This window comes from Neltuma alba, unplaced genomic scaffold, assembly GCF_004799145.2.
Source record: "Neltuma alba isolate B1F8T4 unplaced genomic scaffold, ASM479914v2 tig00010640_pilon, whole genome shotgun sequence".
NCBI lineage: Eukaryota > Viridiplantae > Streptophyta > Magnoliopsida > Fabales > Fabaceae > Neltuma > Neltuma alba.
In genome coordinates, this window is record NW_021635490.1 from 29,927 (window position 1) to 102,015 (window position 72,089).

Sequence of the window (72,089 nt, forward strand, 5' to 3'; positions counted from 1 at the left end):
GTTGTAACAGTGTTTCTAAGGTTCAATAATCAATTCTTTGTTCTATTCATATTCATACTAAGATTTTCATGAAAAAGTCAATTTTCTTATAAAGATCCCAAACATTATTTTTATTCACTAATAGGTTTTCATAATTCGTAAATTGATCTATAAACTCATATTAATATTTTATAAAACTTTTCATACATACACAACCTAAACATCTATTAAAATCGTGAATAATCCTTATCCTCTAATTCCTTAGGAAACAAATCTTAGAGTTTAATCAAAATGTTTGACTATAGTAATTTATATTACTATTTCAAAATATAATTAGAAACAATTAACACTATGCATGCCATTTTTAATACAACTTCTTCTTCTTCTTCTAAACGAATGTATATTAAAAACAAACTCACACCTATAACTATTATTTATCATTATTCCCCACTATTTTGGAATATTTTCAAATAATTTTTCTATAACTTTCTGTATAAGATATTCATAAATGAAGAAGGACTATTGATTAAAAAAAATACCAAGGAAATTATAATTTAAGGAATGTCCCTTTCTTTTATTTGCACAAAAAAAATTCTCTAGTTCACAGCATTTTTTAACTCATCTTTAAGGATATATATATTTTTTTAATTCAAATATTCAATAATGTTCTAGTAGCAAAGCAGTCATATAAGATATGCATGAAGTTCAGTACTGTATCTAACATACACACACATGTATATATTCATTGAATACTATTTAGTATCATCTTATGGGTGTAAACAGGCTGAAATAGGTTCTTACTCTCTAATGTAATGCTTATCATTAAACCAATAAACTCTTTCCTATATATATGTATTTTGTTCATTATTCAACATTGAGATTATTTCAAAATAAGTCATTATGACATGAGAGTATGAAATTACATAATGGTATGCTTTAGATTGTTGATTTTAAATTAGTTTAACAAGTAGGAACAATACACTCAAACTAGATGCACAACACAATACCAAACTAATATGTCATCAGCAACATACTAAGCATACACATACAGAAGGAATATGTACACACACATATATTTATAAGATACAGTATTTGTCAAAACACAGTTTATGAGAGCTTTCAAATAAGAATAAAATAATTTACTATAAAATTTTAAAAATCTTATATATATGTGTACATCAATATTTTCAAGCTTATAAGAAGATCAGTGGCCTAATCCAATTTACTATCGTCTATTAATACCAATAGTAACACTTTTATATGAATAATACTCACAATAATTACTCATACTTTCTCATCCAACATTTCACTTTAAATAATGCTTGGAGTATAAGAATATTTGTTTTCTATTATTAATTATCTAAAGTACTCAGTCATTTTATTTTATATATATATTTTTGCTCACTCATTTATAACATTTTTCATGTAAGTATAGAATTTATAAGAATTTGTAATCCAAGGACCTTATTGTTATTAGATTCGTTAACATGTAAGAATATGTTTACATTTTAAAAAAAAAACAATTCAAAGGAATTTTCTTTTTCTTTTTTCTTTTTGGTAAAAGTTTGACCATTACTCTCCTTAGAAGTAGATAAATCTTCTTAGTATGAAAAATAAGAAATAACATTATTTAATTTATATGTATAATTACCAACCTTCACAAAAAATTTGAGAATGAATCTAATAGGAAAAATTTGCCAGTTCTAAGATTTTCAAGTAAAATCTTCAAAAATATTTCTTAACATAAAATTTTGGGAACTCAAAAAGAGAAATAGCAATTCACTAAATACTTCATCTTACCGTGAACTCTAAGTCAAAAACAATACATTAATACAAATGAATCCATACTTAAATATATATATATATATATATATCAAAAAGGATCTTTCATTCATTTAAGCCTCGCCACTCTATTGTACAATATATTTATTCATAATTTTATAGTGTCATAGTGTCTTTACTACTACCCATGGTCTTATGCTTAATTCAAAATGTCTATCATTAATATAATTTTGTGACATATACCTTAAGTCTCACTTACTAAATCTTTCTCTTGTTTATCGGTATTTGGAATGGTTAATCTCTACTACTACTTCTTCTTCTCCATTTTTTTAATAGATCAATTATATTAATAGAAAAAAAACATAAAAATAGTTACATTCAATAGACAATTTACGACATCAAGCATCAAACATAAACATATATAATAAGGGGAAAAACACACAAGGCAATTCTATACCATTGATTACACAACACAATTATTATTTGAATCTTACAATAACTCTCTCTCTCTCTCCCTCTTTTTATTGTGATCTATAACAATTTATATAGTATTTAAATCTCTCCTAATTTCACAAAGTCGTTTTTTTTCCCTTCTTTATAGCATTTGGGTTGAATCATAAGCTACATAACCTAGTGAGATGAGCTTAGATGTCATCTAATATAAAAGCAATGTGATTCACACCTCTTAATTAGAAGTACTCATTTAAATTTCAATATTTTTCTGAACATCTTATTTGTATGTCTTTATTGTTGGATGACCAGCATTCTATATAATTTGTAGTTCAAGGTGTTAATGTAAATTATTGTCTTCCATGCATTTGGAAGCTACTCAGTTACATTTATTATTATTAATACTATCAACACAAATACCTATTATCAAAACTTAATACATGGTAATACAATCACACAAGATTTCAACATATACTTTACAAACATTCATTAATACCGTCTAATCTTATTCATCACTAACTTAAAAGTCTCCAAAACAAGTATTTTTCACACCTATTCATTAATTTTCTTATCATAAGGGCCCTATGTCTTCCTCTTATTAGCAAGAAAATATTTGATAATATATTTTATCAATTCTCATAACAAATTAGTTGTTAGGAAAACAACAAGAGACAAAATATCATAAAAATTATATTTGTTACTTCTCTTATAAAGAGTTTAACTATACAACAAATTTCTATAAACCCTTGTTTACACTCTTATCAATATTATTTTTCACTCAGATCAATAGTTTTATACTTACATTAAAAGACACAATTTTCATACAATTTTGTTGTTGAATGCAATTTAAAACTTATTTATCAAGCTTAATACACATTATTCTTCTTATGTATTGTTTGTTTGACATCTCATTCTATTATTTTCATCTCTAACTTTGAAATTTACTCATAAAAATATAACATTGTCTCCTTTATCTAACTCAACATTTCGTTGTTTTTAGTTACAAAAACAAAAATAATAATAATATTTTGAACTTTTTAGTTTTGTACCCCTTCTCCCCTCCAAAGGATGCAACCCACCTTAACACAAATAAAACAAAAGAAAAATAATAATAATATAGCACACAAAACTAAGAGGTTGGTAGGGAAGGATATGTTGAAAACTGTATAATGCCACCATACTCTATATGAAATGCAACAAACAAACCACGGAGTTGCAAGACCATTGGCTCTGATACCAAAATGAAACAACCTTCCTAAATAAACCGAAAAACTTAACCATTTTTTTTTTATATAGTAACTTTAAGAAATAGCTTTTTATAACCAAACCATGCTAAATACAAATCCAAATTATATCACAGTCATCTACACTAACTAACAATATCATAATGTTATCCGTGATAGAAAAGAGCAGCACCCAATCATACATTCTATCACGGACAAAAGAACTTTTCTTAACTCATTCAAACACAACCTATGTAAGAAATGATCAATCTCATCTAATACAGTTACAAAACAACATATAATATAACTCATAGATCAAAATATTAAGAATTAAATGAGAAATTCATATTTTATAATAAATTCATAAACAAGTCACATGCGATCCTAGGCCTCTGGCCAACTACCAGCACACATATCACAACAGTACAACTCAAAGGATATAACACCTCATAATGCATGAATCAATTAAACACAGTTTATCCTAAGGTGGCAATATACAGGATACATCATAACTCATAAATCGAGGAGACACTACAAGTCATTAATGTAGCTTCACTCCTCTTGAGCCTTCCTTGACGTCCCCCCTCTAAAGCTTTCACCTGAAAAATGTTAAACAATAGGGATGAGACAACGTCTCAGTAACTAAAACCCTACCTATCACACATACTAGCATGGACTAGTGAGGTGTCAGGTGGGACGCACTGAGTTAAAAACAATCAACAGACATTTATTTAACAGTTAAACTCACAATAATCATATAAGTCGAATATTTCTGCCAATCTCATACAGCTGATAGTTTCAAAAGAGATAACATACTTTTCCTTTTATTCAAAAGATATAAATATCAATTGAAGAGACCATGTCATATGAAATCCATGAACTCAAATCCATCCTTATATCCTTCTTATTTCCGCCGACTGGACCCATGGGCTAAGTTCTTCCTATTTTGACTGGCTATTCTGACAAGCTCACCACTCGAGTGATATGGACTGGCCAAAGATCACAGAGCACTAGGTGGACCATGGGTCCCCCCTCGAAGAACTAGTGGGGTGTCGCAGTCCCTCAAAGAACTAATGGGACAATAATAGTGGCCAACCATAGAGCTACGTTTGGAGGCCAATACCACGTGGTAAGTATATGCATCTCAATAACTCCAATCATCTCCTTCCCCCACCCAAAATGGATGCTCAGGGTTCAAAATAACACATTTATATGCATAATCAACCGAATTCCAGAATAACACCTCATAGTCATACTCATTAATTTCTAACAATACAAACGATTTCAATCCTTTTCAAAACAGTATGCCACAAGACAGTTCATACAAAACATAATATATGTATACAAAAATTGGTTATAAAATCACTCACCAACCTCATACCAATGCATGTAACAGATAGAAATTTTGTTACCTGGTCTCCTAGCTAACAATCAAGCACAAACGAGGCCCGTAATCAAAAATTCGATAATAGGGTTTATATCTACAATTGAAATTAAAACATTATTTCTACAGTATTAGAGTGAACTACTCACAAATTTCTAACCTTTAACGCTCCCTCTAATACATTCAGCTGTTACACGAAATTCTAGCTCGAAAGGCTTTTTCTAAGGTTTGGGGTAAGAACATATATATGATGATTTATATTCAATTCCTAGGCTCTCTTAACTTACATTATCATTAATTATTAAATTATATCATTTGAAGCACCAAATTCATAATTTAGATAGAGAACCCTCAATTTATAACTTATGTTCTATCTTCAAAAAATTTAGACAGATAACCTTAATAATATGAGTTAATTTATTCTCACTATAGAAGCCTAATTATTAATCTAACCGTTGAATTTAATGTCTTACATGTTACAAGACTACTCTATAAATTTCAGGTTAATCCAACGGTGAACAAATTTAAAAACACTAATTTACTATCTAGTATTCTATCAACCAAATCTAAAAAATAAATAAAAAAATGTACCTAATAACTTGTTACTCAGACAATGAATTGATGATCCAACCGTTGAAACTAGCGAGTTTAAAGTCTAGGATCAGCTGACCAAATTACAACTTGATTTAACGGTTTACAAACTCGTAAACAACACTTTACTGAGACTGTCTCAGTTTTGTGTGAAAATTATTTAATTCATCTTTAACTCTCCCCTACTACCACCTATATATAGGCTCCTAGAGCTCCCTCTTCCCATAATTTAGTCGATGTGGGACTTCTTAACATTGCTATTTTATCCATTTTCCTATCATTTAATCAATGTGGGACTTCTTCACATTGTTATTTTATTCATTTTCTTACACACACACACACAAAATCAGAATTATTTTAATTACATATATATTTAACCTCTACCTATTCTATAAAAATTTGTTTAAATATTAGATATATGAAAGTTGGGATGTTACATATGGGGGATGAGATTTCAATGAAATCCAATTAGCAAGATCAATTAACCAAAACATTAATATGCATCAATTACAAGCATTCTAACCTTTTGCTATTAATAGGGAACTACTTTATCTCATACATGTAGCACTCTAACATACAATAGCCAAGGCACATAAAGCAAGGAGTATAGCTACACAATCATCATCATCATCATCATCATTTAGTTCAACCACATAATAGCACATGAAATTGCATAGCAATCAAAGCAACACTTAACATTGAGGTCAATTAAATCTTACTGCCTTGATCCAATGCTCTTTGATTTTCTTGTTCTTCTTTCTTGCTTCCACAAATGCCAAACCCTAACATGGCAATCCACAAAAGGGTAGCAAGAATCATCAACCATTTCACATAAAAATCAACAACATAACTCAAGGACAACCTTTGTCCCTTAAAGCTTCCACTTTTGTTCTTTAAATTTTAGAGTTGGTTTCCATAAACCCTAAAAATTTCCTCTTGACACATTCCTACATGATTTTTCATGTAGATTCCAAATATCTTTTTAGATTTAACAAAAGAAAATTTCTTCTTTTAGTTTTGAACTAACCGAACCATTAGGGTTTAAAATCCAAAAATTGCAACTTTGATTCTATGCCTTTCAACAGTACTTGTTCATTAGATTTACCCTACACTATTTTCCATTTTGAACACAATAGAAGCCTCAAAACTTTGAAAAACAAATCCTAAGGTTCAGTTTTGGTCTTGGCTGAACCATACCTCTTGGAGTTCAACCATGAAAAACTTTTCAAAACAACACTAAACCACTTAAAACCACCTTGATTCATAGTATCCTAACTATGTTTAACAACAAAACGTCCTGCCCTACACTATACCCATTTCGGCCAGCAACAAGAAGGGACAAGAAGTGATTTTTCCAAGCATACAACTCAAGAAAACAAAGCAAAGGACATCTTAAAACAACTTACCAAGCTTGAATCTTAGTTGGAAGATCAAAGTAGCTTGCCTTTCTCTTGATTTCCCTTCAAGCTCTCTCTTTTTCCCTCTCTTCTTGCCTTGGCCAAAACTCCATCTGATTTAAGGGGAGGAAAAGCTCAATTAAGACACCAAAATATCCCAACCACCATCACAAATGAGTTGCCAGGTGTCACCCTCCTACTTAGTCTTGAAACCTCTCTCTTAATTAAGTAAATTATAATGTAATTAAATTCCAAAGTCAAGATCCTCTCTATTGGTGGCTTGACACTTGGAAAGCTTTAATTACCATCCATTAGAGGCTTGGTAAGTGGCAACTTGTGGGCCAAGTAAAGCGCAAGACTCTAGTCTTCACTTTACCGTGCACTTTTACTCCAGGTTTAACTTCTTTTCTATAATTACAGTGCTCTAGCCTCTGTAATTATTTTCTATCAGATTCATATATTATTCTCCTCATTTTTATCTTCTCAAATTTTCCTCTTTGTCTCAAATTTAATTTCCAATAATTAAATAAAAAGCAAAACTAATTTCCTTCTCTTTATTGATTTTTCCAATTTTCAAAGGAACTGGGAAAAATCTTGGATACTTGAGGGTCTTCTTTTAATTCCATAATCTCTTATAATTCCTTGGGATATCATAGGAATTTTCTTGGGATTTTATCCTTCTTAAAAATATTTATTTGGAATTTTCTAAATAAAAGACCTTAAACTAGTTTAAATCGCCCTTAAATTCCTTTGTAATTTCTCTAAGGGCAATTTAGTCATAAAACCAATTTTATAATCCCATTTAACTCTCACAGGATATCATCCTTATTTTTTCTTAATTTTCTGAGGCTTATTTTCCACCAAAATTCTTCTATTTCTCCTTGTCATTTTTTACCCTTAATTATTTAGGAACATTTCTTATTCCTAATTACCATAGTACTGGATGTAACACTAGAGTTGGGAATTAGGGCCGGCCCTGAAGGGCTAGCGGGCTTAAAAGGGCCGGCCCTCCAGGGCTGAAATTTTAAAAATACCCCAATTTGCTAGGCCCAGCCCTTAAGCTACAGGGCCAGGGCCAGGGCCGGAGATTAAGCTCAAGATATTATTATCTTTTCATTACATTATCCATGATTTTGTGGTATTTTCTGGCCCTTTTTAATGATAAATGTGCTTAATTTAGATTAAGAGTCCTTACTTTTAGTTAGTGTCTTTTTGAGGATAAAATTGTCATAATTGGTTATTAATTGGATTCAATTGATTTCTAGGACAATTGATACTTCAAATTATTGCTTTTTATTGTAGGACACTAGAGATTAGGGCCAGAATTGAAGAACTCAAGGCACAAGAAGCAAGAAAGTATCCTCTGCCTCAGTTCACCACGGCACACTTCTGCCTTCGCCGCGGCAAACCCCTCGTATCAGCAAATTTCAGACCCGATCATTTCAGGAAATTTTGACCTACCCACCCCCAGGAACCGACCCATGCATGCAATTTTTGGGTTAGAAACCGTATTTTGGGTATGGTGAGGTCAGACTCTCATTATTCAGCCACCACCTACGTTTCTATCACCATCTTCTCTCATCTCTCCCACAGAAACCCTAATCCTCCATCTCCATCTTCTTCACCTTCCATTTTTCCTGCATTTCTTCTTCATCCATTTTCATTTCCTTCATCTGCTACTGTTATGGCTGAAGATCTACCTCTGGTTGGAGCTGATTCCAAGGCTATGATGAGCTAAGCTTTTCAACTCTTGAAGATGGTGGAGTAGCATGAGTTCCCAAGCTTCAAAGGGGAGTTTTAGTTTTAATTTTTAGTTTTTTAGCTAGGCATTTATGATTTCCTAGGTTTAGGAGTTGTAAAGTCTTAGTTAGATGCTTTGATTAATTCTGTAATCAGTAGTTACTGATTAGCATTTATATTTTTGGATTGATTGATGTTGAACTATGAGCTTAAATATATGTAGTTGCATATATGCTTATTGTATCTCTCATGATTCTCTCATATCTTGCATAGTTGTGTTTGGGTACTGAGTTGATTGTGTGTTACATTAAGCCAATTGCATGATCATTCCAAATTTACACATTAGGGGAGCTAAACAAAGTTTACACTAATGAGTTCATTAATGTAAGCTTTGGACTCATTGAGTTAATGAGGTTCTTTTTAAGAAAACCTAATGGATTTTTGAAACCCCCAGTATTTTAAGTGAACCATGATTGCCAACAAAACCATTTTCAAGAGACTTCCTATCAATCACTTCCATTACATCACTATTATCTTAAAAACTCCAAAAGCATAGTATCTTAGATTTGTTTTCATTGTATTCAGTTTTGGCACATTTCATTAAATGTTAAAAACCCAAAAACCCCTTTTCATTACTTTGCATAGCATTTAGTCTAACTTAGGTAATTAATTAAGGCTCCTAAAAGAGAAACAACCTGAGTTTGCATTATATTGCATTGCTTGGATTAAATTTTGAGTGAGAACCCCAAAGCAAACGATAAGAAAGGCTCTCTTCAAGTGGCGCCATTGCCGGGGAGCCAAGAAATTAGTTCTCTAGGTTAGCTTGTGCTATTTGATTGTCAATTGAAGTTTTGATCTTTTTGGGTAGCATCTTAGGTAGTTTAGTTGCATATTTGTTCATAGTATAGGTTTTCATCTTGCATAGCATCAAAATTTTTGGAAATACAAACAAATATACTGATTTTCTTGATTTTCAGCATCTCTCACGTTGCATCAGTGGATCCAGTATCTGATAAACATTCTGTCAACTTTTGCCATGGCCAACTTTCTCCTTCGCCGCGGCCAACTATTTGAAAAACCGAGGGATTCCTCTCGGGATACTTTCGCAGCAGCCAACCTGTTCTTTCGCCGCAGCCAACTCTTTGCAAAACTGAAGGATTCCTCTCGGGACACCTTCGCCGCGGCCAACCTCTTCTTTTGCCGCGGCGAACCCTTCTGGAAAATTTTGAAACTTACACTTTTTGTTTCTTTTTCTGTGCATATATACTCATACTCATCCATACATACTCATACTCACCCATACACTTGCATACTTATCTCTACACTTGCATTCATCACATTGCATGCTTTTAGTTGACTTTGTGTGCTGCAAGTCAATTTTGTTTGCTCTTTCTCTTATGACTTTTATCTTGCATGTCACGGAAAACAAAACTTGTGCCCTATAACCCTGAGATTGAGAGAAGACTCAGAGAGATAAGAAGAGAGAAAAGAATTGAGGGGACAAGTGAGTTGGTGATTGAGCAAGATAATATTTCTGTGGAATCTAGCCTATCTAGTAGTGAGAGTGAACCTACTGACCAAGAGATAATGGCTGAATTACCACAAAACCAACCTAATCCTAACCCCAAGGCCAACCAAGTGAGGAATGGAGGCAATGGAGGGAATGGAGAACAAGAGAGAGTAGGAGAAAATAATGGAAACCCTAGGAGAAGAACAATTAGAGAAGCCACAACTTCTTATGTAAATTTTGACCCTTTTACTGCGGCTTGTCCAAATTTTGAAGTTAACTTTGAGATTAAAGGTTTATTGATTAACTCTCTTCCCAAATTTCATGGCTTGACAGGAGAAGACCCATACCTCCATCTGCAATCTCTTTCCATGATTTGTCAGAGTATGAAGCCTGTGGGAGCATCATTGGACCAAGTGCTATGGAAGGTTTTTCATCTATCCTTGGAAGGAAAAGTTAGGGAATGGTACATGAGCCTCCCAAGACATGTAGCTGATGCATACCACAGTTGTAGGAACTTAAGAAAGGCATTTCTGGAGAAATACTTTCCGGCTTCTCGTACTTCATTAATGAGGAAGGAGATTTATTCTGCCAAGCAAAACTATGAAGAATCTATGATTACTGGAATAGATTTCAGGACCTACTTTCAAGATGCCCATATCATCAAATTCCGGATGAACAACTGATGCAGTACTTCTATGATGGGTTAAAGAACTAAGAGAAGGGTATGTTGGATACTGCATCGGGAGGATCTTTGATAGACTCCACTGCTGAGAAGGCTTGGGATTTGATAAAGAAGATGGCCCTAAATCATCAACAACATGGTGTGAGAGATACTAGAGGAGTGCATAAGGTGGGAGCTACTTCGGTGCACAGTAGGAGAATGGACACTTTGGAATCAAAAGTAGATTCTTTGGGAAGCAAAGTGACATCTCAATTGTCCTTGATCACTGCTGAATTGAAGAATATAAGTGTATATTGCCCATCCGCTCCTATGGACATTACAGCGCCTAGTTGTGAAACATGTGGATCAGTCATGCATATTTCTAGCGTTTGTCCAGACCACTACGAGAAAGTGTCTGTAGTCTTCCAAGGTCGTCCAAATCAAAAGTGGGACCCCTACTCCAACACTTACAACGAGGGATGGAAAGCAAACCCTAGATTGGGCTGGAGGAATGATGATAGTAGACCTCCAAACAGATTTCAGAAGAGTGGAGGAGTTGGTCCATCTTCAAACCAGTTCCAAAACCAATCTCAAGCCCTAACTGTCCCACCTAAGGACGAAACTAATCAACTCCTACAAAATATGATGGCCTTAATGAAGGAAGAAAGGGCTGCTAACGCTACTCAGTTCAACTCCTTAGCTTCACTAATTCAACAAGACTCATCCAAGAATGATGCTAGATTTAGTGCTTTGGAAAAGAGGATGGAGCAATGGGAGACTAAATCTGAGAACATCAACTCCTATGTAACTCAGTTGTTTAACAACATGAGTGAACAACAAGCAAGGAGCAGTGGCACAATCCCCTCCAACACTGTTATCAATCCTAAGGGCTTGAATGCTATTGCCCTTAGGAGTGGAAAGCAAGTGAAATTTAGAGAAGAGGAGGATGAAGTTATAGATGAGGAGATCTTGTGTGATGAGCTGCCACAAGCACCTTCAAAAGTGAAGCATTCTGAAAGCTCCAAGGAGAAGAGGCTAAAGCTGAAAGAAGCCTTAAAAGAACATTATGGCAAGGGGACAACTGTGGAATCTGAGCCAAGCAATCATGGAGCCTCAAGCAAGGAAGGTAAGGAGGTAAACATCAATGAACTACCTTTCCCTAATGCTTATTTGAAAAATGTGAAAATGGGTAAGGAGAGGCAAGATCATGAGTTGCTTGAGACATTTAGGAAAGTAGAAGTGAATATACCCTTACTTGACCTGATTAAAAAGATTCCTAAGTATTCTAAGGTCTTAAAAGAATTATGTACTCAAAAGAGGAGATTTAAACCTAATGAAAGAGTCCAATTACCCTCTAATGTGTCTGCTTTGTTTAAACCTTAAATTCCTGTAAAGTGCCAAGACCCTGGATCTTTCACTATCCCTTACACTATGGGAAAAGTTACTATAGGGGGAGCCTTGTTAGATCTAGGTGCAGTCATTAATGTCATGCCTAAGTCCGTATACACCTCTCTAGGAGTCAAGACTCTTAAGTCTATCACTGTTGTGCTCCAACTAGCTGATAGGAATATTAGGTATCCTGAGGGCATTATTGAAGACATTCTAGTCCAAGTTAAAGGATTAGTGTTTCCTGTTGATTTTTATGTGCTTGACATGTCTTCTGAACGTGTGAATGATACTACACTCATCCTTGGTTGACCTTTCTTAAGGACTGCTAATACCATGATTAGCATGAAAGAGGGCACCATAAGTATGGAGGTAGGTGATCATAAAGTTTCTTTTAACATGTATGAAGTAATGAAACATCCTTATGAGGACTATTCACTTTTGGAGGTTAACATGATAGACATTGCTGTTAAGGATGCATGCTCTGAAGTGGAATTGCAAAATGACTCTTTCTATTCTGATATTTACACTGATGAATCTATTGATGAGGATGAATCTATTTCTTCCTTTTCATCTCTTTACTCTACACCTTTTTCTTGCTCATGTGGTGGTGATGTTACATGCCTTAATTGTACTGTGTTTAATTGTATAGTTTCCATCCCACATGCATTTTCTGTTTCCTCCCTTGACTCCAAGTTAGACTGTGATTCCTCTTTTATCAGTGATAATTCCTTTGGGGAAAGGTTTCCAGTTGTTATTTCAGATAATGAGGAAGAAGTCATGGAGAAGAATCCCTCTAAGGCGGTTGCTGTAGATCAACTAGAAGTTGGTTTAACGCTTGGAGAGGAAGCTAACTGCAAGGTTGAGGAACTCTCACTGGTTGAAGGAAAGGGGAGTAATCTGTTCTCTCTTGAACTTCATAAATTGATTCCTTCTATTGTGTAACCACCTACACTTGATTTGAAACCTCTACCCTCTACTGTGAAATATGCTTTTCTAGAGTCTGATGAGTGATTACCTGTCATTATAGCTAACTCCCTATCTAAGGTTGAGGAAGAAAGACTCCTCACTGTATTGAGAGAGCATAAGAGGGCTATTGGGTGGACTTTAGCGGACATTCCTAGGATTAGCCCAGCCATTTGCACACATAGGATCTTGCTTAGTGAAGGTTCCAAACCAGTAAGACAACCCCAGAAAAGACTAAACCCCCTGATTCTTGATGTGGTTAAGAAGGAAATTACCAAACTTCTAAGTGCTGGGATCATCTATCCCATATCTGATAGTGAGTGGGTTAGTTCGATACATGTAGTACCTAAAAAGAGTAGGGTTACTGTGGTTAGAAATGATAGGGATGAGCTTATTCCTACAAGAGTTAAGAATTCCTGCCGTGTGTGCATAGATTATAGAAAACTCAATGATGCCACGTGAAAAGATCATTTCCCTCTTCCTTTCATAGATCAGATGCTTGAGAGACTTGCAGGCAAATCTCATTACTGTTTTCTAGATGGTTTCTCTGGGTACTTTCAAGTACCTATTGCACCAGAGGACCAAGATAAAACTACTTTCATATGTCCTTTTGGTACCTTTGCCTATCGTAGGATGCCTTTTGGGTTATGTAATGCTCCAGGGACTTTCCAACGCTGTATGATGGCTATATTCTGTGATTTCTTAGAGGAATGTATGGAAGTCTTAATGGATGATTTTACTGTTTATGGTGGTTCTTTTGATGATTGTCTTGCTAGTCTTGGAAAAGTTTTAAAAAGATGCATTGAAAAGAATTTGATTTTAAACTTCGAAAAGTGTCATTTTATGGTTAATGAAGGGATAGTGCTAGGGCATTTGATTTCTAAAAAGGGAATTGAAGTTGATAAAGCTAAGATTGAGGTTATATCTTCTTTGCCTTATCCTGCTTGTGTTAAAGATATTAGATCATTCTTGGGTCACGCGGGATTTTATAGGCGGTTTATAAAAGATTTTAGCAAGATTGCTTTACCTCTCTCAAAGGTTTTACAAAAAGATGTGAAATTTGATTTTGATGATTCTTGTAGAGTTGCTTTTGATGATTTAAAGTCTAAACTCATTTCTCCTATTCTTGTTGCACCTAACTGGACTTTGCCTTTTGAAATTTCATGTGACGCTTCTAATTTTGCTGTAGGATCTATGTTAGGCCAGAGGGAGGAGAAGCTCTCAAGAGTCATTGCCTATGCTTCGAAAACACTGGATGCAGCTCAAGTCAACTATACAACAACAGAAAAAGAGCTATTTGCAGTTGTTTTCGTTAAGTCCAATATTTTCTGTAGGTTTGGGATTCCAAGGGCCGTGGTGAGTGATAGAGGTACACATTTTTGTAATAAGGTAGTAGATAACTTGTTTTCTAAATTTGGTGTCACCCACAAAGTCTCCACTGTATATCACCCCCAAACCAATGGCCAAGCTGAAGTGTCCAATCGAGAGGCGAAACAGATACTGGAGAAGATAGTCAAGCCGTCCAAGAAAGATTGGAGCCTAAGATTAGAGGAAGCATTGTGGTCCTATAGAACTGCCTATAAGTCACCAATTGGAATGTCTCCTTATCACTTAGTCTTTGGCAAAGCATGCCACCTACCAGTAGAATTGGAGCATAAAGCATATTGGGCAGTCAAACAATGTAACATGAACTTGGAATCTTCTGGGATGGAGAGGAAGTTGTAGCTGCAAGAATTAGAAGAGTTGAGATTGGAGGCTTATGAGAGCTCTCGACTTTACAAGGAGAAGACAAAATTTGTGCATGATAAGGGTCTCCTACGGAAGAACTTCAAGGTGGGAGACAAGGTACTGATGTTTAAGGCCAGATTCACATTTAAGCAAGGAAAGTTCAACACCCGTTGGGATGGGCCTTACACAGTCACAAAGGTGCATAATTTTGGAATGGTGGAGCTTCTTAATGAGGAGACTGGAGCAAAGCTTAAAGTTAATGGCCATCAACTGAAGCTCTACCATGAGAACCAAAAGCCTCCTTAGCTCCCTGGTCATTTCTTTCCTTCACTCATTTACACGCTTTTGCTTAATTATTGATCTTGCTATGTTTTGTGCATTGTATGTTGAATGAGTGTGGGGGAGAAACCCTTTTCAGTAGTAAAGTAGTGTAGTTATTGTTTGAATTCAATAAGACCCCCTGGAAGTTTTGATCTCTATCCTATCTTATTTTGTGCTTGATGATTTGGTGCTTGAAATGAATGATATGATTCAAATTGATTGAGAAAGTTTATCTGTGGTATACTGCTTAATCATGGACTTGTTGAACACCTTCTGATCTCTTTTGATACACTTTAAAGTTTTTGAAGTATCCAGCTTCATCTGTTGTTTGGTGTTGTGTTTCTCTGATGTTTAAGTGTTTTCTGTACTGTTCTGTGCTCTCTGTAACACTTCGCCGTGGCGAAGTGGGTCATTTTCTCTTGTGTTGCTCTCGGTGACGTTTCGCCGTGGCGAACTTTATTCTTCACCGCGGCGAAGGTCGCCAGTCTTTGTGTGTTCCTCTCAGGATTGTTTCGCCGCGGCAAACTTATACTGTCGCCGCGGCAAAACATCCATCTTCCCCTTTGTTTTTCGTCTTGGGCATGTTTCGCCACGACGAACATGCCGTTTCTGCGCTGGACGATTTCGTTTTTTCTCTGATTTTTACATGATTTTCCCTTTTTGCCCCCATTTCTGACTCACCCACCCTTCTCTCCTGAGCCCATTTTGGTCTTTTCCCTCTCCCATCCCATTAAACCCTATTAACCTTTCATTCTCCATTAAATCGCCGGTCCCTATTATTTCGCACGCCCCTCCCTTCCTTTCGAGCGGCCTCTTCCCCTCTCGTCGGCTCCCTCTGTCTCCTTCTCCCTCTCACCGTCGACCCCCTCTCTTCTCTTCTCCCTTCTCTTCTGAAATTTTCAGTTCTCTCTCCCTTTCTCTACTCTCCACAGCGCGCCTGTCTCTCCCCCTCTCATTATGGTATGTTTCTCTCTTCTTTTGTTCTTTCCTTTAGTTTAGTTTTATTTAGTTGTTAATTAGTTTGTTTGTTCTGGTATTGTGTTGTTGGGTTGGGTTATTTTGTTGTTAGATTGTAGTTACGTAGCCTGTAGGTTATCTAATGATTCATAGTACATTGTGTTTTTCCTTAATCTCTTTGCTTAATTTTGAAAAATTTTGATCCTTTGAAAACCTATGAATCATTATATAACCATTTGCTACTGTCTAGGTTGTAATTTTGGTTTTTTCTGGGTTGTTTAGGTTGTGGTTATTTATCCTGTGTTTAGTGTTTCTGTTGTGTGTTGCTACAGGAAAATGCCTTGCACCAAACGCCCTGAACCCTTACCCGCGTCTGACTCTGACTCAGAGGAAACCTTATCTTATGACGACCTCTATAAGTTAGTAGACCAGCGCCCCCTCCTTAAAGAAAGACCCTTTCCTCTTGACCCACCCGACAACCCCTTTGTCCAAAGACTCCGGGAGTCCCAATTGACCGGATTGGTTCGCCCATGAGAAATGGGCAATGATGCCTTCATCTGCCACTTTTACACCTACGTCCGCCTTAATGGCATGTTATCCATCCTGTTTCGTGACCACCGTGTGAATTACTCCTTCACCACAGATAACATATCCCGCCACTACCGCCTTCCTGAGGTTCGTCATTCCCACTATTCACATTATAGAGATAATTATCCTTATGATGAAATTGTCCAGACCCTATACCGGGATGGTGCCACTTGGAATCGTCCCCGCACTGCTGAGCTTTACTTGAAACTATCCGATTTCCAGCCTGAGGCGAGGCCGTGGCTGTACATGGTCTGCAACAACATCTTGCCCACTTCCCATCTCCAGAACCTTCCTAAACGCCAAGCCCTTATTGTTTTTCTCCTCATGATCGGAAAAACTTTCAATGTAGCTGACACTATCCAATCAGCCCTCTATGATTCCGTCAACACCAAAAAACTCACCAATAGCATCATCTTCCCCCACCTTATCTCTGACATTTTCCACATGTGCGGGGTACCTGAATTTAATAATGACAGCTATTTCGAACCTGCACCCCTCTTCCGGTATGAGCGCCTCAAATAGCCTACCATTGCACCCTACCCTCCTATCTATCCAGTTTACGATGTTAGTGTAGGCCAGGCCGCTGCTGAGCCAGTCGAGGAAGGCCAAGATGCTCCTGAACCTTCTCAGCTAGTCACCTTAGATGCACTCACAGATGATATTGACGAGTTGTCCAAGGATGTTCACCAGTTACGCATTACCCTACTCTGGGAGATTGAGCGGCAAAAGGACCGTGATGCATTGTATGACCGAGATCGTCGCTACCGCTACCGTATTGATGCCTTGATCGCGGACCAGTTGAACTTTGCCTTACCAGCTGAGGAGGAGGAGCCACATAACAGTATGGGTATGGACGGAGCAGGCACATCCGGTGCAGGACCATTAGGGTCCAGGGCAGATGATCCTGGGCTGCAGCTATAGTTTTTAGTCTCTGTGTTTCTGTTATTTTCTTTTGTTTTGTTTGTTCTGTTGTTCTGAGGCTGGATATTTCTGAACCTTTATTGTGCTCCGTTAGTTTTGAACTTGTTTAGATGGATGCTTTCTAATTAGTTTGTTATGATCTTTGCTTTATTTTCCCCCCTGCTTCATTTCTGGTATTTGCTGCCATTGATTCTCACCTTGAGGACAATGTTGTGTTTAAGTGTGGGGGAGGGACTTATTGTGAATTCTAGCAAATATTTCTCATGCATCCATGCATCTATTTGATTTTGAGGTGTTTTTGAACTTATAAATTGGTTGAATTGTGAATATTTTGAGTTTAGTTGCTAAAGAGTTGAAAATTGCTCAGGATTTTTCGTTTCTGCCACCCTTCGCCGTGGCAAACATTACCCTTCACCACGGCGAAGCCCCCCTTTCTTTCACGTTAATTAGCTCTCGGGATACTTTTGCAGCAGCCAACTTATGTTTCGCCGCGGTGAAGGCCAGCCCTTTCTCCAGATTTCGTCTCTGGCTCAGTTCGCTGCAGCCCCCTTCTTTGAAAAAAAAATTTATTTAAATAATTAATTCTTTGCAATTTCAACTAGTCTTCAGAAATTTTTCCTGGCTTAGATTCTTTATGCTCCTGTACTCTTTTTAAAATTGATAGAAAGTTCAAAGTCTACTTGTGCTTTTAGAAAACTTCCCATGCTTTTAAATGAGGGTTGAACTTGGCCTAGTTATTCTCAGGTTTTTGATAGATAGTAAATGATGATGTGCTTTGAAATTATGACTCTGTGGTTGTTAACCCTTAAGATTGATTAATTGAGATTTTAGCCTTATTAGAAGGATTTTTGGGCCTAAAGTTATTAAATTGAGTGAATCTGCTTATTTCATATTTCTCTAGAACTTGTTTTAATTCTTAATCGAAGCTTAGTGAATCAATTTTTGTAAATATGATAGAGGCATTCGGTTTCAAATCCTTGTTTCCCAAACACAAACCCAATCATTTTACCGTCGTAAACCCCTTTAGACCTTCATCTTGAGTACATGCATGCAATTATTTTGTAGTAAAAAAAATAATAGAAGAAGAAGTTGCTTAAATCATTAAAAAAAAAGAAAAAAAAGAGAAAAAGAAAGAAGAAAAAGCAAAGAAAAGAAAGGATAAAGATATAAAAATTATAAAATAAAAACTAAGTAGCTTCTTCCTTTGCTTTTATTTAGATTAATTCTGTCTTAATAATTTGTATACTTGTACTCATTTCCATTTTCATTCTCATCCATTCATTTCACTTGGCCTTCATTCAAATTCTAACCCTTAAAAGTCCTCTTGATTTGCAAAGTTGTTTCCTGTAGTGGAGAGGTAGAATTATTACAAGCCTATGGTAGAAATTGGATTGAGTAGACTTGGAGTGAAATAACCCTAAAACAAGTGAGTTAAGAGTGAAACACTTATCTGTGAGATAGATCTTTCTTGATCAATCTTTTGAGTTAATTGTCCATTGTGCTCATTTTCTTAGCATATCCTTGTTTACTGATGTCAACCCAGTGAGAGTTTCGTACTAATCTTCTGCTTTCATCTTTAAGCATGGTAGTGTTTCTTTTTGTGCTAGTATCTCTTTGAATTATTCTTGAGCTTTGTCCAGGAGTACAAAAGTCTAGTGTGGGGGAATTTGATTGAGCTCAAGATATTATTATCTTTTCATTACATTATCCATGATTTTGTGGTATTTTCTGGCCCTTTTTAATGATAAATGTGCTTAATTTAGATTAAGAGTCCTTACTTTTAGTTAGTGTCTTTTTGAGGATAAAATTGTCATAATTGGTTATTAATTGGAAACAATTGATTTCTAGGACAATTGATACTTCAAATTGTTGCTTTTTATTGTAGGACACTAGAGATTGGGGCCAGAATTGAAGAACTCAAGGCACAAGAAGCAAGAAAGGATCCTCTGCCTCAGTTCGCCGCGGCACACTTCTGCCTTTGCCGCGACGAACATCGTCTGTCGAAGCAAAGCTCTCTGCCATGGTTCGCCTCGGCGAACCCCTCGTATCAGCAAATTTCAGACTTGACCATTTCGGGAAATTTTGACCTACCCACCCCCAGGAACCGACCCATGCACGTAATTTTCGAGTTAGAAACCCTATTTTGGGTATGGTGAGGTCAGACTCTCATTATTCAGCCACCACCTATGTTTCTATCATCATCTTCTCTCATCTCTCCCACAAAAATCCTAATCCTCCATCTCCATCTTCTTCACCTTCCATTTTTCCTGCATTTCTTCTTTATCCATTTTCATTTCCTTCATCTGCTACTGTTATGGCTGAAGATCTACCTCTGGTTGGAGCTGATTCCAAGGCTATGATGAGCTAAGCTTTTCAACTCTTGAAGATGGTGGAGTAGCATGAGTTCCCAAGCTTCAAAGGGGAGTTTTAGTTTTAATCTTTAGTTTTTTAGCTAGGCATTTATGATTTCCTAGGTTTAAGAGTTGTAAAGTCTTAGTTAGATGCTTTGATTAATTCTGTAATCAGTAGTTACTGATTAGCATTTGTATTTTTGGACTGATTGATGTTGAACTATGAGCTTAAATATATGTAGTTGCATATATGCTTATTGTATCTCTCATGATTCTCTCATATCTTGCATAGTTGTGTTTGGGTACTCAGTTGCTTGTGTGTTACATTAAGTCAATTGCATGATCATTCCAAATTTACACATTAGGGGAGCTAAACAAAGTTTTCATTAATGAGTTCATTAATGTAAGCTTTGGACTCATTGAGTTAATGAGGTTCTTTTTAAGAAAACCTAATGGATTTTTGAAACCCCCAGTATTTTAAGTGAACCATGATTGCCAACAAAACCATTTTCAAGAGACTTCCTATCAATCACTTCCATTACATCACTATTATCTTAAAAACTCCAAAAACATAGTATCTTAGATTTGTTTTCATTGCATTCAGTTTTGGCACATTTCATTAAATGTTAAAAACCCAAAAACCCCTTTTCATTACTTTGCATAGCATTTAGTCTAACTTAGGTAATTAATTAAGGCTCCCAAAAGAGCGACCCGAGTTTGCATTATACTGCATTGCTTGGATTAAATTTTGAGTGAGAACCCCAAAGCAAATGATAAGAAAGGCTCTCTTCAACCGGCCCGCGGACTTTTGGCCCGTTTAAGAAAAAATACTATTTTTCATATTTATCATATTTTTTTATAAAAATATAAAAATAAACCAATGAAATTATTAATAAAAGACATAAATATGAATAAAATTAAGTCACAAATATAAAATATCATCATATATAAATATTCATTAACATCTAAGAACATCCAAAACATTCATTAACAAGATAACAACATCTAAAAGTTTTATCTATAATGCAATTATGCAATAAATAAACACTATCATTAATCTTTTGAAACTTCATCATTACTATAATTAATTACTTTTCTTCATAAGTATGCTTTTCTTTCGTAACAAAAATATCAAGTTTTTCTTCTTTATAAGAATCTTATTTTTAAATTTTGCAATCTAACTATTATTTTACTTTAATGTGAGAAACATTGTTGTTGAAACTCATGAATTTCTAATTCAAATTATAGAATCAAAAGTTATATAAGTATAAAAATATTCTATTATCAAATATATATATAGTTTAAAAATATCAACGCATATAATATAAATCAAATCATTATTAAAGTCTACATTAACCCATTTTTTAAAAATTTAATTGGATAAATTATTGTCTAAAACTAAATTTAATTTTAAAATGATAATAATAACTAAATATTTGAAATATTATTAACAATGTAAAAAATTAATAACATTAATATTATATAAAAAATTTAAAAAATAAAAAAATTATAAAAGGGCCGGCCCTTTTAAGCCCTCGGCCCTCCAGGGCTATCCCTCCAGGGCTTATTTATCATTTTAGGAGAAAAATATCAAGCCCGACCCTCATAATTTCAGGGCTTAAATGGGCCGGCCTGATGGGCTTGGCCCGTTTTCAACATTGATGGTTGGGATACTTGCTCAGTAAAGCTAAAAACCTAGTCCAATAGTCATAAAGAGACTCTTGTTCTTGCTGAGATACTCCACAAATTTCCTTCCTAAGCCTTAAAGTTCTTGAAGCTGGAAAAGACTTATCTAAGAAGGCTTCCTTGAGTTGCTCCCATATTAGAGTTGAGTAATGTTGAGGAAGAGTGGTTAACTATTGTCTAGAATTTCCCTCAAGTGTAAAGTGGAAGACACTTCTCAATACATCTTCTAAAGAAGCTTTAGGTGGCTTCACAGTTACACAAATTGAATACATCAAGTCCAAATGCTGCTATGGATCATTACCTGCAAGTCCATAAAATTTGGGTAAGGTACTGATCAAACCACCTTTGATCTTCAAACCAAGATCATGAGCATCAAACCCTCTAGGTGTACAATTAATAGTTGAGTTATTCAATTCCCTAATACTCCTATTATCATCATCAGGGTTCTTAGGGACATGGTACTGCATGTTCTCAGCTTCTTGTTCATCTTAGTGTTGCCTATTAGGGGGTCTTTATGGAGGTCTATGACCTATATCATTTAGGTTAGTGCTAACCCTATGTTGCCCATTATTTTACCCTCCATTAGGAGCTTGATTCTCTTACCCTTCCATTACCAAATGATTATCATAGAATTGACCCAAATCAGATTTAGAATCAGATATGAGTCCAACTAACTCACTAACACTAGATGAAGAAGATGAGTAAGGGTGTATGCTTGTGCTTGTGTCCAAATTTTTATTCTTTTTTAAAAGTCTAAGTGTTTTATTTATCTTCCTATCCAATAGATAAAATGTTTTGTCCCTAGTCATGCACCAAAACCACTTGAGAGAATTGAACTAAAACAGTAAAAGTAGGAATCAAGTCCAAGCGCTGCGGCTTTTAGCTTAAGGTGCTGTGGCCTCTGTGACTGAGAGTTACTGAGAGCCAAGAAAGCAGAGACGCTGCGGCAGATTTGCAAGGTGCTACGATGCTTTACACTAAGAGTAAGACAGGAGAGGCACTACGGCAAATTTGCAAATGTGTCGCGGCCTCTGGGACAGAACGAGCAAAATCAACACTAAACTACAACTCAGCTGCCTTGAAACTTGAAAAAACTCAAGAGCAGTGGTTATAAAGCAATTGAGGCACACTTTGGAGCAAGAATGGTTACAAGTTGAAGCAATTAATGAGTCACACAATGAAACCCAAGTATGATTAGCCAAAAAGTCAAGAATCCAATTTTCAAAACCTTCAATTATGCAGTAACTAAAGAAAAACCAGAAAAACACAACCTAATTCTATCCTAAGTGCAGTAAAATACTGCTAACACTAGGGAGACAGAGTTTCTCGGCAACAATGCCAAAATTTTGATCTTATGTCATTTAAAACCAAATTTAATACTCTAAAGATTATAGTAAAGTAGCTTCTAATCAGAGGTCGATCTCAAGGAAATCAAGAGTCTAATAGTGTTATTAAGTGATTAAGTCACAAAGTACAATAGAAATTAGGTGAATGCATTGGCAACTGAGATGAATTCATTTCTGAAACTTTAATCAAAATGCTACTAAACAAAAAATCAAGAGTTCAAAATAGATAATGTTTTGAGATTGGAAATCAATGAGATGAATGATTCCTAGGAGATATAACTTTGCCTTTACTACTTCCTTGTATTAATCAGAGTTTAAAAGCTTTAATTGAAATGCTTTCTAATGAGATGAGATTGATTAAATAGAGATTCAACCACTTCTAAAAGAAGTATTAACCCTTCTCAAGAATTCAATCACAATGTATAAATCCATAACTAGATCTAGCTAAAGAATCATACATCATTACTCTAAATCAAGAAGATAACCTCTAAATACAATTAACTAAATCTCAAATCACAGAAGTGGATAGAGAGGAGTCTAAATCCAGAAACAAAGATTGACAACACAATCAAAATGTCACTAAAATTAAACACCTATAAGCTCTAAACTCTTCCGTGTTTAACCATGGCTCAGCCTCCATTATAGCTCCTAGATATGGAAGACTCAAGTTAGAGGATGTAAACTTCATCACAGTAATGGTGATGGATAGAATGTGGCAGATCTAGACAGAGGATTCTGGGCAAATCGAAAACAAAGAGATGAAGATAAAAAACTGGATCTGAAAACTGAATAATCCTCCCTAAATGCTTCACTCCCTTATAACTAACACCTCCCAACTGAAATTAGTTCCGGATTCGTGTGCTAACCAAAGTAGAGCTCTAAGATCCAGTCCTATTCCTTCTCTATAATCTATCACGCGTTCCTCTAGTTTAAATTGCTGACATCCATCATCCACTGTGGTACCTATGATCATCCACTGCAGCACACGTCCAACACTGTGTCATTTAGATTAGTGACTCTGAGCTGCCTGTTGAACCAAATCCATCGTGGCATCTTTTACAGAAAGTCTGCCACTTTTACACACCAAGTCCCTAAATGTTCCTTTCTTTAATTTCTAAACCTGAATTCTTATGAAATTACAAAACACTCCTTCCAAGCAATTATTAGTATGTCATCATAATTAGTTCCAAAATTAAACATACAATTCCGTAAAAATCATGCTAGAATCAATGAAATTTAGAGAGATATCACCTCGACTTTCACTAATAAGGCTAGGCAAATCTAAGAGCTCAAAAGAAGAAGAGCTCATGATGAGGACAAGAGCACAAACTGATCCAGAAGAGAAGTTAACTCAAGCTCAAGACCAAGCACCTCATGAAGTTGCGCCAGAAGATGAAAGCACTGTGGAGAGCTCAACCTACAAGGGCAAACAAAAGGAGGACAAAGCAGAGACTAGCATACAAGGAGCCTCTAAGCCTTTAGGTAAGAAGGTATATGCTAAAGATCTTCCTTTTCCTGAAGCCTATTTCTCTGGTAAGAAAAAGTTTGATGCTGAGTTTGCCACTGATGCTTACACTTTATTTCACAAATTGGAAATCAATATGCCCATAATTCAATTCTTGAGAGGGAACCCTAAATACTTTAAATTACTAAAGAAACTATGTAATGATAAGCAAAGGTTTAGGCCTCTTGAGAGAATTCAGGTGAGTGCTAACTTGTCATTCTTGTTTAAAGCTGAACGACCGGCTCGATGCCAAGACCCTAGATCTTACACCATTCCCTATACTATCAGAAAGGTTCACATTAAGGGAGCATTGTTAGATTTAGGAGCTGCTACAAACATCATGGCTTGGTTGGTCTACTTGGCTTTAAGGATAAATGGTATCAAAGACACAAGTATAGTGCCCCAATTAGCAGATCGATTATTAGGTATCCTAAGGGCATAATAGAGGACATTCTAGTTCAAGTTAAGGACCTAGTATTCCCTACTAATTTCTATGTTTTAGACATGTCAAATGAACTTGTAAATGAAAGCACTTTGATTTTGGGAAGACTTTTCCTGCAGACTTCTAAAACTATCATAAGCATGAAACATAGCTGTATAACAATGGAAGTATGAGACTGTCACATCCGGTAATATGACAATTAGGGATAAGGAATATTCCTAAACATTTAAGACCAAAAAGGATAAGGAGAAATAGAAACTTTGGTAGAAAATATTTATTATGATTTTTCAAGGCAATTATCAAAGTTTGACTAATTAAGAAAAATTGGTCAAAAATAATTATGGAAAAATATTTCTACATCTCAGAAAATCAAGAAAAAATAAGGATAATGTTCCTTGAGAATTATATGAGGTTATATAATTGGTTTTATGACCAAATTACCCTTGAAAAAATTACACAGGAATTTAAGGGTAATTTAAGCTAGTTTAAGGCCTTTTAATTCTAAATAAATATTTGGAAGGAGAATGAAATCCTAAAAAAATTCCTATGATGTCATAAGAAATTATAAGATATTATGGGATTAAAAGGAGACTTTCAGATATCTAAGATTTTTCCTAATTATTTAAACAAACGGGAAAATCAATAATGAGAAGGAAATTAGTTTTCCTTTTTATTTAATTAATGAAAAATTGAGTTTGAGCTAAAGAGGGCATTTTAGGAAGAGAAAATTGAGGAGAATAAATTATAGATCTGACAAAAAATAATTACAGAGGCCAGAGTACTGTAATTATGGAAAAAGAATTAAACTCGGAGTAAAAGTACACCAATAAAGTGAAGATTAAAGTCTTGCACTTTATTTGGCCCACAATTTGCCATTTGTTAAGCCCCTAATTGTAACATCCAAACTTTTGGGCCTAGAAGTACCAGAAATAGCCTGAATTGGATAGGCTACTAGATCCTTTTTGAGCAAAAGTCCTAAAGATGAGAAAGGAAGTCAAAGCAGTTTTAGGGACTAAATCGCAAAGTAAAAGTTTTTAGGGGCTCAAGTATAATCAAGGCTAGAGGCTCCAGTAAAGTCTTAAGGGTCTAGAGAGAGAAAAGAGGCTAGATACAGGCCAAAGATTAAGTTAGAAGCCTCAAAGAGATGGTTGTATAAAGTTAGGTCCAAGCAGGGACTAAACGTAAATTCAGAAAGTTATGACCAACAGTGGTAAAAATGGAAGAGTATATAGAGAATTCTAAGAAAATCCTAAAAAATAGGAAATAATATTCTAAGGCTCTTATGTAAAGAGAAAAGATGAAAATACCCCTGAGGTAGCTTAAATAGAATTTATGAGGTTATGACCGGTAAAAAGTATACCGTTTGAGGTAATTATTTGAAATAGTAAGAGACCTCAAAAATGTATACAAAAATGAGATTAAATGGTTAAAAGGTTGTACTAATTTATAAAATTAGCCCCACAACCAAAAGGCCAGTGGAATGGCTTTAATAAATTAAAAAGCCAATTATGCTGGTAAAAGGGTATTTTAATAAACAAATTTTTATGTAAGGCTTAAAGGAAGTGTTATGGCCTAAAAAAATTCATAGATACTCTCTAGAATTAAAGAGAATTTATGGAGTAGATAGAAGAATTTTTTGAGCTCTGAAAGACCATAAAGAAAGCCGGAGAAACGTGGGCCAAGTAAATTCGGAGGAAACTTAAGGATTAAGTTTTGATCCAACAGCTAGGATCTAATCTCCCTTCTTCTCCACCACATTTGTGACACCTAGCACCTTCTAGACGAATGAGGTAAAGATGATGCAAGAAGATGATGCAATGATGATGTAAAAGTCAACTTGAAGTTCCAAAATTGCCCTTACCCTTTCTATTAGCCACCAAGGGCATTTTGGTCCATTCAAGCCAAATTTTTGGCTATAAACAGGAACTCATCTCCTTCATATTTTGGCCAAGCAAGGAACTATAGGGGAAACTCTACCGCTCTTGCATTTAGAGAGACAAAGAGCTAGTTCTAGTGAGAGAAAGTCCACCTAAGTTCAAGCTTCAAGATCAAGGTATGTGATGGTTGTAGCATTTGATTTGATGCCTATTTCGAATAAGTTACTCTTTGTATCTGATTTTGAAATTTGTCATGATTAAAGTACACTCTGTAAGCTTTAAATCCATGGGTAGAACACTTCATTTGGATAAGTGTACGATTTATGGTGATTTTTCAAAGTTAGGGTTTGAAATCTGGAAACAGTGTTGAACCTTTGGAAGAGTGTCAAGTTCTGTACAATTTCAATACTATTCAGAATAGAATTGGTTCCTAAAACTATTTTTCGTGTAAATTTGACTTAAGGACCTTTCAGTGAGACTTGGAACCACTCAATTTGGATTTTTCTAGAATTAATTATGAATTTTCAAAGTTGAGCAAAAGTTCTGGGTTTTCTACATGAACAGTACTCGTGAACCAAAATTTTCAGATTTGATATTCTTGAATCTAAAGCCATCTAAAGTAGTCCTAATTGACAAGAAATAGATCTTAAGGATGGGAAATGATGAGATTTAGGTTAGAAAAGCTAGAAAGGAAACCCTAAGACTAAGAGAAAGGGTTGAGGTTCAAGAGAGCTAGTCTTGAACTTTATGTAATCTAGTGGTCCTAATGGATTGTATGATCAATGTGACTATGTTTAGGACCTTTGGAACATCCAAGAGGATGTTTGGTGATGTTCATCTAAATGCCCACATGGTTGAAAAGTCAAGGGAGTCAAAGGAAAAGTAAGAGGAAAGCTTGAGGTGCAAGGTAGTGAACTTACCCTTTATGTGCTTGACATGAGTATGCTAATATGTCACTAATTAACAAGAGAATAAACAAGTTACGTGTAGTGCATTAGCATCCATCTAATATGATTATGTGGTATTTTTTGCTACTGAGATTCCCCCAAATCTCACCCCCTCCCTAATCAACCATTTAGGTCAATCATCAATGGGCAATAATAGCATGAGAAGCAAAGAGAAGAAAGTGGAGAATTGTTCATGTTAATGAATGATATTATTATTCAAGATGTAATTCTCCTATGATGTAATTTATGTTATGGATGCCTATGATGCCATGTATTTAATTATAATGCTTATGGCATGAATGAAAGTGTATGAGCATGAATGGGAAAGTGTAAGCCCATGTTATGTATGCCAAAGAAATAAGAAGAATTAAAGTAAAGAGATGTTAAGGGATAAAACGTAGGTCCTGGAATAGTAGGTTTGTAGCTCCAATTTGACCTACCAAATGAATGATTTAAGTCACGAGATTTGACAACCTTATAATACACATCCCAAGTTTTAAAATGAGAGGTAGATCACCTTAATTGGATGTGTACACAAGGAGATACAAATTTCCAAAGTTGAGGCACAGAATCTGGAAGTTTCAGATTTTACGAAATGAATAGTAATATTTATTGATTAAACTGTACAAATTGGGCAAAGATAAGTCCAATTGGATATTTTTTCCTTAAAGAGCATCAAAATAGCTTTTCGTAGAATTTTAAAAAACCTCAATACAACTTTTATGGAATTAGTTATGAATTTTTGAAGTTGGACCTGTAATCTAAAACTTAAACAGTGAATAGTAACCTGAGTAATTATGTTGAAATTTTTAAATCTGCGGGCTTGTGTTATGATCTACTTGAACCATAACGCTTACGAATGCATGCTCTGAGGAGTTAAAGGTAGGACGTTTCACTAATGGAGAGTAATTAAAGTTGCAAAGTGTCAAGCCTTGAGAGGAGAGGATCTTGACTTTGGAAACTAAATACATTTAGATTTATTTAACTAAGAAACAAGTTTCAAGAAGGAATAGGGAGGTGACACTTGGCCTATCATTAAATGATGGTAGTTGAGATATTTTGAGCATTAAGTGAGCTCTTCCTCCCCTAATTTTAGATGTGAGGTTCGGCCAAGGAGAGACAAGAGAGAAAAAGAGATAACTTAAAGGGTGAACAAGGAGGAATCAACCACTTTGGATCAAGAAAGCTTAGAGTTAAGGTTAGTGGATGACTCTAAGTTGTTTCTAGCTTGATTCTCTTGAGTTGAGTGGTTAATATTTCTAGTTCTTCCCTTCCTTTTGTGCTGGCCAAAATGTATGATGTATAGGGGAGAAAATTTTGTCGTTCACACATGTTAGAACACTTCAAATCATGATAGTTTCAAGTGGTTCCAAGTAGTTATATGTTGTTTTGAAAAGTTTTTCTTAGTTGAATCTTGAGGAGTAGGGTTTGGCCACTTCAAGAACTATGAGCTAGGATGAGTTTTTCAATTTTTTGATACTTCCATTGTGTTCAAAATGGAAAATGGTGTAGGACAAGCCTAAAGAACAAGTGTTGGAAGCATTAGAATCAAAATTGTGATTTTTAGAAAAATCTAGACCCTATTTGGCCAACCTTGGTTCGTGAGGAAGGAATTTTCTTTTCTTAAATTGAAGCCCATATTTGGATTCTAGATGAAAAATCATGTACGAATGGGTCAAAAGGGAATTTTTAGGGTTAAGGAAACAATTTCTAAAAATTCAAAGAACAAGGACAGAAGCTTTAAGGGGTTTAGGAGTTACTTGAGCTATGTTGTTAATTTTTATGTGAAATGATTGGTAATCTTGCTACCCTTTTTGTGATTTATCATGTTAGGGTTTGTTAATTGTAGAGAAAAAGAAGAAGGTCAAAGAACCAAAGAGCATTAGATTAACTTAGTGGGATTTAATTAGCCACTAATGTTAACTTTGCATTGTTATTTATGGTATGAATGCTTGCTATTGTATGGTGTAACATCTAGACTTTTAGGCCTAGAAGTTCTAGAAATAGCCTAAATTAAATAGGTTACCAGACCCCTGTGAGCAGAAGTCCCAAGGATGAAAAAGGAAGGTAAAGCAGTTTCAGGGACTAAACTGCAAAGTAAAAGTTTTCAGGGGCTCGAGTATAATTAAGGTTAGAGGCTCCAGTAAAGTCTCGAAGGCCCGAAAAGAGAAAAGAGACTAGATACAGGCCAAAGGTTAAGCTAGAAGCCTCAAAGAGAGGATTATATGAAGCTAAGTCCAAGAAGGGACTAAACTGTAAATTCAGAAAGTTATGACCAACAGGGGTAAAAATGGAAGAGTACGCAGAGAATTCCAAGAAAATCCTAGAAAATGGGAAATAATATTCTAAGACTCTTCTATGAAGAGAAAAGATGAAAATACCCCTGAGGCAGCTTAAATGGAATTTATGAGGTTGTACTAATTTATAAAATTAGTCCCGCAACCAAAAGGCCAGTAGAGTGGCTTTAAGAAATTAAAGAGCCGGTTTTGCCGATAAAAGGGTATTTTAGTAAATGAATTTTATGCAAGGCTTAAAGGAAGTGTTATGGGCTAAGAAAATTCATAGATACTCTCTAAAATTAAAGAGAATTTATGGATCTGACAGAAAATAATTATAGAGGCCAGAGCACTGTAATTAGAGAAAAGAAGTTAAACCCGGAGTAAAAGTGCACCGATAAAGTATTAATCAGAGTCTTGCACTTTACTTGGGCCATAAGTCGCCACTTGTCAAGCCTTTAATGGATGGTAATTAAAGCTTTCCAAGTGTCAAGCTACCAATGGAGAGGATCTTGACTTTGAAATTTAATTACATTATGATTTAAGTTAATTAAGAGAGAGGATTAAGATTAAGTAGGCTAATGACACTTGGCATAACATTAATGATGGTTGGTGGGATATTTTGTACACATTAATGAGCTCATCTCTACCCTAAATCAGATGGGAATTTCGTGCAAGGCATGAAGAGAGGGAAAAAGAGAGAGTTTTGAGGGAAAACCAAGAGAAAGGCATCAACTTTGGTCATACAATCAAGGTTCAAGGTGAGTTCTTGGCTCTAGATGTGTTCTTGCCTTGGTTTCTTTCTCTTTTATGGTTGAAAATATGTCTTCTCTCCCTTTTGATGGCTGGTCGAAATAGTTGATGAGTGGGGAAGGGAGTTTGGTTGTTAGATCTTGCTAGAACACCTCAAAGTATGGTAGATCCAAGTGAATCTATGTGAAAATTGGAAGAATTACGTGCTGATTTGATGGCTTTTTCGAATTAGTTACTGTTCATATCTGGTTCTAAAATTTGGCATGCTTAAAGTACACTCTAAGAGCTTTAAATTCATGGGTAGAACACTTTATTTGGATATGTGTACGATTTATGGTGATTTTTCAAAGTTAAGGTTTGAAATCTGGAAACAGTGTTGAACTTTTGGGAGATTGTCGAGTTCCGTACAATTCTGGTACTGTTCTGAGTAGAATTGGTTCCTGAAACTATTTTTCCTTTAAATTTAACTTAATTAGCTTTCAGTGAGACTTGGAAGCACTCAATTTGGAGTTTTCAGATTTAATTATGAATTTGCAAAGTTGAGCAAAAATTCTGGAGATTCTGCGTGAACAGTACCCACGAACCAAAATTTCTAGATTTGATATTCTTGAATCTAAAGCCATCTAAAGTGGTCCTAATTGATAGGAAATAGATCATAAGGATGTAAAATGATAAGATTTATATTAGAAAAGTTAGAAAGAAAACCCTAAGACTAAGAGAAAGGGGTTGAGGTTCAAGAAAACTAGTCTTGAACTTTATGTAATCTAATGGTCCTAATGGATTGTGTCATCATTATGGTTATGTTTAGGACCTTTGGAACATCCAAGAGGATGTTTAGTGATGTTGACCAAATACCCACATGGTTGGAAAGTCAAGGGAGTCAAAGGAAAAGTAAGAGGAAAGCTTGAGGTGCAAGGTAGTGAACTTACCCTTTATGTGCTTGACATGGTATGCTTATGTGTTGGTTTGTATTTGTTGTTTGAATGATGTTGTGACATGATGATTGTTGCTGGAAATGCTGTTTTTAATATGTTCCCATGGCCATGCATTTTTATACCAAGCATAAAGCATGATGGCATGTCACTAGTTAACTTAAATTTATGAAAAACTACATACCATACACTAGCATCCATCTTGTGCATGTATGTGGTAGTGTTTGCTACTGAGATTCCCCCGAATCTCACCCCCTCCCTAACCAACCATTTAGGTCAAATCAATGATGGGCACTAAAGGCATGAGAAGCAAGGAGAAGAAGTGGAGAATTATTAATGCTAATGATTGATGTTATTATTCAATGTATAATTCTCCTATGTTGTAAGTTATGTTATGAATGCCATCAATTCAATGTATGTGCTTAGGATGTTTATGGCATGAATGAAAGTATATGAGCATGAATGGGAAAAAGTAAGCCCATGTTAGGTATGCCAAAGAAATAAAAAGAATTAAAGTAAAGAGATATTAAGGGATAAAACGTAGGTCCTGAAGCAGTTAATTTCAAGTTTCAGTTCGACCTATCATATGAATGAGTTAAGCTACGGAATTTGGTACACTTATAATGCATATCCCAAGCTTTAAAATGAGTGGTAAATCACATCATTTGGATGTGTATACAATGAGATATGAATTTTTGAAGTCAAGGCGTAGAATCTGGAAAGTCCAGATTTTACCAAATGAATAGTAATTTTAATCCAATAAACTGTACGTTTTCAGTGAGGATGAGTTCAGTTGAATATTTTTCCCTTAAAGAGCATTGAAAGAGCTTTCCATAGAATTTTGGAACACCATACGATTTTTGTAGAATTAGTTATGATTTTTCAAAGTTGGACCTGTAATCTGAAAACTGGACAGTGAACAGTAATATTCTGAAAATTAACGTCCAAATTGAAATTTTTAAGTTTAAGACCATCCAAAGTGGTCTGGAATGGGTCTAAATAAATGCTAAGGTACTATATATGTAAGGTGTGACATATGGTTGAACTATGATGATTGTGACATGGTTGCTCCTTGCATTTGTTGCCATGGCCTTACATGTTGAGATTGCCTATTTATAAGAAGATTAGTTCTCCTATGATAGCTGATGTTAAAGTGCTTTATAATGATACATGTTGATGTTTTGGTTGATTAATCATGCTATTGGGATTTCATTGAAATCTCATCCCCCATATGTAACCTAACATTTTAGGGCTGAATCATAAAAAGGGAAGCTATAAATTCAAGGGTAATTATGGTGGTGATCCATGAGGAAATAATTATATTTTGGTTATGTAAATGTATGGTGATGGGATGTTGTAACCCTAAGCAGGATGCCAACTTAGAGCTACGTTTTTATTAAGTTACCAAACGCATTAAATCATAAAATTTGGTATGAATGTAGACCACGTTCTAAGCTTCAATTTGATAGCACATTAAAAATGGCTAACTACACAATTTATAATGATTTTTCACAGTTAAGGTCCAGAATCTGGAAAAAGAGCTTTTACAAAAATGACTGGGGTGACTTCCACAAAAACCTGGCACTTTCTCAAATAGAATTGGTTCACAAATCTATTTTCTCTTGAAAGAGCATTCAAAGAGCTTTTCATAAAATTTTGAACCACTCCATTTTGATTTTTCTAGATTAGGTTATGATTTTTTGAAATTAGACCAGAAAAGTAGATTTTTACCACATGGGTAAAAAAAATTTGAAAATCAACATTTTTTGGATATTTTTGAGCCCAAGACCATCCAATGGTCTAAAATGCCTCAGAATAAATTCTAAACCGTACTAGAAGTAAGGTGTAACATTTTTGATATCAGAGCGGAGGTTCTGGCATAGGATAGAATGCTCTGCTTAAGTTTATGCATTACATATCAGGGTTGGTTGAGGAGAAACTGACAAACCTTTGCAGGAATTAAGATGGAAAACAAAATGGATTGGGACGCTAGATCTGAGAAGTCGGTCAATGATTGGGATGTTAACATAATCAATCTCATAAAAAAGGATCCAGTGGGATGGACTATAGGGACTGCTAGCCCAGCATACTCAACAAAGGGGTCCAATAATTATCCAGAGCAATGGGCTAACCTTATAAGGGTTACTGTTGAAGATTTGATGAACCTTCTTGGACCTGGTGACCTGGTAGATCCCGTAACTAGTTTGTATCAGGAACCAATGGACCTTAGTCTTTATATTCAGTCTCACAGATAGCCCGTTACCCTAAGTTTGCACCCAAGTGACATCCCAAGACCTATTGCCAGGCCAGTGATACCCCCAACACCTACAGTACCTATCCCTGTTTCGACAGAGCCTAAGATCCATAGTCAGGATCAGCTGAGAGAGAAATTGGAATTCTTAAGTCGTCATATCAAGAAAGATAAGGATCAGCAAACTAGACCTTACCATTTACCTAGATTACCTTCAGGGAGTAAAGGTGTTATATTAAACTCATAGACTAGCTTCTCAGAATCACTTTTTCACAAAATCTATTCTTCAAAAAATCTATTCTCCCCAGAATCTATTCTCCAAAAGCTATTCTCCAAACCATGGTTTGGTTACATTCAAACACCCCCTAGATACCAAGGACTAGGTTTATACAACGATGGATATGCTCCTATATTTACCCTTATGGGTATATGAGTTCTGTCACCTGGATCAGATAGTGGGATTAGGTGTTGAGGATTACATCCAGCGCCTTGAAAACTTTATTAAGATTCACTGTTTTTAGATAGTCAGATCCTCGCAATACTAATGTAGGACTTGTTTTGTTACAGTAACTGTAGTAGGTTAGTCTGGCATGTTTGATTGCTATATATGTTTCTAAGATGGCTATGTATATTTGAACCATATTGTCGTGACTGATGATGGAGGCTTGAATGATGTATTATGAATGCATATGTTGTTAAATGAAATCCAAGCATGTTGTTTATTTCTTGTTCCTTGGTTATGCTATCCATTTAGTTAGCATAATGGTTAGAGCCTAATAAAATGCTTCACTAGAGAGACCCTCAGAACACGACGCAAAGGTCCCTTCCAATCCACTATGGTTAATTTTAGATCATTTAGAACAGCAACAAAGGATTATTAAAGAGGTGAAGGCGACACAAGCTTGCCAGGAACAAGAGCCGCAATAACAACAACGGTAGCAGAGGCAGTGGCTAACCTCGATAGGAGGCAGTCGGAAGAAGAAATTTCCACAGCTCAAGCATCAAAATAGTTGCCTAAACTGGCAATGCCAGTAGTAGACCTCAACAGTGGTAAACCCTGATAGCATCCGGCAGTGGATGAGCCATTTTTGCAAGCACAATCTGCTATCCTTTGACGGAGTGTTTGATGTCTAAGTGACAGGGGACTGGATTAACTGCTTGGAAAAGATTTTCAAAATTTTGGACTGTCTGACTAAGTGGAAAGCCTGAATAGCAATCTACAAGCTAGAAAAGGATGCCGTGGAAGAACACCGAACTCATTCTTGATGCTCAGAACACGAGAGTGACATAGGAAGTGTTCTTGGAGTAGTTTTATGAGAAGTACTTCCCCAGGTTAATCAGGGATGAAAGGGAAGCGGAATTCCTGACCCTCAAGCAGAAGGATAACAAGCCATTTGATGAATACTTAGCTAAGTTTATCTGTCTGTCTCTACTCCAGTTATCTGCGTTACTAAAAGGATGAGAGGTGGATGATGGAGAAAATGATTAAAGGATTGAAGTAGTCTTTAAAGGAAATGATTGCTCCCACGCAATTTGAGCATTTCCGTAAGGTAGTTGAAGCCTACCAAATTACATAGAAAAGCTTAAATCATCATCTGATGGTTAAGTCTACTCCTAAGTCACAAAAAAGAGATCAGGGTGGCACCTCTTCTAATGCCAACAGGAAGAGCAAGATGCCATAGGGCAATCGAAAGAGTAAGAAGGAAGCCAAGCCCCCAAATGGCAAAGAATGCCCAATTTACAGTAAGAATCACGGTAACAGACTGTGTATGATTAGACAGAATGTCTGCTATACCTGCGGTAAGCCCAGACACTTCTTAAGAGTATGCCAGCAAAATATAGAGAAGGTAAGGTCGCGCACCCAAGGACGAGTATTTGCCATCACAGGGAAGAAACTCAAATGTCACTAGAAATGATCTAAGGTACGATCATTATTAACAACTCCCCAGTGATTGCATTGTTTAATTCAAGCGCTAGTCATTTTCTTATCTCGTATGTTTACTCTAAAAGACTTGGCTTGGTTATGAACATGTTGTCTTATGACATGCGTGTGTCCACACCAATACACTCTAGGATAGTACATTTGATATGAGCACTTGTACATTGCTTTAGATTTGATATATATGCCTTCCATGAAGTTGATGTGGTAATTGGATTGAATTGGTTGTCATCCCATAGTGATAAGGACAAAATGATGATCCTACCCCTAAAAGAAATAGAGTTAAATCCGGAAGTTAAGTTGAACTTCATAACGAAAGCCCAGACGGGCAATAGTATGATGAATGAAGCTAAGTAAGACTAGCAGAGGTTAAGAGAAAAGTGTAGTTCATCATAATAAGCCAAGAGAGTTGGTGGTAATGAATGGATATAAAAGAGATTACCAAAGGAGGTGATAACTTTCATCACTACAAACAAGGATTCTAGTCATGACGGATGAACACAACAACTCTCAGATGTTGAGATGGTAACTCAACAAGACACAACAACTCTCAAAAGTCACAGAAAGTAAGATTAGTAAAGGTTAGAAAGAGAGAGGTAGCCACTATTTAGAGTTATTAGATTCCCCCTTAAAAGGAAGAGTAATGATAAGGAGTTGAACAAGATGGTTAGGGGTTGAGTCTATACACTACTAAGAAGGTATAGTGGCCACCTATGCTAGACAAACCTTACAACCTCGTTAGGGTTGGTGCACCATAATAGAGTAGATATCTCAAGTCCTAGAATAGACAAATAGTAACTTGGAGATAGTGAAGTCAAGATGGATAGCCCTAGTGAAATTTCTTAAGGATCAAGAAGAAGAGATAGATAGCTGTGCAAGAAACTAGCTTAACAAGTTGGCATATTTCCAATGATGTTAAGAAATACTCAGTCACTTGGAGTTTAGGTTGAGAAGCACCTTTTGTTAAGGGATAAAGTCTTGGCTAGGAATCTTCCTAGAGAAAGTGGGAATTGGTCCTCTGATTCAGAATTGATGTTGCTCTCAATGAAGCAAGATACCCTATCTGAACTGGAAAGGGGAGCAGCCGAGGCAAGGCAATCGAAGTTAACCTTACCCAACAGACGCATGAATAGCCAAGAACGAAGCTAGACTTGGATGTACCTGAACTTAGTAGAGTACTAGAGCAAGCAGAAAGAAGAAGAATCTCATAAGTCCTCTCCCTATGACTTGCAGAATCAGTTACGAACACAAAGAGAGGCTCCCTCTTATAGGGATAAGATGTCTGGATGGCACGCGACGAACACAACAATCAGTATGAGCTTGCACTCCTTGCATTGAAATGCTAAGTATTATGCATGCTAGAGTATGCTCATACTAAAAGGTAAAGTAGAAGATGGAGAAGTTGCATAAGTCCTCTCTCTGTACCATTCTAAGATAGTAAGAGACGGTAAGAGCGGCTGGAGGAGTAAGGAAATTCCTAAGGTAGATCGGCTTGGGCACCTAAAGAAGCAAATAGGTGGCCTGGGGAATTGACATGAGGTCTAAAAGAATGGTATTAGTTCTTGGAACAGTTTTGGGGAACTATCAGTTAGGTGACCAACTGAGTGGAGGTGACTTGACTTAGTCCTATGGTCTAAAGTCTTCTAGAGATCTTAATGTAGCTCAAATTAGTGATAGTATTCTAGGGTTATAGTGGACCCTAAAGAGGCTTATGGTAGAGCACAGTAGCTCCCGAGGTCATGATAGACCGACTAAAGGAAGTGGCTAAGCCATAAAAGTAAAAGTATAAAACCCTTTTTAGAAGATGAAGACTAGGGATGAGTTAGAGATATGGAAACCTCTTTCAGTTGTAAACTAATACCGAGAGAGTACCCATGACTTCCTTCTATACAACCTTATCATTGATTAGGCTGGGTTCAATTTCCTTCTGAATAATAGAGGAAAGCTAAAGCTAGAAGAATTAGAGCCATAAAACCTGAAAAAGAGACATTTAGGCTAGCTCTAGATACAGGAAGAACCTTGTGTGGTACAAAGACAGATTGAGTATTGATGGCCAGATCCTTAAGATGAGGTGAGAGAGAAGAATGTAAGCTGAAAAGACCCAACTAAAGATTGATCAAGAAGGGTCTAAGACAGCAGAGTACCAAGGTTTAAGCCTATCAGAATCAGTGTCTCATATTCCCGTCAGTACTGTTCAATTAAGCATGCTCAGGCAAGAGGAGCCCAAGGAAGGGTAACCCTAGGAAGTAAAGTAAGAGGGTGCAAAAGCCATAAATGTTAGACATTTTGGCAAGAATACACTAAGTCCAATAGAAAATGAAAGATAAAGTTAAGGAAGCTATTAAGCTACTTAGTATCCCAAGCAATATCGTTTCAAACGGAGACTCAAGATTTACTCAAAGTTTTGGAGGTCCTCATAGAAAGAAATGACACTACTCTCAGATTCAGTACAGCCCACCATCCACAGACAGATGGACAGGCAGAGAGAACGATACAGATGTTAGGAGATACGTTATATGTTTGTGTGCTTGATTTTAGCAGAAGCTAAGATACGCGCTTACCATTAGCCGAATTCACTTAAGATAATAGTTTCCATTCAAGTATCTGAATGGCACCATACAAAGCACTCTACGGGAGGAAGTGTAAATGTCCCTTGTGCTGGACAGAGCTCAATGAAAGAAGTATGTAAATGGTCCTGATATAGTGGATCAGGCCTCCTAGCAAGTTAAGGTTTAGTAAAGACTTCTAATGGTTTAAAGTAGACAGAAGAGCTATGCAGATACTAGAAGGATACAGTTAGAGTTTGAGGTTGGTGATCATGTTTTTCTCAAAGTGTTGCCAACGACGATAGTCAGTCGATTCCTAAAGACTAAGAAACTAAGTCCCAAGTACGTTGGACTATTTCAAATTTTGTCTAAGGCTGGACTAGTGGCTTAAAGTTGACCCTTCCCTCAAATTTAAGTCAAATTCATGATGTCTTCTATACCTCTCAATTAAAGAAGTACCCCCCAGACCTGACACATGTCATAAGCTACAATGACATTGTGCTCTGAAATAATCTATCTTTCAAGGTCAGACCAGAGCGAATCATTGATCAGAAGGTCAAACAGCTAAGAAACAAGCAGATTCCACTGATTAAAGTAGTTTAGAGAGGTCTTTCCTCTGAGGAAGCAATATGGGAGATGGAGACTGAGATAAGAGAAAAGTACCCCAAACTTTTCCACTAAGGTATGCTTTAAATTTCGAGGACGAAATTTATTTGAGGGGAAGAAATGTCACAAGAATAAGGAGAAATGTCATATCTGATAATATGACAATTAGGGATAAGGAATATTCCTAAATAGTTAAGGGCCAAAAAGAATAAGGGAAATAGAAGAATTTTAGTGGAAAATATTTATTATGATTTTCGAAGGCAATTATGAAAGTTTGACTAATTAAGGAAAATTGGTCAAAAATAATCATGGAAAAATATTTCCAAATCTCAAAAAATTAAGAAAAAAATAAGAATAATATTCATTGAGAATTATATGAGGTTATATAATTGATTTTATGACCAAATTACCCTTGAAAAAATTACAAAGGAATTTAAGGGTGATTTAAGCTAGTTTAAGGCCTTTTATTTGGAAAATTCCAAACAAATATTTGGAAGGAGAATGAAATCCCAAGAAAATTCCTATGATGTTATAAGAAATTATAAGAGATTATGAGATTAAAAGGAGACCCTCAGATATCCAAGACTTTTCCTAATTATTTAAACAAATGGGAAATCAATAATGAGAAGGAAATTAGTTTTTCTTTTTATTTAATTAATAGAAAATGGAGTTTCAGCTAAAGAGGGCATTTTAGGAAGAGAAAATTGAGGAGAATAAATTATAGATCTGACAGAAAATAATTATAGAGGCCAGAGTACTGTAATTATGGAAAAAGAATTAAACCCGGAGTAAAAGTACACTGATAAAGTAAAGATTAAAGTCTTACACTTTATTTGGCCCATAATTTGCCATTTGTCAAGCCCATAATGGAGAGTAATTAAAGTTGTCAAGTGTCAAGCCTAGAGAGGAGAGGATCTTGACTTTAGAAACTAATTACATTTGGATTTATTTAATTAAGAAAGATGTTTCAAGAAGGAATAGGGAGGTGACACTTGGCCTATCATTAAATGATGGTAGTTGAGATATTTTGAGCATTAAGCAAGCTCTTCCTTCCCTAATTTCAGATCTGAGGTTCGGCCAAGGAGAGACAAGAGAGAAAAAGAGAGAACTTGAAGGGTGAACAAGGAGGAATTAACCATTTCGGATCAAGAAAGCTTGAAGTTGAGGTTAATGGATGATTCTAAGTTGTTTCTAGCTTGATTCTCTTGAGTTGGGTGGTTAAAATTTTTGGTTCTTCCCTTCCTTTTATGCTAGCTGAAATGTATGATGTATAGAAGAGAAAATTTTTTCATTCACACATGTTAGAACACTTCAAATCATGATAGTTTCAAGTGGTTCCAAGTAGTTATATGTTGTTTTGAAAAGTTTTTCTTGGTTGAATCTTGAGTAGGGTTCAGCCACTTCAAGAACTATGAGCTAGGATGAGTTTTTCACTTTTTTGATGCTTCCATTGTGTTTAAAATGGAAATTGGTGTAGGATAATCCTAAAGAACAAGTGTTGGAAGCATTAAAATCAAAGTTGTAATTTTTGAAAAAATCTAGACCCTATTCGGCCAACCTTGGTTATTGAGAAAGAAATTTTCTTTTCTTAAATCCATGCCCATATTTGGAATCTACATAAAAAATCATGTAGGAATGGGTTAAAAGGAAATTTTTAGGATTAAGGAAACAAACTCTAAAAATTCAAAGAACAAAGATGGAAGCTTTAAAGGGTTTAAGAGTTACTTGAGCTATGTTGTTAATTTTTATGTGAAATGGTTGGTAATCTTACTGCCCTTTTTGTGATTTATCATGTTACGGTTTGTTAGTTATGGAGAAAAGGAAGAAGGTCAAAGAATCAAAGAGTATTAGATTAAGGTAGTGGGATTTAATTAGCCACTAATGCTCAACCAAATTCCCCCACACTTAAACCTTTGTACTCTTGGACAAAGCCCAAAAATAATTCAAAAAAGTACAAGTGCAATGAGAAATACCAACATGCTTAGAGATAAGAGTAGAAAATTAGTAAGAAATCCCTACGGAGATTTACAATAGTAAAACAAAGATACACTAAGAAAGTAAACACTATGGGTAAATCCGAAAGATAGAGCAAAACAAATTTATCTTAAGGGTATGTGCTTAGCTCTCAACTCACTTGTCTTGAGATTTTTTCACTCTAATCTGTTCAATCCAATCTCTACCATAAGCTTGTGATAATTCTACCTCTCCACCATCAGAACCACAAATTGCAAATCAAGAGGACTTTTAGGGTTTGTAATGGTTGGCGAAGGCTAAGTAAACTGGATGGAATATAATAGAAGAAAGGAGAAATTTTGAGTACAAAGCGTAACAATTACTCTCCCAAAGAAACAAATGTAAAAGTTTCTGAATAAAGGATTACAAGCTTTTCAAGATACTAAATCCTTTTTCTTTTTCTTTTTTATGTTTTCTTTCTTTGGCTTTTCTTCTATTTCATTGCCTCTTTTTTTAAACAAGAAACTACAGCTAAAAATATAATAAAATATTTATATTTTATTTGTATGCATGTACTTAAAACGATGGTCTAAAGGGGTTGGCAATGGTAAAGTGTTTGGGCTTGTGTTTAAGTAATAAGGGCCTGGAGATGAATGCCTCTGTCATGTTTGCAATATATCGATCCATCAAGATTCGATTAAGAATTAAAACAAGTTCTAGAGAAATATGGAATTAAACAGATTCACACAATTTAACAAATTTAAGCCCAAATATCCTTCCAACAGGTATAGCATCTCAATTAATCAATCTCAAGGTTCAAAAACGCATAGTCCTATTTTCAAAATGCAACCTCGTTTACTTTTCATTGAAAATAGTAGGGAATGGCTAAACTAAGTTCAACCATCATTTAAAAGCATGGATAGTTTTCCAAAAACACAAGTATAATTTGAATTTTCCAACAATTTTTTAAAAATACAGGAGCATTAAGAATCTAAACCGGGAGAATTTTTGAAGGGAGAAAATGAAATTGCAAAACATTTAGGGTTTTTTTTAAATTTTCTTTTTTGGCCCTCATCGCGGGGAAGGAAGAAGTGTGCCTCAGTGAACAGTGGTCGAGAGGTATATCTAGCAACAAGCCTGCTTCGCCACGATGAAGTATGGCCGAGAAGTGGAATAAATGAGAAAGAAGCACTTGGCCGCGACAAAACTAAAAGTTTACTGCGGCGAAGGTTGGCAGAAAAACAGAATGCAATGCAATTTTCAAACTTCCCTGGAAATTAACTTCAATAACTTTAAAAATGCACACAATTGATCAGCGCTAAAGAACTTAATGAGTCAAAATAGATGCATGATGAAGCATTTGCTGAAATCTAAAATGGAGATCCCTTCCCCATACTTAAACATGACATTGTCCTCAATATTTAAACCAGTACATGCAAACCAATCAACGAGTAAACCGAAAGTTGTGAAGTCCAATTTTAAATTAAAGAACAACACATTGAATTCACAAAGAGGAGGGAGAAGGTTGACAGGTTGCAAGCAAAACAAAAAGGATAAGTGAAAATAGAGCAGGGGATCAATGCAAGTGTAAAGATAACAGCAAAGTAAGAAGGCCATCAGTAGCCAAGCAGTTAAACCAGCATCCAACAAGCTAAGTGCAAAGTAACAAAAACACTGAAAAGCTTAAAAAGCATCCAACAACACTGACTTAAACAAAAATAAAAACAACAAATAAAGCAAACACAGAAAGAACTACTGCTGCATCCCAACATTATCCCCCCAGATCCAGATGGTCCTGCAGTAGAAGTTCCCGCTCCAGACGTCCCGACTCTGCTTTGAGGGTCATCCTCATCGAGGGGTAGGAGAAAGTTCAACTGGTTTGCAATCAAAGCATCCACACGATAGTGGTAACACCGGTCTCGATCATACAGAGTATTGCGGTCTTTCTACTTCTTCATCTCTTAGAGGAGTGTGACGGCCAACTGGCAGACATGCTTGGCCAGCTCATCAGTATCATCAGCCAGGGTGTTCAAGGTAATAGGTTCAGGGGCTTCTTGACCTTCCTGGCCTTCTTGGCCTTTTTGGCCCTCTTGGGCTGGTGCACAAGCTGCACGAGCTACTCTAACATCATAGACAGGTTAGATGGGAGGAGGTAGGCCAATAACGGGCTGTTTAAGGTGGTTATATCGAAATAAGGGGGCTGGCTCAAAAGGGCTGTCATTGTCATACTCAGGGACATTAGCAGCATGGAAAAGGTTAGTGACTAAGTGTGGAAAAAGGATATTGTTGGTGAGTTTGAAGGTGTTGATGGCATCATGGAGAGCTGAGAAAATGGTGTTAGCTATGTCAAATGATTAGCCAGTCATGAGAAGGTAGATGTATAGGTCTTGGCGCTTAGGGATATTGGCTAGGTGGGTGGTAGGTACGATGTTGTTACAAACTAAGTGCAGCCAAGGACAAGCCTCATGTCAGTATTCAGACCGCTTTAGGTATTGTTTTGTAGTGTGGGGGTGATGCCAAGTGGCACTATCATGACAAGGGTTTTGGACAATAGCATCATAAGGATAGTTATGTTCATATTCTAAATAACCAGAATGGCAACAAGGTGGAAGGAGGTAATGGTAGTGGATGCTTTCAACGGTAAAAGAACAGTGGACACGAATATTGCAAAAATCAATAATCATGGCACTATGGAATCGAGCATAGGTGTAGAAATAGCAAACAAAGGCATCATTGCCCATGGAACACTGCTGGACCAAACCAGTCAATTGGGATGCTTGGGGGTCTAAAGGAAAGGGCCACTCCTTAAGAAGAGGTCTTTGGTTAATCTTTTCATACAACTCTTCAAAGATGCACTCATCCCTAGAATCAGATTCAGACATAGGTATAAGGTTCTTAGTACGAGGCATCTTTCTATATACAGCACACAAAACACACTAAACAAACATAAACAACAGACAGCAACTAGAAATACCCCAGAAAAATCAAAATTAACGACCAAGGCAGTAGCAAATGGCTATCCAATGATTTATAGGTTTTTAATTTACCAAAAACGTTCACATTTGAACAGAAGAATCACAGAAAAACAAAATGCACTATGAATCATTGGATAGCCTGAGTGCCATGCAACTGAAAACTAAAACTAAAACAACCCAACCCAATCAACAAACCAAAAGAACTAAACAGAGAGACAAATAAACCGAAACACAATAAAAAAGACAGAAGAAAGAAAGAACAAAAGGAAGGAGAAGAAGAAAGAAAGAAACTCACCGAAATAGAAAGGGATCCTGTGTAGAGAGGGAAGAAGGTAGCACTGGGAAAGGGAAAACAACAAAGTTAAGACATGAAGAGGGAGGCAGGACTGGAACTTGCAAAAGGTAGAGGGTTGTGGTTACAATGGAGAAGAGAGGATGGGAAGAGGCAGACAAGAGTAAGGGGGAGGGTTGGCTGATGGTTTCTTTAAAAGAAATGGGTATCATAATATATGGTAAAAAGGGAAGGGGTGGTCGACGGTTTAATAGGAGTTGAGGGTTGAAAGGACAATAATGGAGTTAAAGAATTTGAATGGGGAGGCAATTACTGAGGGTAAAATGGTAATTACATATTGAACAGTAGGGTTTAAGGTAACTAGTCTGTGCAGAATTCAGCCTTTCACCGTGGCAAAAGGTTACGTTCGAACCATCCTGAGAGGTTGAGAAAAGGAGAAAAGGGGACCTTGCCGCAGTAAAACTAGAAGTTCACCGTAGTGAAAGTGTCCCAAGAGGTACACAATCACAGCTATGGGATATGGCCACGATGAAGCTAGAGGTTCGCCATGGCGAAAGTGTCCTGAGAGCAAACATACACAACCTGGGTATCTTCGTCATAACGAAAGTAGCCAGAGACACCAAAATTAATCAAAAACAACATAGCAGAAAAAGAACAAAGGTGCACAAACAAAGGAGGCAGCTGGATACTTCAGAAACTTTCAAGTGCACAAATATAACATCAAAAGGTACCCAATAAGCTCAAGATAAGGCAGCACAACACACAAATTAGAGTAGCAACTTTCTCCAACAGTTAAAAGCAAATAATTTATCAATTTGCAGTACTATAACAATTAAGCACATAAGAAGAAAGAGCAGAGATCAGAATTAAAAAGGGGATCTTATTGAATAGAAATTATTAATTACATTAAAACTAAACTACTAAAGTGGTTTCTTTTCCACACTCATTCAGCATACTAATGCACAGAATATATCACGAGCAATAATAGGGCAAAATTAAGCAAATGAGTAAAGAAAAGAAACAACCTGGGAGTTAAGGAGGCTTTTGATTCTCATGGTAGAGCTTTAGTAGATCACCGTTTACTTTAAATCTGGCTCCAGTTTCCTCATACAAAAGCTCAACTATGCCAAAGTTGTGCACCCTTGTGACTGTGTAGGGCTTGTCCCATCGGGTATTAAATTTCCCTTGCTTGAAAGTGAATAGGGCCTTATACAATAGTACTCGGTCACCCTCTTTGAAGTGCTTCTATAGGATTCCCCGATCATGCATGAACTTGGTTTTCTCCTTATAGAGTCTGGAGTTTTCATAAGCTTCCAGTTTGAGCTCCTCCAACTCTTGTAGTTGCAACTTCCAGTCAAGGTTAAAGGACTGCCCTAGAGGGTAGTGGCTAAGAGTATAATAAGTCAGTGCCCCTGTAGGGGAACCAAGTGGCAACTTAAACCTTAAGTAATCAATGTGACCTTGATAAAGGCAAGGTAACAGGACAAGATGCTTGAGATTTGTTCAAATCCCTGAATAGAGGTAGAAACCCTTAAGGGACAGTAGATGTCACACTTTACTTATCTAGTACCTTAGCATTCATTTAGAACCATTCCAGACCATGTTGGATGGTCTTACACTTAAAAATTTCAATTTGGACGCTAATTTTCAGAAAATTACTGTTCACTGTCCAGTTTTCAGATTACAAGTCCAACTTTGAAAAATCATAACTAATTCTAGAAAAATCATATGGAGATGTTCCAAAATTCTAAAGAAAGCTCTTTCAATTCTCTTTAAGGGAAAAATATTCAAATGAACTCACCCTCACTGAAAACATACAGTTTATTGGATTAAGATTACTATTCGTTTGGTAAAATCTGGACTTTCCAGATTCTCTGCCTTAACTTTGAAAATTCATATCTCTTTGTATACACATCAAAATGAGGTGATTCACCACTCATTTTAAAGCTTGGGATATTCACTATAAGTATACCAAATTTTGTAGCTTAAATCATTCATATGATAGGTCAAAATGAAGCTTGAAACTAACTACTCCATGACCTACGTTTTATCCCTTAACATCTCTTTACTTTAATTCTTTTTATTTCTTTGGCATACCTAACATGGGCTTACTTTTTCCCATTCATGCTCATACATTCCTATACATGCCATAAGCTTTATAATTAAATACATGGCATTCACAACATAATTATAACATAGGAGAATTATACATTGAATATTAGTATCAATCATTAGCATCAATAATTCTCCACTTCTTCTCCTTGCTTCTCATGCCATTAGTGCCCATCATTGATTGACCTAAATGGTTGGTTACGAAGGGGTGAGATTCAGGGGAATCTCAGTAGCAAACATTACCACATATATGTACAAGATGGATGCTAGTGTATGGTATGTAATTTTTCATAAACTTAAGTTAACTAGTGACATGCCATCATGCTTTATGCTTGGTATAAAAATGCATGGCCATGGGAATATATTAAAAACATCATTTCCAGTAACAATCGTCATGTCACAACATCATTCAAACAATAAATACAAACCAACACATGAGCATACCATGTCAAGCACATAAAGGGTAAGTTCACTACCTTGCACCTCAAGCTTTCCTCTTACTTTTCCTTTGACTCCCTTGACTTTCTAACCATGTGGCCATTCGGTCAACATCACCAAACATCCTCTTGGATGTTCCAAAGGTCCTAAACATAACCATAATGATCACACAATCCATTAGGACCATTAGATTACATAAAGTTCAAGACTAGCTTTCTTGAACCTCAACCCTTTCTCTTAGTCTTAGGGTTTTCTTTCTAACTTTTCTAATATAAATCTTATCATTTTCCATCCTTAAGATCCATTTCTTATTAATTAGGACCACTTTAGATGGCCTTAGATTCAAGAATACCAAATCTATAAATTTTGGTTCGCGGGTACTGTTCACGCAGAAACTCCAAAATTTTTACTCAACTTTGAAAATTCATAATTAAATCTAGAAAAATCCAAATTGAGTGCTTCCAAGTATCATTGAAAGATCCTTAAGTTAAATTTAAAGGAAAAATAGTTTTAGGAACCAATTCTATGCCAAAAAGTACCAGAATTGTACGGAAATCGAAACTCTTTCAAAAGTTCAACACTGTTTCCAGATTTCAAACCCTAACTTTGAAAAATCACCATAAATCGTACACATATCCAAATGAAGTGTTCTACCCATGGATTTAAAGCTTACAGAGCTTACTTTAAGCATGAAAAGTTTTAGAATCAGATACATACAGTAACTAATTCGAAATAGGTATCAAATCAGATGCTGCAGCCACCATATACCTTGATCTTGAAGCTTGAACTTAGGTGAACTTTCTCTCACTAGAAATAGCTCTTTCTCTCTCTAGATGCAAGGGCAGCAGAGTTTTCCCTAGTGTTCATCAGCTTGGCTGAATTGGGGGGGAGAAGAGTGCCTATTTATAGCTAAAAAGTTGACTTGAATGGACTAAAATGCCCTTGGTAGCTAGAAGAAGGAGTAAGGGCAATTTTGGAACTTCAAGTGAACTTTTGCATCATCATTGCATCACCTTATTACATCATCCTTGCATCATACTTCTAGAAGAGGCCACATGTCGCAAAAATGGTAGAGGAGAAGGAAGATTAGATCATAACCGTCGGATCTAAACTTAGCCCTTAAGTTTCCTCCTATTTTACTTGGCCCACATTTCTCTGACTTTCTTTATGGCCTTCCAGGGTTCAGAAAATTCTTCTATCTATTCCATAAATTCCCTATCATTCTAGAGAGTATCTATGAATTTTCTTAGGCCATAACACTTTCTCTAAGCCTTGTATAAAAATCATTTACTAAAATACCCTTTTATCAGTATAATCTGCTCTTTAATTTATTAAAGCCATTCCACTGACCTTTTGATTGCGGGACTAATTTTATAAATTAGTATAACCTTTCAACCAATTAATTCTCATTTTTACATACATTTTTTAGGTCTCTTGTTATTTTAAATAATTACCTCAAACAGTGTACTTTTTACTGGCCATAACCTCATAAATTCCATTTAAGCTATCTCAGGGGTATTTTCATCTTTTCTCTTCATAGAAGAGTCTTAGAATATTATTTCTCATTTTCTGGGATTTTCTTGGAATTTTCTGTACACTCTTCCATTTTTGCCCTTGCTGGTCATAACTTTTTGAATTTACATTTTAGTCCCTGCTTGGACTTAACTTCATATAATCCTCTCTTTGAGGCTTCTAACTTAACCTTTAGCCTATATCTAGTCTCTTTTCTCTCTCTAGGCCTTTGAGACTTTACTGGAGTCTCTGACCTTGATTATACTGAAGCCCCTGAAAAACTTTTACTTTGCAGTTTAGTCCCTAAAACTGCTTTGACTTCCTTTCTCATCTTTAGGACTTCTGCTAAAAAAGGATTTGGTAGCCTATCCAATTTAGACTACTTTTGATACCTCTAGGCCCAAAAGTTTGGATGTTACAGTAGACCAAAAGGGATAGAGATTAAATGATATTGAATGAAGAATCGATGATGAGTTAGGTACCTGGCCTAGACACAACACAACAAGGTGATTAAATATTATCTGTGTGATGTGATTAGTGTATAATAATCAATACCTGACCATAGGAATGATTGGTCATAAGGTAAAGAAGGTTAGAAAGAGTAGAGTTAGGCAAGATCCCTCTTGAGGATAGAGTGGAACAAGAATATATGAGAATATGATAGTTGATGGTTGTATTGGGAACTGATATATACAAAGAGATAAGTAAGTTCTCGATGATGCCTAGAGCCTAATGATGCTTAGACATACGATGACGTTTGGGACTAGTGAGTATTCCTTTATTTCCCTAAGGCATTAATGAGTAGTGTGACCATAGCATTTAGGCCAGTAAGGAATTTAAGAGGTAAGATTCCTATAGACGGATGCTATTGCCATAGTGATCGAATGAGTCAGGATGAGAGGCTCCCCTAATAGGGATTTGACACACAAGAATGTGCCGGGATCAAGATTAAGTAACCAACAGGTCTTGGCTATAGAATGTGTCTTAAATTGGGAGGTGGTTCTCTAACACAGAGTTGACACCGCTCTACTGAGAACGAGCTATTCTTTGAAGGGAAGGAAATGAAACAGTTACAATAGGGTTAACAACATTATGAAGGTAACAGAACGTCCTCCAGGAGTGGTAGAGTTGACACCGTACCTGTAAAAGTGTAATGTCCTCCATCAAGGCATGGAATTGGTTGAGTTGATGTGTTCTAGTGTGAGCAACATGTCCTTCCACAAAAAGAGTACCAGCAGTCAAGGAAAGGCTTACAGAGTTAACCTTACCTCAATAAGAGCGAAGTTGGCCAAAAGTAATGAAAGGATGGAATACTTGAGGAGATGAGAGAGATGATTTATAAGACCTGTCCTTGTAAGATGAGAAAGAAAATCAGAAGACATAGCAGACTAGCATGGATATGATGACAAGCCCTGAAGGATATGAACCAATGGCCTAGAAAATTAAAGGGGCATAATGAAAGGGAAATGGCCTAAGGTAGCTAAAAGTTAAGAGTAAAGGAAAGGCAAGAAAGATGAATCATTTAAGAGTTGACAGAAAGGATTAAGTAAGGCCTAAGAAGATAATACTGACATTTGTGATCAGTCTTAGGGAATAATCAATCAAGTTACCAGCTGAGGGTAGGTGACTTCTTCCTTGACTTAGTCTACTGGTCAAAAGGCTTCAAAGAATGGAACATGGCTTAGGTAGAATGTGAAAGAATCCAGGGTCATAGTGGATCCTGAAGAGGCTTACTGTAGAGCATAGTAGCTCCCAAGATAGCAATAGACCAAGCTTAAGAGAAAGTTGCTGAGCCATAAGGGTAGTATCTCTTTGGGGCACGAGAATAAGATGACCAGGGATGAGTTTAAGAAGGGAAAACCTCTTTAGGTTAGTTATCTAGTACAGAAAGAGCACCCTTGACTTTTCCACAGACACTATTACTGTTGAATAAGCTACGCTCAATTCCAGGTCACGACTTTAGAAGTCCATGTCATAACCTGTGGAGGTAAAACACTCCAACTCTTGCGTTTTGGTCCTTATAACTTTGTGGCTCCATCAATGCTCCATCTTGGGTCTTAGGTCCTTCCCTTATTGCCTGAAAATCACAACAAAGAGCTTTGTAAAGACTAACTGATTACGGATGAAGCAATTACAAATAAGGAGGGAAAATTGACCCTTTCTACCCCTTAAACAGCAAAATGCAATGTGTAAATCAATGTAATAAAAAATCTATAAATGCATGCATAATGAGGGTAAAAGTGTTGCAAAACATTAGAAAACACTTGAGAAGACCCTATAAAGATTGGGTTCTGTTAGAGAGAGAAAGGCCAAGTGACCTTATGTAAGATCAAGCTTGAAAACAAGGTATGTTAGTGGTTTTTGATGTAGTTTTCACTACCCTTGCTGTTATTAAGCTTGGTTATGGGTTTTAATGAGTTTTGGGAGCTTAAAACTCTGGGGGCTATGCTGCAAGAGATATCTAAGTTAAGAGAAAGATGAAATTAATGTTAGAACAATCTTTAAAGGCTTGAGAGGAACAAGAATCAAGTGGTTTTATGTTGAAATTAGTTGAATTTCATGATTGTGTAACTTGAGTAGTAATTCAGCCAGACCTTGTTCTTCTACCTAGGACATGATTTTAATGATCTTAATGCTTCCAATATGTTTAAAATAAAAAAAATTGTGTAGGGTAAAGGTAAGAAAACAAGTTTGGAAGCATTAGAATTGAAAATGAAAAATTTTAGACCCTAAAGGCATACTATTCAATCAAGGCTGGTTCATTGGGAAGGAGTTTGATTTTGATTATTTTGAGCTTGAAAATGGATTCTACATGCAAAATTATGTGGAAATAGCATGTGAAATTAATTTTAGAAAGATTGTAAATCAAGCTCAAAAAGTTAGAAGTTAATATAGTTTAGATAACACCAAGTATTGATGTTGTTGATTACCATAGCTCTAACGGATAAATAGAAATGATGTGTTGATGCATTTAGGGTCATGAGACATTAAGGAAGATGAATGGCAAATGTTGAGCAAGCAACCTTAATAGTTGGTAACAAATGCAGCAAGGGGAAGTAAAGAGAAAGTTTAAAGACACAATGTAGCAAACTTGACCTTACTCTTATATGCTTGGTATTTGCCTGCATGTATGACAAGTTTCTATGTTATATGATTTTATGAACTCATGTGTTAAGATTGTGAATGTGTTTTAAATATGCTATATGCCTATGTCTTTTATGATAAATGCATGATGATTTCTAAACATGTTATTATGTTATAAGATGTTAAGTTGCAAGCATGTTTGTTATAAATGCCAAACTTACCATGTATGTTTGGGTGGTTATTGTTTGCTACTTGCCCTTATCTTGACTCTTCAGCCCATTATAAAAATATTGTACCAATTGCTCGTCTGGTATTTGATGGTGAGGGCATCTTGATAGTAGACCTTGAAAACGGTTCCAGTAATCATAAAGGGACTCATCAAAGTCTTGCTGTGCAAAGTACTTCTCCAAGATCACCTTTCTTAAATTACCCCAGTTATGATAAGCATTCGCTACATGTCTCAAAAGGTTCATGTACCACTGCCTGGCTTACCTTTCAAATATAGATGAAAGATCTTCCATAGTACTTGATCTAGAGAAGCACCCACTGGTTTTATGCTTTGGCAAATCATGGATAGAGATTGCAAATGAATATAGGGATCTTCTCTGTTAAACCATGAAACTTAGAAGAGAGTTAATAAGCAATCCTTTTAATTTCAAAATTCACGTCAAAGTTAGGGCATGCAGCAGTAAAAGGATCATAATTCACATCAGAGGTAGTGGCTTCTTGGTAGAACCTAATTTTATATGGTTTTCTCAAGTGTTTTATGATGTTTTGCAACACTTTTACCCTCATTATGCATACGTTTATATCCATTTGATTACATTGATTCATGCATTGCATTTTGCTGTTTAAGGGGTAAAAAGGGTCAATTTTTCCTACTTAAATGTAATTGCCTTGATCTATAATTAGTCAGTCTTTATAAAGTTCTTTGTTGTGATTTTCAAGCACTTGGAGAAGAATCCAAGACCCAAGATGGAGCATTGATGAAGCCATAAAGTCATGAGGACCAAAACGCAAGATTTAGAGTGTTATGTGTCCCCAGGTCATGACATAGACTTCTGAAATCATGACCTCGATGCTCTTTAAGTGGAACTACACATTTTGGATCTAGGTCAAGACTTAATGCTCTCTGTCTCCCCAGGTCATGACATGAGATTATGAGTTGTGACCTGGACACCCAAGTCACGACTTGAGATTGTGAGGTTATGACCTGAGTATGTTAAGTAAAGCTATGCGTTTTGGTATAGGTTTCTCAACTTCTGCACCCAGGAGAGGAAGCTACCATGAAGATACACTCCTCCATTCTGCAAATTTGTAAAAAGATGAGCCTTTATCATATCCTCTCAAGCCTCTATTGATCCTATACCTTAAACCTTTATTTTTCCTCACTTCTTTATCATTTTCTACTATTCTAAACTGATTAAACCACTCCAACCATCTTCTTCTCTATTTTTCCAATCCTATTTTTAGCATCACTCTTGGCTGTTCATGCCTGGAGCGATTGTGACATGTTTAAACACATGACATGTTTAAACACGTGAGAGGCTAAACCATTAACCTCTTGGTGATGGAGGATGAAGCTTGAGCTCAAGGACTTAATCGGGGAGTTTTCTATAGTCTAAATCTGTGCTTAACATTGTATTGAACATTTGTAGATTTAGGAATTTTTTGCACTTATGTGAGACTTGATTTATGATTGTAAATCTTGTGTTTAGACTACTACAATGTATTTGAATTGAATACTGTTAATGTTGATTTATCTATATAATATATCAGTTTGAATCCTTGTGCTTAGTTTATTGTCAGTGATCTTTGATGATTAATCTGTTTACTTGGTATTTTGGGTTGTTGATTAATAATTTGAGGGCATTTGCATCATCCATTCATTTACACTCTAAGTGGTTTTAACAATGTTTTAAATGGTGTTAATTAACTTTGATTAAAGTGAGTTTTCATTAACTAAAACATTGGACCCAAGTGATTGTTTGGGGTTTTTCACCAGACATGGAGATTTCTAAACTCCAAAATCAATTTAAGAGCCATGATAGCTAAGCCTTTATCATCAAGAGTCTATTTCATATTACTTTCCCACTTAATCCAAATTATTCCTTCATTCATTTAAAATACCAAAAGATTTACTTCTTTGCAATTTATATTTACTGCACCACTTTTTAAAAAATTAAAGCCCCTTTTTCTTTACGCAAATCAACATGTTTTTGAAAACCAATTTAATCTAGGTTTTTCCAATAAAGCACTCCTTGAGAAGAACGATTGGTTGTGCACTATACTACATTATCTAGTGTAATCACAATCTTGATGAATCGGAAGGCAGCATTCCGGTCCGATCACTTTTGTAATGGTCCTCCTTCTAAGGTTCCCATTATTCTCCCCAAATCACTCTTGCTCCCCATTCCCATTGCCACCGTTTCTAGGTTGGTTGACATTAAGGTTAGGGTTTTACATATTAGCTGGGTTTCCAGCCATTATCTCTCCTTTTAAGGATTCACTCTCATTGCTTAACAAACTCAATTCCACTGAGATATTCTTTTCCTCAACAACTACCTTGCTTGTCCCCTCTATTCTTTTCTCTTTTCTGATTTTTCTCAAACTGCTTTTAATTTTTGGGTTATATGGTAGGAGTTTAGCTTTGCGTGACATGCAAGGGAAAGTTCAAAATGGAATAGAGTAAACAAAATTCACTCACAACATACCTGTCACACCTCTCTTTATAACCCAGTATACGTCAATTGGTCCACTATAACGTGTTTTGTAGTGTTTCCGGATGAGAAATTTCAATTTTAAAATTTTCCTTTTTATTTTGTCCGTACACTATTCATCCGAAATTAGGCTAACTTTGAAAATTCATAACTAATTCTAAAAAAATCAAAAAGAGGTAGTTCTAATTTTTACCTGAAGCTTGCTAAAATTTCTATAGAGGAAAAATATTCATTGGGCTCAGTTCCATCCAGAATAGTACCAGAAAATTCGACAAAGTGTACTATTTATATGGTCAATTTTTGAATTTTCAGTATTTTAGCCCAACTTTGGAAGGGCATAACTCTTCACACAAAACTCTAATTTCAATGTTCTACCACTTGATTTAAAACTAAAAATATAATCTATAAGTTTGCCAAATCTCAAGTCCAGACTCAAAGAAATGCTTATTATTTTGTGTCCCAAGTTTGACCCTTTTTAGAGACATTTTATCCCCTAATTAAGTCTAACTATATCTTTCCTTTACCTTTTATCCATTTTCAACCTTTTGGGACTTGTAATATACTTGTATATACATTCTAGAATACTTATACATATTCATACATGTTCACACATGTTCATCTCCATAAAGGAGCTATTATCCAACAAATACAAAACATCCAAACATTATATAAACTAACATAATATCCATTAACAATGTCGCTACGCCTTTACATGCCTTCATTCACCACTTTTTGGCCCTTACCCTTGCTTGATCCTCCTCTTAGGGTTCTTTTACACATAGGGGTAATGAGATTTCAAAGAAATTCCAGTAGCAAAGAATCATGATTATCATGTAATCATGCAAACATAATGTGACATGCTTTTGTCCACATAACTTTATGGTTCATAGTAAAATGCCATGGAAAGTAAGCAGATTCATACGTATTCACATAACATAATGCCAAGGCAAGCTCAACATAAACATTGCAATCATAATTCAGCAGCATAGCTTAGTCACATCATGGTATTCATAGCACATACACGCATACACATAAATATAAGCAAGAAAGCACTTTAATCACAATTCAATGCTACCTTTTGTTACTTGTCCAATGTGATTACTTCAAGGGACAATGATCTTCCTTACTTCCTTCTCACAAATTCATTAAACTAACCATAAAATAGGCCACATTACTAACCAAGCAACTTATATACAATCCTTAAACTTTAACTTAATAAATTTCCCCCATTTTCCTTTGATTTTTAACAAAATGATTCCTTCTTTAGAACCAATCATCTCATGACTCAATTCTACACAATTTTTCATGAGGAATCCAATGGTACAATCAGATTTTTAAAATTCAAACTCCTCCCCCATGAACAGTGACTAGCCGAATAGGGGTATATATCTCCAAAAATTCTATTTTTGATTCCAATGATTTTAAACACTTTCCAACATCATATTCTTATAAAAAAAACATGTTTTAAAGCCATTAGAATCATCAAATCAAGCCAAAACAATTTCCTTCGGCATGAACAGTAGCTGGCTAAAAATAACATATAGGACCCTAGGTGGATTTTCTTCCAAAGATCAATCCATACACCACTTAATCTTGCTTATACTACTTGATTATTAAGGCTTCTATCCTTCCCTACCCATTACACAATCAAACCAAAAAGAGGCAGCATATACCCTCAATTTTTCAAGCCAAAAACTCAACTAACCAAGCTTGCAACTTAGGAATAGGAAGGCATAAGCATACCTTAATGTTTCCTTGTCTAAAACACTCAAGAATTTTGGCCAAATGGAGCTGGAGCTATAGTGACAGAGTCTCCCCTTATTTTTCTAATTTTGCAACATTTATTTGTATTTTATAGGGGGTATTTATAGAAAAATTCCATCTGCCCTTACCCCTCTATGTGTGGATGAAATTAGACACCTTAAGGGGTGTATGTGGTAGTCATCAAGTGCTAAAATAATCAAATCACCCCATGTGGCTTTTCTCTAGATTTTTCCGCACAAATATCCCTTAATTTTGCATTTTATTTAATAAAAATGGAGGGGCCTAGAAGGTGCACGAAATTGGACCCTTATTGGGCTCAATATGGGCCCCACAAATGGTTTGGGCTTCTCTAAAAAGATGGCCCACAAACCCAATCACTATCTCAAACCAATTTGAAACTTTATCAGTTACTATTCACTAGTAACCTTTCATAATTTTTCCAGACCTCCAAAAATTCATTTCTCTCCATGATAATTCACCTTTTAATATCAAAATCTGATTAAAAATTTTCATAATTTTTCACCACCTCTAGGTATTTATTTTGAATTTTCTCTGATTAGGCCTTTATTAGTGTCACTGCGGGAAAATAAATCCCCTAAAATTAATTTCTGAACTTTCAAGGCCCAAAACTAATTTTATAAATTCAAATAAATATTTAGATAAATTGTACATCAATCTCCAAAATTTATTGAGGCCTCTAACTAAGTAAAATAATTATATTCCTATGATTTTCTAATATTTTTCTCAAAAACCTTTGTTTACGGGAAATTCCGTAATAAATCATTTTCACCGAGATTCTATCTTTTGGGCCTCAATCAAGTTTTTAAAATCTCTACCCTATACTTTTCCCATTTTTTTTGGGGATTTTCTAAAATTTTTCTGTTTTGCCCTTCCTAGATCGATAGTTATGAAAATGCTAGTCCAAACCTTATCGGGGTTTCGCATCAAACATTGTTTCATCTCTCCATCTAGTTTCTACATTGACCTTCATCCCAATTTTTAATTCCCTATATCCAGTGAAAATTTTCGAGATGTGACAACACCAAGTCAAATAAAAGGATGAAAAGTGATGGATGCAAGTGTATGGGTGAGTGTGAGTATATATGCACAGATAGAAAGGCAAACAAGTATGGTTTTCAAAACTATCCAAAAAAAGTTCACCGCGGTGAAAGCAAGAGTGTGCTGTGGTGAAACTTTTTCGAGACTGAAAGTAGTTTGAAATTGCAAGTTTGCCGCAAGGAAACTAAAAGTTGGCCACGGTGAAGGTCTCTCAAGAGAGTTCCTCAAAGATTTTCACAAGTTTGCCACAATGAAACAGAGATTTTGTCACACCTTACTATCGGATCTACTTAGGGTTTAATTGAAACTATTTTAGACCATATTAGATGGTATTGAGCTCAAAAATTTATGAAAAACGCTGATTTTCGGATTTTTACTGTTCATCAGGTAAAAGTCCAGTTTTCTGGCCAACCTTAAAAAATTCATAACTTAATCTAAAAAAACAGAAATGGAGTGGTTCAAAATTCTATAAAAATATCTTTGAATTCTTTTTCAAGGAAAAATAATCTTATGAACCAATTGCATTGGAAAAAGCATCAGGTTTTTATGAAATTCACCTCTGTCCATTTGGCAAAAATCCTTTTTCCTGATTCTGAACCTTAAATTTGAAAAATCATTAAAAATCATGTAGTTGGCCATTTTGAACATGCTCCCTATAATTTGAAGCTCACGACATCAACTCTAAGCATACTAAATTTCATGCAGAGATTTGTTCAATAACTTAATAAAAAGTGGCTTTAAACTGACATCCTGCTTAGGGATTACAGTACCAACTATAGATACTTATACATAACCAAATACAAATATTTCCTCATGGCTCATCACCATATTAATCCTTGAATTTGCAGCCTCCCTTTTGATGATTCAGTCCCTAAAATGTTAAGTTACATATGGGGGACGAGATTTCAATGAAATCCCAGTAGCAAGATCAATCAACCAAAACATTAATATGCATCAATTACAAGCATTCCAACCTTTTGCTATTAATAGGGAACTACTTTACCTCATACATGTAGCACTCTAACATGCAATAGCCAAGGCACATAAAGCAAGGAGTATAGCTATACAATCATCATCATCATCATTATTTATTCAACCACATAATAGCACATGAAATTGCATAGCAATCAATGCAACACTCAACATTAAGGTTAATTAAATCTTACTACCTTGATCCAATGCTCTTTGATTTTCTTGTTCTTCTTTCTTGCTTCCTCAAATGCCAAACCCTAACATGGCAATCCACAAAAAGGGCAGTAAGAATCATCAACCATTCCACATAAAAATCAACAACATAACTCAAGTAACTCCTAAACCCCTTAAAGCTTTCATCTTTGTTCTTGAATTTTTAGGGTTGGTTTCCATAAACCCTAAAAATTCCCTCTTGACTCATTCCTACATAATTTTTCATGTAGATTCTAAATATCTACTTGGATTTAACAAAAGAAAATTCCTCCTTTTAGTTTCAGCTTGGTCGAACCACTATGGTTCATTTTCCAAAAATTACAACTTTGATTTTATGGCTTCCAACTCTCGTTCTTTAGGTTTATCCTACACCATTTTTCATTTTGAAAACAATGGAAGCCTCAAAAATTTGAAAAACACATCCTAGGATTCAGCTTTGGTCTTGGCCAAACCATACTTCTTAGAGTTCAACCATGAAAAACTTTTCAAAACAACACTAAACCTCTTGAAACCATCTTAAATCATAGTGTTCTAACTATGTTTAACAACAAAACCTCCTTCCCTGCACTATATCCATTTTGGCCAGCAACAAGTAGGGACAAGAAATGATTTTTCCAGCCATACAACTCAAGAAAACAAAGCAAGGAACATCTTAGAACAACTTACCAAGCTTGAATCTTAGTTGGAAGGTCAAAGTAGCTTGTTTTTCTCTTGATTTTCCTTCAAGCTCTCTCTTTTTCCCTCTCTTCTTGCTTTGGCCAAAACTCCATCTGATTATGGGGGAGGAAAAGCTCAATTAAGGCACCAAAATATCCCAACCACCATCATAAATGAGTTGCCAAATGTCACCCTCCTACTTAGTGTTGAAACCTCTCTCTTAATTAAGTAAATTATAATGTAATTAAATTCCAAAGTCAGGATCCTCTCCACTTAATGCTTGACACTTGGAAAGCTTTAATTTCCATCCATTAGAGGCTTGACAAGTGGCAACTTGTAGGCTAAGTAAAGTGCAAGACTCTAGTCTTCACTTTATCGGTACACTTTTACTCCGGGTTTAACTTCTTTTCTATATTTATATTGCTCTGGCCTCTGTAATTATTTTCTATCAGATCCATAAATTATTCTCCTCATTTTTATCTTCCCAAATTTCCCTCTTCGTCTCAAATTTAATTTCCCAATAATTAAATAAAAAGGAAAACTAATTTCCTTCTCTTTAGTGATTTTTCCACTTTTCAAAGGAATTGGGAAAACTCTTGGATACTTGAGGGTCTTCTTTTAATTCCATAATCTCTTATAATTTCTTGGGATATCATAAAAATTTTCTTGGGATTTTATCCTTCTTAAAAATATTTATTTGGAATTTTCCAAATAAAAGGCCTTAAACTAGCTTAAATCGCCTTTAAATTCCTTTGTAATTTCTCTAAGGGCAATTTGGTCATAAAAAAATTTCATAATCCCATATAATTCTCAAAGGATATCATCCTTATTTTTTCTTAATTTTTTGAGGCTTGAAAATATTTTTCCATAATCATTCTTGACCAATTTTCTTTAATTAGTCAAACTTTTCATAATTGGCTTGGAAAATTATAGTAATTATTTTCCATCAAAATTCTTCTATTTCTCCTTGTCATTTTTGACCCTTAATTATTTAGGAATATCCCTATTCCTAAATGCCATATTACTGGATGTGACAGAGTTGGCTATGGCAAAGGTCTATGGACAGCACAAAACAGAGTTAGGTCTATGCAAAAGCAAAATACAAAGTACAAAAAGTGAAGAAAATTAGTATCTTTGTTTGTATTTCTAAAAATTAGCTATGCAAGATGTAAACCTATACTATGGACAAGTATGAACCTAAACTAACTAGAATGCAATCTAGAAAGGCTCTTAACCCAAATTAGTAGCAAAATGACACAAGTTAACCCAGAGAACCAATTGCTTGGCTCCCCGACAACGGTGCCATTTGATTTCAACCTTTCGTTACCCCCTTGGAGGTTAAATTCAAAGATTATCCAAGGATTACACTATAAGATGTAACCCTAGGTCATTCACTTAACTGGAGCCTTAAACGAATAGACCTAAGTTAACTATATGCCATGAAGTGTTAACTGATTAAAAAGAAGGGGTTTTGATTTAGAACTAATTATTGAACCGAATTAAAATACAAAAGTATATTTTTTTGGATTTTAGGGAGATTGAAAATGCAATGAAAATAAACAAGTGTTTAACAGTGATAAAAGCCCTCTTGAAAGTGAACTTAGGCTATCATAGTTCAAAATTGATTTAGTAGGAGTAGAAATTCACTAAGTTTCTGAAGGAAAACCTCAAAATACTCTATAAGTCTAGGATCTCACTTAATGGAACTCCATTTCATAAGATCCTATTAAGTGCACTTAGTGTGTGTGGTAGGATTAGTCAATGCAATGAACCCAATACAATCAAAATTCAACTCAATTTCAAGACACAACCATGCAAGATAAGAGAGAATCAAAAGGATTACAATGGAATATATGTGAAATTTAAGCTCAGAAATTCCACATAAACCAATCCAACTATACATAATGAACATCCAGAACTGATTACAACTATAATCAAATAGCTTAGCTATAAATTACAAACCCTAAACTTAGGAATTCATAAATCTATAACTAAACCATGGATTATGCTACTCCCCTTTTAAGCTCATTGAACTTAAGCCATCATCCACCTTCAAGAGGAAAAGAAACAACTAGCCATGCATAGCACTCTAAAGCATCTCAGCTGAAAATGAATCTGAGCTCCCCATGGTGGTTTGATAGTGGAAAATGGATGAAACTAGGGTTAGATGAATAGAAGTGAGAGAGAATGAGTGAGAACGATTAATAGAGGCTGTCTCCTTGAAGAAGTGATTTAGCCCAATTATTCTATGTTATTTCATATCATTTTAAGGGTATTTATCATAGATTTTGGCTCCTTTTGATGATAATTGTGCTTAATTTAGATTAAGAGTCCTTGCTTTGAGTTAGTGTCTTTTTGAGGTTAAAATTGTCATAATTGGTTATTAATTGTATTCAGTTGATTTCTAGGACAATTGATCCTTCAAATTGTTGCTTTTTATTGTAGGACAGTTGAGAATTGGAGCCAAGATCAAAGACCAAAGGATGACACAACACAAGATCAGAGTATCAGCACTAATAGAGTTCGCCGCGGCGCCAAATTGAAATCTCACCAGTAGTCTCTCGGGCAGAGTTCGCCGCGGCCAACTTACAGCTTCACCGCGGCGAAATCACAAGATTAGGCGGAGCTCCTCTCGGGCATGCTTCACCGCGGCGAAGGATTTCCTTAGCCGCGGCGAACTCTTCGTATCAGCAACGCCAGATCCGAATCAGAATGCGAAAATGGAGCTTCTAATCATATGATCCGACCCAGATGGACCCCTAAAACCCTTAGAAACCCTATTTTCGACCATACACTCCATTCCATCTCCTACAACACCTCTATTCTCCCATCCTCTTGCCTCTCCACCTCCATCTTCTTCCCCATCCATTTCCTTCATCTTTCATTCACTCCATCTCAATTCCTTCCACTCCCAGCTACCATGGCTGACGGATTCACTTCAGTTGGAGCTTTTCTTGAAGCTATGGAGAGCTAGGGTTTATCAACTCTTGAAGAATGGTGGTGTGGCTTGAGTTCCTAAGCTTCAAAGGGGAGTTTAGTTTCAGTTTGCAATTTTTAGCTATGATTTATGGCTTTCTAGGTCTAGGAGTTGTAATTTCTTAGTTAGGAACTTGGGACTGATACTGTAATTATTGGTTAATGATTACATTTGTAATTTGGATTGATTGATGTTGAACTTTATGCTTAAATATATGTAGTTGCATATATGCTTATTGTAACTCTCATGATTCTCTCTTATCTTGCATAGTTGTGTTTGGGTACTGAGTTGATTGTGTGTTTCATTAAGCCAATTGCATGATCATTCCAAAATTACACATTAGGGAAGCTTAACAAAGTTTTCATTAATGAGTTCATTAATGTAAGCTTTGGACTCAATGAGTTATTGAGGTTGTTATTAAGAAAACCTAATGATTTGTGAAACTCCCAATATTTTAAGTGAACTATGATTGCCATCAAAGCCATTTTCAAGAGATTTCCTATCATTCATTTCCATTCCATCATTATTATCTTAAAACACCAAAAATATTGTATCTTAGGTTTGTTTTCATTGCATTTAGTTTAGGCACCATTCATTTAAGTCTTAAAAACCCAAAACCCCATTTCATTGCATTGCATGGCATTTAGTCTAGCTTAGGTAATTAATAAAGGCTCCCAAAAGTGAAACGACCCGAGTTTGCACTATACTGCATAGCTTGGATTAAATTTTGATTGAGAACCCCAAGGCGAACGATAGAAAGGCTCTCTTTCAAATGGCACCGTTGCCGGGGAGCCATTAAGTTGGTTTCTTAGGCTAGTTAACTGTCAACTTTGGTTGATTAGGGTTTTGTGAGCCTGTTAGGTTACACTTTTGCAATGTGCATAATAGATTTTGCATTGCATAAAAATTTTAAGATATACAAACAAAGATCCTGATTTTGATTTCGATTTTTACATACAGTTTCATACCCTTCATAGCATTCATTGCATTTTTGAGTTTCTTCTTGTTTTCATTCTTTGTCTTTTTGTTGTTGTGTTCTAGTTTTCTTACGGTCTTTGACATTTCACCGCGGCCAACTCCCTGTTTCGCTGCGGCCAACTTGTCAGATTTCTGTGAGAATCCTTCTCAGGACACCTTCGCCGCGGCCAACTTTGTGTTTCGCCGCGGCGTAGCGTGTTGAACCAGACTCCATTCTCCCCCTCTGGACATCTTTGCCGCGGCAAACTCTTATTTTCGCCACGGCGAAGGGTCCCCTATCTTAAAAAAAAAAAATTTCTTAAAAACTCTTTTGGAATTGATTGTTTAGCTTTCTTATGGCTTGGTTTAATAATAATTTAGGTCCATTTGATCACCCTTCCTCTTTTGTAGGTGACAATACTCTGATGGGTGATGATTTTTCTCAAAGGCTTGATGCCATACAAGAGGAATTGGATCTGCTTCAGGCACATTTTGATCATGAAGAGCATAGTGGGACTTATCAAGGGCATGATCCCTATCCTCACCATAACCATGGCTATGATTGGATGAATGAACCTCCACATTCCCCTTACCATACCTCTTCATTCCATTCATACATAAACCAACATTCACCATTAGGACAACATTATGAGCTATCACCTCCACCATACAATCCACACTTTGAACACTTTCCTTCACATCATCCATATCATGAGCTAAGCATTCCATCACATGAACCCTACCACCAATACCCTTCCTCATCTTACCAACCATTTCATGAACCATCACCGTCATTCCATCCATATCCCACTCCATATCTTGAACCATTCTCACCATATAATTCCCCCTTTGAACCATCTCCTTCGCCAAATGACTACCACCACCAGCCCTTGTCCCAATCTATGTACCAACCCCTTCCCCCATCTCATGAACATGAATTTAGTGAACTTGACCCATTTCTCACTATTCCTAAGAATGACCAGATACGATTTTTAAGAGAAGCTTATGACCGCTTGAATTCATACTACCATGGATTACTTGAAGAGGTAGAAATATCTGGAATTTCGAAGGAATCAGAGGAAGAGTTAGAAGAATGTCAAAGTGCATTAGGAAAGTTCTTGAGTGATATAGCGCAAATTGAATCTGGGATGGGAAAGGATGAATTAAAGTGTCCAAATTCACTCATGCAAGAGGCTGAGATGAAGCAAGAACATCCACAAACTCACAAGGACTCGTGCCTTACATCAGGTAATATTGCTCCTCTTCTTGAGGAGATTGACCCTTGTGCTAGAACTACTATTCCTGTTAAAGTTATTGATGATGTGAGTGATAATGAGGTGGATGAGGAAATCATAGTTGAATCCCCTCATATGTTTCAAAATGAAAATTCTCACTTGAACACGTCTAATAATAGTTGTTTAGTTAATGATCTTGATTGCACTGTCACTGCTTCTTTGTGTGAAGAACATGCTTCTCTTTCTAGTGCTAGATTGGATAGTGAAACTGATTCTGATTTGAATGAACCTTTATCTTGTTCTTGCAATGCTCACACTATATGCATGGATTGCATTAATAACAAAAATGATATACTTGTTAAGTGGCAAAAGCAGAACTTTGGTAAAGTGTGTGCATTACCTTCTAGTATTGAAAGTGCTGAAAAGCTAAAGCATGATGTTGATGTGAATTGCCTAGAAGATGATTTTGTGGAAAAATGTGAACCTAACCATTGCCTTAAGAATCAAATTCATGATAATTCCAATAAGTTCGTAGCTTTTAATAATGTTGAGAAAGGCTTTAAAGTTTCAATTGATAAAATCATGAATATCAATAAGTCTTTCCAACAAGTTTTATCTTGTGATTTACCTCCTGATTTATCTTGCATTGTAAATAGTAGTTTGCATAAATCATTTTTTTCTTTCTTTTCTTCCCCTGCAAACATTACCTCTTGTGAATGTGATAGTGATGTACTGTACTCCAACAACTGTCAGTTGGATTCTTCAGCTTCCACTTCACATGAGCTTGAGTGTTTCAAAAATTTAAATAAAAATTTGACTCCTACTAATAGGAGTGCTATTGACTTTCTTGGTTGTGATAGTTACTTGGAGAGATTAACTTCTAAATTGTCTTTATTTCATTTTCAATCTCTTATATTTCTATTTCTGGATGTGGTACTGCTGTTGGTTCTACTTGCTTGCAGGACTCCACACCACCACTACTAAGGAAGATCAATAAAGGAGAAGTGAGCATATGGAAGAAATGCATGTTTCTCATCCGGGATGAGAACTTCTCCTACAAGAGTTTGAAGAGATTTCGTTCTAAAGGTTGTCCCTTTCCTTCCTTAACTCTTATCTTTTGAATTATTTGCTTGTTTTGTGAGATAAGTGTGGGGGAAGGACTTATCCAGTAGCAAAAGTAGTTTCTTTTCTTTTCTTTTCCTCCCTTTTGATTTTGGTTTCTCTTGTTTAGGGTTACACTCGAGTTTTGCATTGGGGACAATGCAAAGTTCAAGTGTGGGGGATTAGAGATTAATATTCAGTGATTGTGTTGTGTTTTTCTATGTCTATTGAAAAATCTGGTTTTCTAAAAAGTTTCAAAATTTTGATTGATTTTTGAACTTAATATGAAGATTTTTGAGTTAAAATTTTTGAAAATTTTTGCCTCAAGTAACTTACACTTGAATTTGTGTATTCTTGGACTTTGGTAAATGTATATGAACTTGTATTGATACTCATGAGAATTGCTATTTGTTCAAAGTTAATTGTTTTAGTTTCATTAGTCACAACTCTTCAAGCTTGCTTTTATATTGATTAAGTTAATGCATTGTGATTAATCTGGAGTACAATTAATCTTTGTGCATGAGCATTTGAGATTTAGCCTTGTTGGAAGATTCTTTGAGCCTAATTTTCATTCATAGTGAGTTGCATCCACTTACATCTTCTACTTTCTAGAACTTGTTCTAATTCTTAATCGAGACTTAGTTGCATTAATGTGATGAGCATGATAGAGGCATTCTTTTCTAAACCCTTACATTCCAAACACAAGCCCACATGATTTTCTCCATTGCTAACCATTTGAGCCTTCACCTTTTCTTAAGTGCCAAGAGATGCATGATACATTCAAGCTTCCAACATTTTTACTATTACATTCATGATGTGTTAAACTTTGTCTTCTTGGGTTTGGAATTGCCAAAAAAAAAAGGAAGAGAAAAGAGAAATAGAAAAAGGGCAAAGAAATAGAAGAAAATGCTTGAGAAAAGCCAAAGAAAGAAAGATCAAAATAAAATGGTACCAATAGAATAAAATGTTCAAACAAGGCAATTCATTGGTGGTTTGAAGAACAAAGTTGTGCTTTAAGAGATTAGAGTAAATGTTAGTTGGAAACCCTTTTCTAAAATGCTTGGTGCTTAATCTTTTCATATCTTTTCACCTCATTTATTTCATTTAACCCTTCCCATTATCATAACCTTAAAAGTCCTCTTGATCATTGCATTCATGCATTAAGAGTGGAAATGTAGGATTTTAACAAGCTTATGGTAAAGTGGTTGATTAAGTGGATTTGAGAGAAAATTACCCCAACTTGGTGAGTAGAGTGAAACAATTTATATCTTGAGTGTTTTCTCTTTTGCTCATTCCCATTGCATTGATTGTACTCTACTTTAATCCCTTCTCATTAACCTAGGTCAATATGGATGCTTATTTGAAGAGTTGGATTAATGGCACTACTGCTTTCTTACTTTGAATTTATAGGGGTTCCCATTTGTATCAATACTATTCTCTTGCTTCAGTTTTGTATTGCCTTTGTCCAGGAGTACAAAGGTTTAAGTGTGGGGGATTTGATTTAGCCCAATTATTCTATGTTATTTCATATCATTTTAAGGGTATTTATCATAGATTTTGGCTCCTTTTGATGATAATTGTGCTTAATTTAGATTAAGAGTCCTTGCTTTGAGTTAGTGTCTTTTTTAGGTTAAAATTTTCATAATTGGTTATTAATTGTATTCAGTTGATTTCTAGGACAATTGATCCTTCAAATTGTTGCTTTTTATTGTAGGACAATTGAGAATTGGAGCCAAGATCAAAGACCAAAGGATGACACAACACAAGATCAGAGTATCAGCACTAATAGAGTTCACCGTGGGGCCAAATTGAAATCTCACCAGTAGTCTCTCGAGCAGAGTTCGCCGCGGCCAACTTACAGCTTCGCCGTGGCGAAATCACAAGATTAGGCGGAGCTCCTCTCGGGCATGCTTTGCCGCGGCGAAGGATTTCCTTAGCCGCGGCGAACTCTTCGTATCAGCAACGCCAGATCCGGATCAGAATGCGAAAATGGAGCTTCTAATCATATGATCCGACCCAGATGGACCCCTAAAACCCTTAGAAACCCTATTTTCGACCATATACTCCATTCCATCTCCTACAACACCTCTATTCTCCCATCCTCTTGCCTCTCCACCTCCATCTTCTTCCCCATCCATTTCCTTCATCTTTCATTCACTCCATCTCAATTCCTTCCACTCCCAGCTACCATGGCCGACGGATTCACTTCAGTTGGAGCTTTTCTTGAAGCTATGGAGAGCTAGGGTTTATCAACTCTTGAAGAATGGTGGTGTGGCTTGAGTTCCTAAGCTTCAAAGGGGAGTTTAGTTTCAGTTTGCAATTTTTAGCTATGATTTATGGCTTTCTAGGTCTAGGAGTTGTAATTTCTTAGTTAGGAACTTGGGACTGATACTGTAATTATTGGTTAATGATTACATTTGTAATTTGGATTGATTGATGTTGAACTTTGTGCTTAAATATATGTAGTTGCATATATGCTTATTGTAACTCTCATGATTCTCTCTTATCTTGCATAGTTGTGTTTGGGTACTGAGTTGATTGTGTGTTTCATTAAGCCAATTGCATGATCATTCCAAAATTACACATTAGGGAAGCTTAACAAAGTTTTCATTAATGAGTTCATTAATGTAAGCTTTGGACTCAATGAGTTATTGAGGTTGTTATTAAGAAAACCTAATGATTTGTGAAACTCCCAATATTTTAAGTGAACTATGATTGCCATCAAAGCCATTTTCAAGAGATTTCCTATCATTCATTTCCATTCCATCATTATTATCTTAAAACACCAAAAATATAGTATCTTAGGTTTGTTTTCATTGCATTTAGTTTAGGCACCATTCATTTAAGTCTTAAAAATCCAAAACCCCATTTCATTGCATTGCATGGCATTTAGTCTAGCTTAGGTAATTAATAAAGGCTCCCAAAAGTGAAACGACCCGAGTTTGCACTATACTGCATAGCTTGGATTAAATTTTGATTGAGAACCCCAGGGCGAACGACAGAAAGGCTCTCTTTCAATAAGTGACGTATCTCACCCAAAATAGGGTTTCTAATTTGGTAATGGGGTGTATTGGGTTGGTTCTCACAAGTAAGTAAGTGATTTTTCTAAAAAGGATTCATATCTGAGTTGCTAATTTGAAGGTTTCACCATGGTGAAGGAATGACTTCACTGTAGTGAACCTTTCTCGAGAGCTTTATTGCTTGGTGATTAAGCTCAAATTGTTTATATTATTTGATGGCATTTTCTAGGTTTTTGTTACACTTTTTAGCTCATTTTGATGATAGTTGTGCTTATTTGAGTTTGAGAGTCCTTATTTTGAGTTAGTGGTAATTGAGGGTAAAATTGTCATATTTATTCATTAATTGCATTTAGTTGATTTTTGAGATAACTGATACCTCTAACTATTACTTTTCATTTCAGGACACTTAAAAAGTAGAGCTAAGAGTGAAGACTAAGGAAGTGCAACACACATGATGCAATAGCAACATCTCTGCCAGGTTTCACAGCGACCAACTCGTGCCTTTGCCTCGGCGAAGCTAGGAGTTCCACCTGAAGATTCTTTAGGGAAGGTTCGCTGCGGCCAAAAGCGGTGAAGCCACATTATGTTATAGAAGACCACTTGGGAATGGTTTGCCCAATTTCAGAGTTCTATGTGTGGTTAGGCATTTTTCTTCCTCTTGAAGGTGTAGCAATGGTTGGAGTTCAATGAGCTGAGAAGGGGAGTAGTTTAATCCTAGGTTAGCTATAAATTTATGAATTTCTAGGTTTAGGATTTGTAATTTGTAGTTGAATTACTTGATTATAGTTGTAATTTGTTTTGGATGTCTATTTGTGTAGTGGATTGGCTAATATAGACCTTTGAGGTTAAATATATGTAGTATCATATATGTCCTTTTGTGATCTTTTGATTCTCTCTACTCTTACACGGTTGTGTTTTGATATTGAGTTGATTCTGATAGCATTCGACCTATTCCATCAATCACTCTTTATACATACACTAAGGGCACTTAACAAGATCTTGAGAAATAGAGTCCCATTGCTTAAGATCTTGGCCTTAAAGAGTCCTTTAAGGGTTTACCATTTCGAAACTTAGTGATTTCTGCTCCCATATAAATCAATTTCGAACTATGACAGCCTGAGCAAACTTTCAAGAGGATTCTATCATTGTTTGATCATCTGTTTTTCATTATTCCATTTCTCGCATCCCTAGAATCCAAAAATATTTTTATCATTCAGTTTAATTCACTTAATGTTTTCAAAAACCAAAACCCCTTTTTCATGTTCAGTTTGCATAGCATGGCATTCAAGTTAGCTTAGGTACATTTCATAGGCTCTAATCAAGAGAAACAACCTGGAGTTGCACCCTAAGTGCAATCCTTGGATAAAATTTTGATTTAACCTCCAAGGGCCATAAAAGGTTGCAAATCAAATAGCGCTAATGCCGAGGAGCCAAGAAGTTAGTTCTCTAGGTTAGCTTGTGTCATTTTTGCTGATTAATTGAGGTTTTAAGCCTAATTAGGTTGTATTTAGATAGCTTAGGAGCCTACTTGTTCATAGTATAGGTTTCATTTCACATAGCATCAAAATATTTAGAAGTATAAACAAATATACTGATTTTCTATACCTTTTGTATTTACACTTTACATCTGTATCATCCAAAACTCTGTCTTGCTGTCTGTGAACCTTCACCACGGCCAACTCCTAGTTTTGCCATGGCAAACGAGCAAAAATTCACGAGGATCCCTTTCAGGACACCTTTGCTGCGGCCAACTTCTGCTATCGTTATGGCAAACTTGTTATTTCAAATCACTAATTGTCTCGGGACAATTTCACCACGACATACTTCTGCTTTTGCTACGGCAAACATTTCTGGGCAATTTTGAAAATTGAACCTATTTTCTTTTCTTTCTGTGCATACATACTCACACTAATCAATACACTTGCATCCATTACATTTCATACTTTTATCTGACTTTGTGTGCTGAAAGTAATTTTGTTTGCTCTTTCTCTGTGACCTTTATCTTGCATGCCACAAAAAACCAAGCTTGTAACCTTTGACCCTGAAATTGAGAGGAGACTTAGAGAGATAAGAAGAGAAAAGAGAGTTGAGGGGACAAGTAAATTAGTGGTTGGGTAAGAGAATATTTTTGTGGAATCCAGCCTATCCAGTAGCAAGAGTGAACCTGCTGAAGAAGAAATCATGGCTGATATACCACCTAACCCGCCCAATCCTAACCCTAATGCCAACTAATTGAGAAATGGTGGTAATGGAGGGAATGGAGAACAAGAAAGAGTGGAAGAAAACAATTGTCACCTTAGAAGAAGTACAATTAGGGAAGCCACAACCTTTGATGTTAATTTTGACCCTTTTAATGTTGCATGTCCCAAAAGTTAATTTTGAAATCAAGGGTTTATTGATTAACTCACTTCTAAAATTTTATGGCTTGACATGAGAAGATCCATATCTCCATTTGCAATCCCTTTTTATGGTTTGTTAGAGCGTGAAGCCTATGGGAGCATCACTAGACCAAGTACTTCAGAAGGTTTTCTATCTATTATTGGAGGGCAAAGCTCGAGAGTGGTACATGAGTCTTCCAAGGCATATGGCAGATACATACCATAGTTGGGGGAACTTAAGGAAAGTGTTCTTGGAGAAATACTTTCCGGCTTCTGGAACTTCATCAATGAGAAAGGAGATCTATTCAGCTAAGCAAGATTACGATGAGTCTCTTTACGATTATTGGAATAGATTCCAGGACCTACTTTCAAGATGCCTACACCATCAAATTCTGGATGAACAACTGGTGTAGCATTTTTACAATGGGTTGAAGAACCAAGAGAAGGGTATGTTAGATGCTGCATTAGGAGGATCTTTATAGATTCTACTATTGAAGAGGCTTGGGATTTAATCAAGAAAATAGCCCTGAATCATCAGCAATACAATGTAAGAGACACTAGAGGGGTACATGAGTTGGGAGCTTCTACAATTCATAATAGAAGAATGGATACTTTGGAGTCAAAAGTCAATTCTTTGGAAAGTAAGGTGACCTCTTAATTATCCCTAATCACTATAGAGTTGAAGAATATGAGCGTGCATCATCCACGTACTCCTTAGATATTACTACCCCTAGTTGCAAAACTTATGGCTCAGTGATGCACATTTCTAGTGTCTGTCCACACAAGTATAAAGAGGTATCTAGGTTTACCAGGATCGTCTAAATCAGAAGTGGGACCCCTATTCTAATACCTACAATAAGGGATGGAAAGCAAACCCTCGACTTGGCTAGAAGATAAAGAAAGTAGACCTCAAAATAGATCTCAGAAAAGTGGAGGAGTTGGTCCATCCTCAAACCAGTTCCAAAACTAACAGCAGGCCTTAACCATTCCACTAAAAGAATACATAAATCAACTCCTGCATAACATGATGGCCTTGATGAAAGAAGAAAGGACTTCCAATGCCAATCATTTCAACTCTTTAGCTTCTCTGATTCAACAAGACTCCTCTAAAAATGATACCAGATTTAGTGCCATATAGAAAAGGATGGAGCATTGGGAGACAAAGGCTGAGAACATCAATTCATACGTAACTCAAATATCCAATAACATGAGTGAGCAACGAGCTAGGAGCAACGGCACTATTCCCTCTAATGTTGTTATAAACCCTAAGAGTTTGAATGCTATCACTCTTCGAAGTGGGAAGCAAGTAAAATTTAGTAAAGAGGTGTTACATCTCACTACCGTATCAACTTAGGGTTCAATTAAAACCATTTTTGGCCATAGTGGATGGTCTTGGGCTTAATTTTATCACAAAAACACTGATTTTTGGATTTTCACTGTTCATCCGGTAAAAATCTAGTTTTTCTGGCCCAACTTTGAAAATTCATAACTTAATCTAGAAAAATAAAAATGGAGTGGTTCAAAATTCTATAAAAAGATATTTGAATTCTATTAAAAATAAATATTGTGAACCAATTCTATTTGAAAAAGTGTCAAATGTTTGCGAAATTTACATCTGTCCTTTTGGTAA